Source organism: Fukomys damarensis, unplaced genomic scaffold (assembly GCF_012274545.1).
Source record: "Fukomys damarensis isolate Sample0158 unplaced genomic scaffold, DMR_v1.0_HiC HiC_scaffold_16, whole genome shotgun sequence".
Taxonomy (NCBI): Eukaryota; Metazoa; Chordata; class Mammalia; order Rodentia; family Bathyergidae; genus Fukomys; species Fukomys damarensis.
The window spans coordinates 11,027,072-11,078,118 of NW_022900928.1; the positions used below are offsets into that span (position 1 = coordinate 11,027,072).

Below are 51,047 nucleotides of genomic sequence, written 5' to 3' on the forward strand. Positions count from 1 at the left end.
AAAAAAAAAAAAAAAAAATCATCCTAGGAATTGGTAGACATGTCCTAGAGCCACATCCTATCTTGCCATGTTTGGCTAATTTGGGATCTAATTGATGGCCTAAGTGACCTTGTGATCTGAGGCTTTGACATAAAGGGGAGACCAGGCTTTGCCTTGATCCTGTTACAGGAGTTCAGGGGGACTTCCTGTATTTTGCAGAGAGAATAAATTTGACCAAGTTCTGCAAGAACCTTATGAGAGTGTTGCCCTTTTCTCCACCCTTGGGTTCATGTCAGACATTATCAACCAGTCATTTCTTTCCCATTGAGCATGCTCAGAATCCTCCTTGACACAACTATGCTCCAAGTGACCATTGCTAGGCATTGATCAGTTAGTGCATAAGATGAAACTTCTTTTATATCTTGTGATTTGAAGCTCAATAGTTGGGGCTGAAGCCAGGGAGAGGACATAGATCAGAATGTCCTGCACTGTGCCTTTACCCATCCCAGCTTCTTTCAGTGGGTGTGGGTGCTTTGTGGTTGTGAAAAGGCAGCTCTGAGCAAGGTACATGGAGATTCTGGGCTTCTGTAGAATATATGAGCTGCTGTACTTAGAAAATATACTCAAGATAAGTAACATGCCTGAGTCACAGGGTAAGCAAGTATTTTCTTGAGGAAGCAAAGAAGACTGCTGTTGTGTAGGACTACAGCCCAGGCTGAGTGGCCCGGAAATGACAGGTAAGTGGGCACTTAGATGATCTTCAGGGATTTGTTGATATTTCTGTGTGGAGCAGCTAAACTGAACCAGGAGGTCCCTGTTGCCTCCTGGCTGGGTGACCACAGTGAAACTGAATGAAAATATAGAGCTAAATTCTTGGTGTTCAAAGTTGCAAAAGCTTCCAAAACTCTTGTTACAAAACCTAGGCTTTTCACTGTCTGAGTAGAGTTCTATAAGAATGAGGGCACAGAGCTTATGCTGTGAATGACAGATATGAGAGCACCTGTGGCCATTCCACTCATTATTGCTCCCCGACTAAGATTCCATATGCTGTCATGAGTGGAGGAGAGAACAGCAAAGCAGAAATTTCAGATCCAGGGAGGACCCTGAGTAGATGCCTTGTACCCTGTCTACTCTGCAACCATGCCAGGCCCCAGGACTGATGAAGTTTGGCAGCTGGGAGCGGGTGTGACTGAGGATCAAGCCCTGGGTAAAGTCTGGGCCAAAGAAAGTCTGGCTGAATTTTCTCATCTCAGAACCCAGCACACAAAGGAAGATCAAATAGAAATGATTGCAAGAAATGTAATCTTCTACATTTTTATATATTAGAGTTGCAAAAATTAAATCACAGTCAATTATGTGAGATTTATTCAATCTGGGGTTTTGCTAGCTCTTCTCTTTTGTGATGTTTTGCTTTCCTTTGCTTTGCTTTGCTTTGCTTTGCTTTGCTTTGCTTTGCTTTGCTTTGCTCTGCTTGCAAGCACCAAAGCATGGAGGGAGGAAGACTCTGTTCTCAATCATCACCTGTCCCACTGCCATCCACCAGGCTGTCCTGGCATCTGGTCTTGGTTCAGTCACACAAATGGCTATTCCACTGACTTCATCCCAAGGCATCCTGGTGTAGAAGACCATCTCCTTCTGTTTTCCTTGCTTTCGTGTGGGTGTTTGAGGGACCCAGCAGGCTTCCACTTACTGTTAGCTCACATACAAATGACCCCTCTGTGACTCAGTTTCCTTGTCTGTAAATGGGCATAAAAGCAGTACTTAGCTCACAGGGTTGGTGTGTGGATGCAATGAGTCAATACATGCTAAGTGTCTCAAACACTATGGCTGCTTCCTCATGTTATTACTTGCTACTACCAATAATGGGGTGAATTTTAGAAAAGCTCTACACACAAACACTAAGCTTTTACTATTTAGCATGAACATTCTGCTGGGGCTTCCTGAATGGGAGAAACGGTATGGTCATAGTCTGGTTTTAAGGACACCACAGAGCACGGGGATGGACAGGTGTTCCACACAAGACCCAACAAGCAGTCCTGGAGGCAGCTTCTGTGACAGGGATGAAAGGGCGGGTGGCCAAGGCAGTCAGGGGAAGAGGAGGGATGGGAGAATCCAGGGATTTAGGATATGGCCGTGGCTCTTTAACCAGTCAATGATACAGATTTTCACCTTTTAACAGCCAGTGTAGCCCAACCTGCTTGGCCCTGGGCATGCTCACAGCAGTTTCCTGGTCATGACAGCATCATTGCCATGAGGTTTTCTCCCCCCAGGATGAGAATAGGAGCAGCAGCTGGCTAAGGAGTTGCAGGGGCTGCACTGCCCCTGGGATTGGTACTCAGCCAGGTCACTAAATAGAGACTGGACACAGGCTCAAATCAAGGTGGCACCAGATGCCTGGCTGAACAACTACCTTGATGCCAGCTTATCTGCCCCTGGTCCAAGGCCAGGCTGCAGGCTGATTGAGCTCCTGGAAACAGGGCTTTCTCCTAGTCCTATCCTGAGTCACTGGCCAGAGCCCCCTCTATAGCTCCAGGGTTCTACAATCCTCGAACCCTCCCCTTGGTCTGAGGCCTGGGCTGCATCCCTTGCCAAGCATTGTCTTCCACACTTTGGTTTCTATTTGCCATTCTCCCTGGGGTCACATCTGTTTCCCAAGCAAGGAGCCAGCCTGAAGATGGCAAATCCTCCTGTGCTAACAACTTATATGGGTTGGTCATGCCTGCCTAGAATGCCATGTTTGGAAGGTGGTCCACTCAGAGGGGGAAAAATGATCATTCAGCACTGTGTGCCATGGGTTTGGGGAGCATAGAGGCAGCAAGCATGTGATATGTGGGTCAAGCCTGCCCCAGGTTCATCTGCCAAATGCGGATCCCTCAGCCTTTGTGGGAGAAGGAAGGGACAGATCTAGCCTCTGAGGAGAAGAAGTTGCCAGATGTATATTCACCCAGTCTGGAAGCAATCACTAGAGCTTCACTGAGACCATTAACAGTTTACCAGGTGGTGGCCAAGAACTGCCTGTCTAGCCCCATCAGGCCTTCAAGGCAAGCAACCAAGAGTCCCAGCTGGCCTAGAACTATTACAGTTGAGTGTTGAAAATCCCACCTCCAAGGAACCCCTCAATCTCAGCAGACAGTTGGTCACCATGCCGACAGGAGATGTGCAAGTCCTTACCTGTCTCCTGGGCTGAGGGCTGACACTGCTGCTTAGTAACCAGGGGCGCAAACTCCGCTCCAGAGGGAAAGATGTGCTCGATACCCTGCGGCTGTCTCTGAGCATTCTCAGCGGCTGTTACATGCGATGTCTGACTAAGATCCTGATGAGTTGGATTCCCCTGGTGCCTCCGTGAGGATGAGTGCAGAGGTGTACGGATATGTGGCCATTGGCGCCTGGGTGCTCAGTGACACTTAAGCTGTCCCAGGAAATGAGACCCATGAGACTGTGTCCACACACCCATCTGCCAGTAGCTGTCTAATAATCATAGGGACATCGTTGGAATCAGGCTAGCTTCATTCATCCAATACCCTCCTTTCTCCAATCCGAAAGTCAGTAAATATGACCCCCTCCCCCTTTAAATTCCCAGTCAACTACTTACACCCAGGGAGCTACGTGCAACGAAGAACTCTTTCTAGGTGCCCCTGAAGACTTTCTTTGGCACCCAGGAAATAAGAGACCATTGCTCCCTGCTTGTTTCTAGAAGCTGACTTTCTACAGCTAGAATAAAGGGAGGAACCAAAGCAGGGCACAGAGCGAAAGCATTTGCATTGGTCAAACATGCAAAGCTAGCTGTTCAGAGGAAAGCAGGAAATTGAAATGAACTGCAGCTCCCTGGTTTGCATCCTTTCTGCCTTCAAGTCGTTAAGAAAAAAATTCCACTTGCACTCAACTATGTCTGCTCTTGGTGACATCTGTCAGCCTGGGACTTTAATTGTTGATAATAGTATTTCCCTGTTATTCGAGCACCACACAAATAGCATGAATATGATTTAACCACCCTTGCCAGAAATCACAAATTTGTGTCGTGCATGCTGAACGCTAAGGCTGATTAGCGCAAAATTTAATTTTCGTTAATATCAGCCCAAGACGAGTAGAGCATGAAATTAACCTGATGTGTTAATATTGTGCTTCACAGTTCCCACTGTATTCTGTAGGCACTGTCACTGGAGACAGGTGCTACTCTGCATGGGGACAAACTCCAGCAATCAGTGTGCCCAGGGGTACAAGAGGAGCTGGCCCAGGAGCTGGCCTCCCTGAAGCCAGAAAAATTGCTTTTATACCTTTAAATGGTTGGGGGGGGGAATCAAGAGGAGAAGGATATTTTATGATGTGAAAATTATATGAAATTTGAAGTTTAGCATCTATAAAATTTTACTGGAATTCAGCCATGCCCACCCGCTTCAGTACTGCTCATAAATGCCTTTGTGCTACAACCACAGACATAAGGACTCACAACAGAGATCGTATAAACTGCAAAGCCCTAAATATTTACTATCTGGCTCATTAATGGAAACATTTTCCACCTTCTGATCTTCTGATCCATAATAGTTTTCAAATGGGCTCTTTGGAGAAGGGACCAGTACATGAAGAGAGAAGAAGGGGAGCTTCAGACTTCAGCCAAGCAGCTGTCTTTATATCAGTTACACAACAATGTGCTTTTGTTTGGGAAAAAAAAAAAAAGGAACTGTAGCTATCTACAGGAAGTCCAGGACACAAACAATAGTTAGAAATGCTTTTCCTTTGGAGAGGATCATTGTGGTTTGTGAATGATGGGCTACAAGGTGGTTACAGGAGATGCAAAACTAATCCAAAACAAAAGTCAAGCTCAAGTTTGTGTGTGTGTGCACATGTGTGTGACCACGTGTACTCCTCCAGCCAGAGGGCTCGGGGCCAGGGGCAAGAATTCCCCTTGAGGGAGATATATAATCCTCAAAGAGCTCGTTTCAGAAATTAAGCCATAGGCACACCCTTCCTTTCCCTCTCTGCCTGGAAAACACACACTTACTCTGAAATAAATCTGTACATATTTTTGACTGAGTAGAGCATTTGTAGTAGGCCAGTATTTATGACAAGTCCCCGGGGGCTGTGAATAACACCTTGGGATATTTTATTTGGGGAACGGATCCTTGCAGAGGTGATTAAGGTAAAGCTCTGGCAATGAGCAGATAATCCCGGATTATCTGGGTAGGCTCGAAGTGCCATGGCCACTGCCCTAATAAGACAGATACAGAGAGCAGAAGGCACACAGAGAGAAGCCAGTGCGATGGCAGAGTCAGAGTGGAGTCATGCAGCCATGAGCCCAAGAATGCCAAGGCAGCCAGCAGAAGCTGAGAGAGCAACTTTCCGAAAGAGGATTCTCCTCAGGGAACTGCTGTGTTTTGGACTTCCATGCTCCAGAAGTACAAGAGAACAAATTTCGGTTGCGCTAATTCAAGTTTGTGTTCATTTTGTTATGGCAGCCTCCAGAAACAAATGTGCAGTTTTAAAAGGGTCCCACAATTCTGGTATAATTATTTTCAGTACTTTGTGCTGGAGATCCATGGATCATGCAAAGAACCATTCAAAGGTTTCCTCTCCTAAACTATGCTATGAGCACGAGGTCCTTTGCAGCAGCACGTACCAGATTCTCGATGAACGGGAATTCCTTTATTTTCTCAAGGCATAATCAGTTGGCTTGCCCCTTTTTTTTCTCTCTGTATCAGAGATCGAACTGAGGACCCTGCAATTGCCCAGCAGGCACTGCACCACTGCGCTACAACCCCAGGCCCCTCTTCATGCATATTTTAATTTTTTAATTAGCACTTCCTTTTCTCAACTACACTTCCATTTTTTTTTTTATGTCAATCAGCCTCCTCTGGTAGGGATAAACTTCTTGGGAGCAATGAACATAACTCATTCTTCTTTCTTTATTGACTTTTATTGAGGTTTAAGTATCCATATCTTCATAACATATCAAAGAACATTTACAAATGTCTGTAACTTGGTAGCTCCAACTTAAAATGGATAAAATTTCTAACACTCCAGAAGGCTCTTCTGTGCCCCCTTTTTGTCCAGTTACCTCCCATAAAAGTAGTCACTATTGCAACTTAACACAGATCATTTTTGCCTGTTCATGAGTATCATACAACCAAATCATATAATGTATACTCTTCAGGGCCCTTTGTGTAACGTGTTCTTGAGATTTACCCATGCTATTGTGTGAACCAATAGTGAATTCTTCTCTGTTGTCTGAGATTATCACAATTTATGCATCCATTTTATTGTGGATGGACTCTTGGGACTTTCTAGTATGGAACTTTTACAACCTGTGCTGCTAGGAAGATTCTTGTACACACACCACTATGGAGGAGGAAAGCACTCATTTCTGTTGCAAATTTAAAGGAGCAGAATTTTCGGATGACAAAGGAGGTATTAAGCAGCTTTAGTAGACACTGTTCAGTAGTTATTTGTACAGCTTACCTACTTATGCTATATGCACTTTCCTTTACTCCAACAATATATGAAATTTGAAGCAATGCACCAAGTTCTCAACAAACTTTGTCACTTTTTAATCTTTCTGTCCTTGTGGTAATTAAGTCACAATTATATTCTTTGTGTATTAGGCCACAGTTTATACTATGTGACCCCCACCTTCTTAATGACCATAGAGGCTAAATACATACATGGGGGGGAAAAAAACAGGTAAACCATAGGCCAGCTATGACCTGATACTGCTTTGCATAGAAAGTGAGTTGGATCAATTAGATTCTCTTTCTCTCTGAGAAATTAAAGTAACAAAACAAAGAGAGGACAACAGGAGTAAGTAATGAAAAGCTTCAATGGCTGTGATTATCCAACATAAGACACAGATATGAGAAATTATAAGGAAGAAGAAACTATCATAAAGAAAATGCAGAATAGACCAGAAAAAAACTAGCTGGGACGGAGACAGAAAGATAAAAGTTCCACAAGAATAGCAGTTGAGCCCATCAGAGACACCTTGGCCACGGTTTGTGGTCACAGGAGTGGTCTTGGATACAGAAAAACCTTCCAGCCTTCACTCCACAAGGCCCTGAGCAGGTTCTGTTCTTGAACGTCTGTGATGGCCTATGTACCTTTTCTCTCAGTAAGTACCCTTACCAAGAGCTCCACATCATTCGAGTTGAAACAGCTTGAGTGTTTTTGCCGTCTAAAACTCAGCTGCCATCCCTGGTATGCAGTATTGATAGTGTACTAGGAAATGTTTACTAACCATCCATCTTGGAATCTAGAACGTTGACTAGGAATTTGTACCAATATCTGTGGAGTAAATATTCTCACCATGGCGGATTTCAAGCGACCGGTGTGACATCATTAAATACAAACAATGAGAAATAGCACACCATCCCTACATGGATGCAATAAATGTAAATGTAACTTCAAGGGCATAGGTAGCAATAAAATAATTGGGTGTTTATGCACAATTTGGATAATTTGCATGATTTATGCAAATATTCCATTTTGTTATATTTAAGACAATTTATTTAGGTTTATATAATTTATTTTTTTATAATGTTGATGTTTAAGAACCGGCTCCCAAGAATCCTGAAGATGTAACCTCCAACTCTCATGAGGTAGAACAGCCAGCTTGGAAACCCCACTGAGGTAGATGCTCTCTAAAGTCTTAAATCCTTCCTGACCTCCTCCATTTCAGCAGGCTCCTCACTGTGTGGATGCAACTGCCGGACTCCTAGGCCAGTGTCACATTCAAATAGGAGTGAAACAAACCATCTGATGACAGCGTTGTGCTCAATTTTCCACAGCAGATTTCCGCCAGTGATATTTTAAACCATGGAAATAGACACGTCATGGCTATGTTCGCTCAGTCAGAGGAGTTGCAGCTTTTTGGGGCTTGGGAGTGTGTTTTGGTTTGTTTTTCTTTTATCTAACAGCACAGCAGATATAAACAAGTGTGCGATACGTTAAGTATTCCAGGAACTTTCAACTCGCTGACATGGTCCTCGGGTTAAATATCCCACAAGTACCTGAGCTCCTTCCACATGCCCAGCACTGTGCCAGGCACCATGGTTATGGTACGAGTTGTAGCTTTTGCCTTTAAAGGGCTTTTCACAATCATGATGCTGACAATGATTGCCGACATTCGTTAAGTGCTTTCAGTGTAACAGACTCTTTTCCAAGTGCTATATGCTGATAAACTCAATGAATCCTACAACTCTTTGTGGTAGGTACCATATTGTTTTCCTAATGTTAAAGACAAGGAAAATGTAACACAGAGAGATTAAATAGGAGTCTAAGATTAATCACACGAACCCAAGTATCCAACCTAGGAAACAATGCTGCTGACCACTGGATTACCTCACCTTGGTAAGATCTGTGCATTGTTATACGACTAAATGCCGAAGACAGTGAGAGCTTGGACACAAGTACTCTGGGATAAGAGAAGGAAACAGCAAATATGGGATGAACTGGCCTCAAAAGATGATTGTGAAGGACCCTTTAACTACTGAGAAGAGGAGGGATCGAAGCATAGACTGGAAAGAAGGACAGGATTTGGTTAGACCAAAATGGTGAGCTAGATAGTTGTAGGACCAGAAGAGCTTCACGAACAAAGGCCTAAGAGTGAAACCAGTCCTGTGCATCAGGGAAGGTGTGGAGAACTGTGAATGTGCTGAGGAGAGCAGAGGCAGAGCGAACGGTTAGGGCAATGAGCAGATGCACTGTGTTGAAGGTGGTGAGATCCCAGAGACCTGCACGCATCGAGACTCATCCTACTGTACCCTTCGCATAGATCAGTGATATCTCACCAAGGTTGTTTGTAACCCTGAAAATGTAAAGGTGAGCGCACTGTATGGCTCAATTTATCTGCCGTTCTGGGAAAGGCAAAATGAGATCACAGTACTAAATGAAACCAATCAGACACACAAGGTTAAATGTCACATGGTTTCTTTTGCATGAGAAACCCAAAGTAGAAACAAGGGAAAGAGCAAATTAAAAGGTCGATGATGACAGGGAATGGGGAGGGAGGATTTGTGGAGATGGGAAGGGGTCTGGGGAAGGGAGGAAATGGGAGATGGGTGAGAGGAAGGGGAAGTAAAAGGAACAAGATGCAATGTGTGTATGTACCAGTTCCCCATGACGAATGTGTGTACTGTGTATTCAAAAAATAATTTAAAACACAAAATCCGTCATTGGGGATGAGAAAAAGGGAATTTGGGCATGGAGGGGTGAAAGCAGTCTATACATTAATTGTCAAAACTCTTTTGTTAAGATTCATGGAACTGTACATTAACTATGGTGGATTGTACTGCATGCAAATATATACTAATACATCTGACTGTTTTAACAAAGTAAAAAGATCACGCACACATATACACATCTGCGTCTGTTTGCTAACAGAGGTAATAAACAGATTCTTCTCCTGATGAGGCGGCAATGTTGAAAAATCCAGTGAAGACTTCAAGACTGACTTCCCGCATGCGTATGGCCTCTCACGGCTTTTAGATCTTTTCATATCTAATACGCCATGGGATCCAGTCACCCACCTGAGCAGGAAGAGATGAGGAGGGACTGCGCACTGATTGCCGAGTGCGGAAACTGAAGCCAGGTAGGTTAAAGACTCTTGCTCAATGTCCCACAACTCAGCAGGCGTGGAGTTGGGTGCAGTCCCAACAGGCCTTCTGAGGTCTAACCTGTTGCTCTCCCATATCCCCGTTGGCCACTGCCCAGCCCACCCGCAGCTGTGTGGCCTAATCAGCAATCCATGGTCTATATGGTCTTGTGTGTTCAGAGAGGAGTCCAAAACCCCCATCCTGGAGGAGGCTCCTTTCAGTCTGCCCTCTGCATTTGAAATCACAGTGGGAACCACAGATATGTGATGCTGACAGCATGGTAAAGACAGGACTTCTTCAGTGGTTTTCCTCCCCCAAATCCTTAGTCTAATGAAACATCAGACAAACCCAAACTGAGGGATAATCTATAAAGCACCTGAATGGTATTCATCAAAACCATCAAGACCATCAAAAACAGAGAAAAACTGAGAAACTGTGGTTTCCTGGAGGAGATCCAGGAACAGAAAAAGGACATTAGAGGAAAAGCTAGTGAAATCTGAATAGATATTGGAGTTCAGTTAATAATAATAATTGCCAATGTTTGTTCCTTACTTCTGACGAAGGTACCATGCTGATATAAGATGTTAATGATAGGAGAAACGGAGAGATGGGTTTATGAGAACTCTCTGTACTACCTTTGTAACTTTCCTGCAGAACTGAAATTATTCCAGAATAAAAAGCGCATTTAAAAGAATCTTAGTGAAGCACTGGATAATTCTGTCCTTCCTGTTGAATCTTCTCCCAATAAGCAAAGGATATATTTTGTATTTAACCAGAACAATTAATTTTCAAGCCAAGGACAGGAACTTCTCTGATTTTGCTCATAAAACCTCATGCAAGATGGCCTGGTACTAAGAGTCATCTAGCTCCTCCCCCCAGAGCCTTCTGTCTTCTCCCTGTCACAATACACCCTGGCTCTAGGGACACTGAGGGTCAAAGGGCAAGGGAAACCTCCCCACTGCTGAGAAGGGGACAGGTGGCCAATGACGAGCCACCTGCAGCACCATCCTGGAAATAATCTCTCAGCAGGGCAAAAGCAAGTTCTTTTGGACACCAATGAAGCAGGAAAGTGGTGTTAACCAAACTATCATGCAGGTCTTTCTATTATTGGTAAATAAAGGCTGAACCTGTCCTTCAGTACCAAGAGTAACAGTCTTCATGATTCTCCCCTTTCTACCCTCCATCCTCTGAGAGCATCTGGTGAGGATCTTTCCACCCTAAATTCTTCCAAGGATGCCTCCCACACATAAAACTTTCTGTTTGGATTCCATTCATCACCACAGCTCTCCTTTTTTCTCCACCAGACCCTTATCCTTCCCTCATTCTCCTCCTGTCTTAAATGATATTCTGCTTCCACTGTGGCCACTCTCTTGAGGACTGAGCCTGGCCTGTGTCTTTGGTGGCAGCGACAGCCCACAGAGCACAGTCACTCCAGAGTACCCGTAGGGGCCAGATAGTCACCTCAGACAGGTACTGCGTCAGAGTCTGCTCCGGGCATCAACATGCACCTTTGACTCCGACATCCTCCTCCAGAGCGACTTTGATATGTTTGTCCATCCCACGGATGTTTCCTTCTCAACTGGCTCAGTTAGGAAAAGTGAAGTTTGGGTGAGGATTCAGTTAGGAAACAGTTAGGAGTAATCTTAACGGAGATGATAAATGGGAGTAGTTGTGCACCAAGAACTGAGAACCGAGAAGACACAGAAGGAACATGCCATTGTCAGCAAAATAACCGTAGCAAGCACTCTCAGCCACGGCTGGAGGAACAAAAGGAAGATGAGGGGGCCACATGCTGAAGGCCCCCACACCTCTGAGGAAGGCAGGCCACCAGGCTGGGCTGGGATTTTGGGGTGGGGCATGCGAAGAAGCTAGTTTTGAGAGTGTGGGAAAGAATGAAAGCCAGACCTAGCTGCTTTACTGAAATCAACTGCCAAGGTGAAGAGCATCGCTAGGTGATACTGGCAGGAAATGGAACCAAGCACCAAGCAGCACTTCCTTCCTCCTGCTTCCTGTCTCTATGGAGCACCCCCGCCACTAGCTGAGCCTGCTAGGAATCTGCAGGACAAAAGCAGAGAAGCACCAACCCAGCACCACAAAGCAGGGTAGGAAAAAGTAAGTGGGAGCTGTGTACTAACCAACAAGAAGCCAGTGGAAACAGAAAAGAAAGATGAGATATAAATTTATAATTGATCAAATAACTGTTCCAAATATAAGCCATGTCAATGTATATACATGCATGAATAGATCATGTTCTAATGGCAACTTTCAATTTCTAATGATATCCAATATTTACTAAGACTTTGCCAGGAATCAGACAAGTGACCGGTTTCAGTCCTCACAACAACCCGAGGAGGTAAAGACCAAAAGAATCTTAATTGTATAGATGCACACAGGAACACTTAAGAAAAGTTAAGTTGCTTCCGATGCTCAGCAAGTGGTAGATCCAAGGCAAGATCCATAAAGCGCATGCCGTTATCTGCCAAGCACAACAGCTATAAAGCCTGATGTCCCTTCTCACTAACACTGTCTGGAGCCCCTCGAGGCAGAGGGCCACCAGATCCCTCTGTTCCCAAAGTTGTAGTGTTTATCAAAGCATATCCGGAGAGCCCACTGCACAAGAAAGTGCACACACACACACACACACACTGCCAAAGGAAAAGCAGGAAACACACTGCGGTCCTATGCAGCCCAGACAATTATGATACAGGCACATCTATTCACATGCCAAGACGATAACAGCTAACATTTAATAAGATGTTCCCATGTGCTGGACACTGTGTTAAGGGCTTTTTGGACCTCACCATATTTTATCCTTGTAACAACCTGATATGGTACATCCAATCATTATTATCTCCATTTTGCAGATGAGGAAACTGAGGCACCAGAGAGGTTACATAACTTGCTGAAGGTCCTACAGATAGTAATTGACAGGGCCAGTGTCTGAAACAAGGCTATCGGACTTCAGAGAGCATGATGTTAATCGCCACACTGCTCTGACTCCAGAACATAAACATTTTCATGATACCTTATTCTATTAAAAAGAAAATGTGCATAGCTAGTGTTGTGCCTGCCTATAAAAAATGAATATATACACAGGTATTTACATGTACATACAAGTATATAGGTGTAGGGAGTTTAATTTTAGTTTATAGGGCAAGGTCAGAGGGGTTTATAATAAAATATTAACAATGGATACCCCAGAAATGCAGTTTAATTTTTTTAACTTCCTTATTTTTGTATCACTGTATAATCTCTTCAATAACCACTCTATGTAATCACACTTTAAGTTTTTTTTTAAAAGGAATAATGTCATCTCGGGGAAAATGATCTGGCAATTTGACCAGCTGGACAATATCTGGAATGGAAAATAAAAGAGGAAACTTGTGTCCCTCACCGACGTGCACAATAGAAAAGACAGTCAGCAGCATCTGCTTCACTTGGGCAGGATAAGAAAGCAGTTGTGGCCAGTCATTTGCATACCTAAATAAGCAGGAGCCAAGTCCTACATGCTGTTTTAACTGAGGTCCCGTCACAGCACCGTCCAGGGCATTTGCAAATGTACTGAACACTAGCGTGACGATTCCACTCCAAATCCCAGGCCTTCCAGACTGCAGTCAAGATCCCTCGGTCCCTCCGAGCACCCGGCAGTTGTGAGCTGGATAGCATTGTCTGTCGTGGTAGCTGTGATGTTATCCCTTTGCTTCAGGAGTATTCTCTCCAATTTCCCCAAGCCATGTGTTGCCTTGGAAACATCATGATTCTTATAGAGATCTAAGCAAGGGAAAATAATAAAAATAATAAAATCTTCCATGTAAAATCTATCTTTCATGCCACTGAGATGCCTCGCTAACCCCTTCCTCTGGATAAAACGTCTGACAGAGCGGCTCCTAGTGTGTACCACGCTGATCACTAACAATGAGAGGAAACACTCTGGTCTCTGTTCTCTGGATAACTCAGGTCAACACAGTTTTCCAGCAGAATGAAGCAGGTTGCCAAGGCCAACACTTTCCTGAACAGAAAGATTCAGTCTCTTCTCCAGACACTGACATGAATGAAGCCTTTGCAGGAGTAGGCGAGGAAGCACTCTGCCATCGGGCCTTTAGTTCATGTGGAAGAGGGCCTAGCGCATGGATGGCAAACCTATGACACGTGTGCCACTGCAGGGTGTTTGTGTTACTGAAAGCTCCAGAAGGTTCGCCATCACAGGTCTCGGTTCATCCACACAGCCCTCCCTCAGTCTAGAGCTATGGTCAGCAAACTCATTTGGTATAAGGTCAGATATTTAATATTTTCAGCTTTGCAGCCAAATTGGCTTTGTCACTACTCAACTTTGCTCTTGAAAGGCAAAAACAGCTACAGACGGTAGGTAAAAAGGAATGAGCATAGCCATGTTCTAATAAAACTTTATAAAACACACAGTGGATTAAATGAGTGTGTGTGTCTGTATGTGTGTGCACGCACATGCATGTGTTATTCAAAGATTACCCTGAGGAAAACCTAAGAGTGGCAAAGTTGTTCTCATTGGTTTATTCAGGAACGGTAGTGCATCTCTTAGCCAGGCTGTGGCATAAACATTGGGACAGAAATAGAAAAACAAAGTCCCTAGAGTTTATGTTTGCTAAAGGAGGACATAACAAGCAAGTAAAAAAACTTGAATTTCTGGTAACAATAAATGATACAAAAACTGGATAATGTAGTGGGGAGAGAGACCTCCTCTAGATCACATGGTCGGGGAGGACTCCTGAGCAAGCACCTTTGACCTCACGTGAAAGTGAGGAGAAGGAACCGCAAATACAGACCTGGGTGAAGAGCAGGCTCTCCATAGTCAAGAGTCCACATCAAACCCATATCAAAAGGCTGGAAATACGAATTGGCTTAATGGGTTTGAAGACCAGAAAGACCAGTCTGGCCAGAAGTGACATAATAAACAAGCAGAAGATAGTTTTAGGTAAGGCTACGACAAAAGAGGTGGCAGGGGCACCATTACACATAGGACCTTCTGAGTCAGGGGATGTCACCTAGGCCTCCGCTTACTGCTGTGTGGCTACCTTGGCTTTCTGTAAACTCACCTGAAGTCACACGCTCTGGACCATTCTCAGCACTCCTTACATCCGCCAGGTGTGGCTCGTCCTGAGCTTTTAAAGATGTTTTTGGCAGAGCAGTTTCTCCTGAACACACCTGCTTTCACCCAAAGTGACAGAAGACAGATTTAAATAAAATTAATAAAGTGGTAAGATTTTAGGCACTCAATCAAATGTCTTCCAAGCATCATTCTTTCCTAAAATCAATGTTTAAGCCAAGCAGAATAAGGAAGCCATTAGCCAAGCGATTCCAGGGCCATCTTTACAAAATAAAATAGGTAAAAAGTAAAAGCAAAGCAAAAAAACCCTTTAGCTTCACTATTCTCTATTCTCTACCAACAACAATAATCTGTAAACTAGAAAGCGTAGAATACACACATTTAAGAGGGCATCAGACTCAATGTGAACTAGTGAGATAGTCCCAAGCTATTTGAGATGAATGGGCCAGGCCACAACAATGACAGCCCAGGGTAGGGTGGGCATCTCTAACATCCCTGTTAGAACTGAGACCTGGAGAGGAGATGGAAAGGGCAATGCTCATCTTTCCAGAAAGGGTCACGAGGCAGATTCTAAAACTGCCGGTCTCCAGGAAAAATAATGAAAGGATAATTAAGTAGTAGCATTTATTCAACAGTGGGGAAGTGGTGAACGCTAAAACCAGCATGGCCCACTAGGATCAAATCTGAAAAGGTCTCCTGGCTTGTCCGATAGGGTGGTCACGTGCAAGAGGAGTTTATTATACAACCAAGGTTGAGCACCAGGGTGCAGCAGTATACAAGACAGATATGGTGCTTACGACTAACAGTGGAGGTCTTTAGGATACACCTCTGGGCTCTGTCTTCAGTCCTATCTTGCTCAACACTCTTCTATGGAGGCCCAATGGGGTGGGCTGAAGCTCCTGGGGAAGAATGCAGTATGAATGTTATAGGTTACACGAGAATGCCCTCAAACGCCTCGTGTACTCATAGGCGGGGCTTTTGGAAAGTGACTGAATCATGAACTCTGCAGCTAAATGTGTGGTTAGGAGATGGTTTGGTCACAAGAAGCTAGTTAGTCGGGGTATGACCTGGACCCTGTCTGGCTCCTTGCTTCTCTCTCTCTGCTTCCTAGCTGCCATGATGTAAGCAGCTTTCTACTGCCCCTTTACCACTCCGACACTGCCCAACAGCCAGCCAGCCATGGACTGGATCAGCGAGCCAACATAAACCTTTCTCCCATTCAGTAGTGGTGTCAGTAATTATGTCCCAGCAACAAGAGGTACCCAAGTCAATGAATAAATACTCAGCCTGTCATAAGTTAACCCAAAAGTATACCATGCAGACTTCTGCTTAAAAATAATTTGACCACAGATGCTTACCTACTTTCCCTCCCAGGCAAAGAGTATGGAAAAGAGGCATTAGTGGATGGGATATTTCAATAAATCATTGCCAAGTTGCCTCACAGAGCATTGCAGAGGTTAAAGATTTGATCAAATTTCCACCGAGAAGGGCCGGGCTATATAAGAGCTGCATCTGAACATTGGAAGCTCTGTCTTTCTTTCCCACCAGACACGCAGGGTAGAGCAGCTGGTGTAAATGCCACCCCTCTCACCACCAGCTGTCCCCAGGGAGGAGATCAGGGCATGGACCTGAACAATCCTAAAAGATGCACATAGCGATGCTTTGTTTACCCCCCAGTGTCAGCCTCCTACCCAATCAGCCAAGAGCAAAGCCGGCCAACTGGGATGATCATGATCTTTAGAGAGAGGCAGTGCTCAGCCAATAGAAAAAAGGAAAGCGAAGGACACTGATACAATGCAGGAAGCAAAGGCTTGCCGAACAATAACAACAAAAGAAAGCAAGCTAATGTTTCCTTTAAAAGGATACTGCATATAAAGAAGAACAGACTATTATGAAAAATTAAAAAGAATAAGAAAAAGCTTTCAAAATTACAGAGATGGTCTATATAAGTAAATGAAAGAGTTGGGCTATAAAGTTGAGGAAATTTAAGTAAAAAGAACTGAAAATATGGAGACAAAGTAAAAGATTTCATAGACAAAACACAAAGACCGGTGTCTAATAAACAAGAATTCCTGAAAAAAAGAGAACAGAGAAAAAGGAAAGGGAGGAATTTCTACAACTATAGATGAATGAATGGATCTCCAAGATGAAGGGCCCACGTGGGCCCAGCAGAGCAGTGACAAACAGCCTTCAACAAGCCTTTTCATAGCAGAAATCCGAGCTCTAGGGATAAAAATAAACCTCCCAATGCTTTTGAGGGAAAAACCAAGTTACTTTCAAAATACTAAAATCAGACAGATAGGACTTCTCAAGAACAAAACCATACCTTGAAGCAGTGTTTCTCAAACTATTTGCATGTAGTCAAGGACTATATTTTGTTCTCAATCTGCCAGTGCAAAATAAATAGAAATAAATACAAAATAAAGTGTGGAATAAAAGTAGAATAGTGTATGAAAGGAAGAACAGCAATTCAAAAACATGTATAAATTAAAAGCCCTATGTGTTTTATGATAAGTTTCACTAGACATAAAATGAGTCAGTCACATTAGTATCAGTTTCCAAATGCTTCATCTCGTTTCTCAACGGCTCATCACAGATGGAAGACAAACAGTGTGCAGACTGAAATGGGCCATGGACCATACTCTGAGCAGCGGTACAGTAGGAGGAAGCTCTTCAGAACCGCTCCAGAATTCTCATTCTCAACTCGCGGCTCTGTACCCACACTGCCGGTTATTCCAGTGTGACGAGAGCAGAAACACGCAATACTGGGTCTTGAGAAACTGAGGACAATGTACCCTCCTGAATTCTTTCTTCAGAAGCTACTAAGAGGTGCGAAACATGAGGACAGGGGAAATTAAGAGAGTCTAAGACAAGCCCGGGTCCAGGGGAGCGCTTGGCGGACCTCTCTCTGTCATCCCCAGGTGTACAGCCTGGACTGCAGGTGTGGGTGCCACTTCCCCCGAAGAGCCGTCTGCCTGTCGTCCCTTGTGCACACCCACAGGCTTCATGCACATCTGCTGAGGCAGCCAGCAAGGAACGGGCCGGAGAGAGGAAGGCCAGTGATTCCAACCATCCACTTTGTCAGACTGAGATCTTCAGCTTGCTTCTCTTAGACTGACTGTGGACATGTGCCAAAGTAGCCAGGAGGTTTCCTTCTCCTGAGGTCTGCTGGGGCTTAGTCCCTCTTTCCTTTGCACGCCGGAAGTCTTGGAGAAAAATTAAAAATCGAAAATATTTGTATTCCATTCAAGTTAACACCACGTTTTCTGTAATTATGCCTGCTGCTAAAATCATTTTGTTGTGGGCTTTTTAAGCAAGAGGAGGGGGTAAGAAACCAAATTAATTCCTTGGCAACAAAAATCTAATTAATCAAGCATGGTTCTTAGCCACTCAGAGCCTCTTCAGCCCATGGAAATGGCAGCCAAGAGGGAGCAGGAACATTTAACTTGGTAAATCAGGAAAAAATAATCAGGTGTTTCTTCAGCTACTGGCAGAAACTGTATGAGTGAGGGCAGAGTCTTGGGTCTTTCTGAGCTGAGATTCAAACTCAGCTCTGCCACTTCCTGGCTGTATGACCAAGAGCACGTGACTTTGGCCACCTGATTCTCAGTTTTCCCATGTATAAAATGGGAATAATAATATCCTCTCACAGGGTATTTTACCGTGTTGGTCACATGGAAAACACTGTTGATAATGATTTATTAACATCTTCATGCACTGCTGCACGTATAGAAGTTAAATTTTGGGGGGAACCATTTTTAAGCTTTTTTGAAAGCTTTCAAAAAAAAACTAAGTGTATTATACTTTTGGAAATAATACTGAGGGAATAATGGGGAATATGTGGAGAAGATAGCTGTAGAGATGTTCCTTGTGCTCTTGATTCTAATCAAAATGAGAAAATCATTTCAGTGTCCTAAATAGAGATTGGTAAAAATGCACCACAGTGTACCCCCAAAGTAAATAACCACTCTTGAAATTACTACCATTATTCATGAAGCCCATTCTTCAGAGTTAAATGAAGAAAAGCTTAGGAATCCAGATACCAGTTTTCAAGTATGAACCATATTGATTTTGTGAAAAATATTTATCTGTGTGCATATCTATGTACAAAAAAAAAAAAAACTTTCCAGAAGTATGACCAAGGGTTTTTTTGGGGTGATCTTGTTTTAGCTTTGAGTGGTTTTGTTTTAGCTTTGAGTGTTTTTATGTAGCCCATGTGTATTTTTAATTTTCACTATGAATATGTTCTTTGTGATTTAGAAGTTTTGAAATGTTACTTTGCCCTTTACAGAGAGAACCACAGATTTTCTAACTCTGCCCAGCCTCATAGCTCTCTAGATGTGACCCGAGAAGAACCTGGAGACTCTGCAAATACACAAGATGCAGTCACCTGGGTCCCAGTGTGAGCCTGGTTTTTCAAGCCCTGTGATTCCTACCCTGGGCGGCACTGTGCCCCTAGCTTCACAGGCAGTCACTTCTGTGAAAGATAGGAATTCCATGCTGGTACCAAGTGAGGTCACCAGCGACCACCTGCAGGGTTCGTGCGCTGAGCTGTACCTGACAACTCTCATCACCTTCGGGGAGAACGAGCAGTGGAAACTCCGCATGCCTGCCCTGTGATTTCCCTTTACCCCTGTGCAGAACATCCAGCCCTGCACCAGTATCTGGGGTGGCACCAGGCCACACAGGATGCCTGTTTTCCTCATCCCCAGCCCTCAGCTGTCATCCGCTCACACAAAAGAAAAGCTTCTGGGGCTTCAGAGTCTGAGCTGGACTTGAATTCCATCTGCTCAGCTACCACCTGTCTCTCTTCCTGACTCCCTGGTAGAAACCTCCATCCCGTCTCTGATGTCAAACACACAAAGCCACTATTTCAGCTCAGGTGTAGGCCTGGCATTTCACCCACAGGACCCTCCCCATTTCCCTCTTTTGGCTCAGGGGCTGCCAACTGGTGGCCCGTGGACTTTGGCCCTTGCCCTGGATTTTGAAAATGTAAATTTGTTGCCAGTGTATAAATATCATGAAAGTTTTCATTTAAAAAATTAAAACTTGGTTTCTTGCTTCTCTTGGGGAAACCGCACTGCCCTACCATCCTAAGGACAACACATAGCTGTTGCTGAAAGAGGACTACACAGTTTGGAAAGGGGCCGGTGTTTGAGTTCCGAGAGGCCCCACGAGGCCCCCATCACCTGTGTGTGGTAACTGTCTGGCTTCTGACACAACTGGCTTTTCAGTCTCTATCTTCAGAATGCTGCAAAACAGTGAAAGATGGGGAGGAGCCTGCGAAATTGGAGAGCAACCTGTAAGCAACTGCCTTCTCCGCCCTTGTGGAATTGTGTCCCTGATGCATGGCTGAAGGGGGCTACCTGATGGGGTGTGAAAGAGCAGGGCCCCCTTCATTACCCTAATTCCCAGATCCCTGGTGCCAGTTAGGATGTGAAGCAAGGTGCAGTTTACCAGGCTGCTTACCTTCGTCCTCCACTTCACTGTGCAGGTAAGAGCTCTGACTTGGAGGGGTAACCACAGCATTACACAGCCTCGGATGGTTGGCGAAACCCTCGCCTCTCCAGGATCGCCTTTCGTCTTCACAGCAGCCCTTGCTGGGGAGGAGGGCTGGCGCTGTCTGCACATCTGGCACACGAGGAAGGTGAAACGTAGGTGAGAGAGGAGACGTGCAGGCAGGTCTGCTGATGCTGACGCAGGCTCTTCCTGTGGACCTAAGCTGCCGGATCAGAGTTCCTTCTACAGGGCTTGGTGCAGCAGCAGCCCAGGAAACAGGAAGGGGAAGCCAGAGCTGTGGTTTTTCACAGATCTTTAGGTCAGTTGAGGGAGGACTAAGCTACAAACAAAGCCAAAATTGCACTGTCAAGAACAAAAGAGGAAGAGAAGGAAGGGAGCAAGGGAGGGAAAGAGACAAAAAGCACTTGTGTGGGGCCAGAGATGACTGTCCCGGTCTCATTCATATTTTCCCCATTTGATCAGGGCCTACACTAATCCCCCAGAAAGGCTTAAGGTTACAGTTTCAAAATCCTCCGAACTTCCGTGCACAGTCCATGAAACTCCAAGAAAAAATGTTGAAAACCGAGCTTTGAGCACAGCCGGACACAGCAGAAGGATGATGTCGTCCTATGAGTTGCCAGCTCCGATTTAGTCTGAAGACATGCTTCGAGACCCCGAGCCCCGTCCCACACTCTCACGCAAGACAGGAAGCAGATGTTCCTCATGAAATGGCTCTCAGGTGGAAGAAGCAAACCCAGGAGCAAAACGACCTTCACGTGAGATGGAATACTTCATCTGTAGAGGTAAAAACTCGTAAATGGGAAATTGAAAGAGTGATAATGGAACCCTCAAGGTAGGTGGACCAGGGTACTCTTTATTTATTCACTTCAACAAATACTCTGTGTGTTTTCATGTCTGGATTTACAACAGTCACAAAGAGGGTTAGGACAAACCTGACCCTCATGAGCACACCATTCCAGTGATGGATTCCTCTGGTTTCCTTCACATTGATATTGCGTTTTCCAAATTAGCCACCCACAGTAGTATTTCTGGTCATATCTCTTTCAAAACCTTGCTACTCTTCTACCTCAAAGTGGGGTGTATTTCTCCTCCTTTTGATTCTGAAAGGCATTTGTCACTTCCTTGACAAGTAGCTCCCAGCAAAACAGATGCTGCCCATCTCCTGAGGCCAAATCCTAAGAGATGACAAACTCTGTCAGCTTCTCTCTGGGGGACACCATCTTGTGAACCAGGGAAAGCAGCACCATCGTGCTGAAGGAAGAGCAAGCTAGACCATGCAAAGAGATCCTCTGGGCTGGCCAATCTAGAGAGGGATTGAGGCCCCCTGCCCCAAGCCAGCCTGAGACACAGACGAGGGAGTGAAGGTGCAATCAGATGTGTAGTCTCCACCCCTCTAGTCTTACAAGACTTTGGGGAAGATCTAGATGTTATGGACTGGACACGGCTCATCCCTGTTGTGCCCTGCCTGATTTTCTGAGCCAGCATCCATGAGCCTAATCAATGTTTGTCTTAAGGCACTAAATCTTGGGCAATGTGTTGCTCAGCCATAGTGAATGGGACATCTTGGGTCTTGATCAGAAGCATAGAGTTTTCGAGCCAGCAAGAGCGGGTTTAATGCCAGCCCACCCAACTGCCAGTTGTAAGGGTCTGTCAAAGTTACTTCATCTGTGTGAGCCTTGCTCTTCCTCTCCAGCATAAGAATTACATCTACCATGTGTGTCCGTTTTGAGGAACGATGCATAAAGAGTAACTAACCCAGAACTGGGCACAGAGAGCAACTGCCAGGGCTGTCTGGACAGACTGTAGTCATCCATGGCCATGTCAGCTGGCAGACAAGGGTCCTTGAAATAGGTATGCTGGTATAGGACCCCAACTAGCTACAATAAAAAAATATCTACACCTAGACATATAATAATCAAGATCCCAGAAACCCAACAGAAGAACAAAATACTACAAGCAGTAAGAGAAAAGAAACAAACCACATACAAAGGAAAGCCCATCAGAATCACAGCAGACTTTTCAACACAAACCCTTGGGGCAAGGAGAGCCTGGAATGAGATATTTCAAGTACTAAAAGAGAACAACCTCCAACCTAGACTGATGTATCCAGCAAAACTCTCTTTCAAAATGGAGGGGGAAATAAGACACTTCCACGACAAAGAACACCTGAGAAACTACATGAATACCAAACCAGCACTACAAGCAATTCTAAACAAGATCCTAGAAAAAGACAATGAAGGCAACAACACCATGAGGCCCAACAGAGCAAATCAAATAGGCAAGGCAAGAAATTAAAAGGAGAAGGTGAAAAAGTAAAAAGAGTCAACAAAAGGCCAATAACATGTCAATAATAAGTCAGTACATATCAGTTATAACCAGCAATGTCAATGGCCTCAACTCACCAATCAAGAGAAATAGACTGGCAAAATGGAATAAGAAGCAAAATCCAACAATATGTTGTATACAAGAAACACACCTAGTGCAAAAAGAAGCCCATAGACTGAAAGTGAAAAGATAGAAAACAATTCTCCATGTGACAGGAGCCCAGAAAAAAACAGGGGTAGCAATCTTATTTGCAGACAAAGTAAATTTCAAACCAAAACTGAATCTAGTATTATTGATGTAGGACAGTACTGTATCATACCTCTATGAATGTAAAATATCTAGTACCTGCTTTATGATACATAGTAGGGACCGTGCTTTATCAGAGCTACATTTAATGATATTACTCTAGAATGTTCTCTTTCCAGATGACGATTAAGATGCTAGTAAAAAAAAAATGGTCCCAGGTACCACAACAGCAACAGAATTTTGCTGTTTTTCAGATATTATTCTTTTCTTTGTTTTGTTTTGTTTTGTTTTTAATGGAATGTGCTGAATGTCTATAATTTTGTTCAGATGACTGCAGAACCTGGAAAAGCTCTTGCTGCTATCAATGCCTAATGTACTATTATTAGTCTTTTTATATAAATATATATATACACATATATATATATATATAAATTGAATTTTGGGAAACTTTAACGGTGCTGCCAACTTTGGAAAAAGTCATCCCAATTTACTGTGTTGAAGCACTGTACTGAATATGTAAGGTCATATCTACATGGGTTTGATTACAGAAACTAATAAAATATTCTCTAAATAATGAAAAAAGAATAAGATAAGACTCTAAGAGCAAGAAGCAATTTAAATATGTTCGGGGACCATTTTCATCTCCAGAATTAAGGATTATTTTAATGTTACATCATTGCCTTTTCTCTTTTACTTTCCTTTTTAGTTTTATTTTAGGATTCCCTATTTTTAATGTTCATACAGAGATTTCTTTAACTGAAATACTGAATAGTTTCTTTGGTGTGAAAAACTATAATAGTACACAGGATCCTAATGAGATAATTAATAATGTGAAATAGGAAGTAAAGGGCTAAAGGTGTAGGGAAAGTGGGAAGGGTGGGGGAAAGGTAATAAGGGAGAGGAAAAAAATATGAGAAACTGAAAAAATGGAAATAAAGTGTTTGTAAATGGGGAGGGGAGGAGGGGTGAAGGGAGGGCAGGGACAAGGGGGAAAAATGAGAATCAAGACCTATTATGTAAAGGTACAGAATCCCAATGATGAATGTAACTGTATTGTATACCTAGATTGTACCAATAAACTCATTTAAAAAAAAAAAAAGAAATAGGTATGCTGGGCATGGCCTGGAACAGTCTGGGCAGCAGGAAAGGAAGAGAAAGACTTCTGGGTGGGTCTGGAGACAATGCCCCAGGTGGGTTCTCCATATACTCTGGGTTGGGTCCAGATGCGTCTACCTGCCCCACTGCCCCACAGTCTCTGTCCCAGGGCTACGAAAGTCACTTGGAATGTTTGCTTCACTCTGGAAACAGTTTTCGCCCATTGACCTAGTTTCTGCCCTTTCTTTGTCTGATATCCCAGGAGACAGTTAAGCAAAGAAGCTGCTGAGCATTCAGAAAAATTCCTGGTAACTGCCTAGGGACTCTCCTACCTCTCCCAACCCCACCTGCTCCAACCTGAGCTTTGACCCATTTCCATCCCTGAGCCTGCTCTTTGTATTTGTGGATGTTTCCTGGTTGCATCAGACTGAATTCAAATGCTCTCTGAGGCCTCTGGTTCTTTCCACCTGCTGGTTCTTTCTGCCCACTCTCAACCTCAGCACGAGGCTACCCAATCCAGTAACGAGAGGCTGCTCTCTACTGGCCACCTGTGCCAGGATCTTCCTCCCGGCATCTCAGGTAAACTCTAGCAAGCCCATGAGGCTGCTGTTACTGGTCCTGTTGGAGATGGAGGAACGGATGCCACCAGGAGAAACTGCATTAGCCCCAGGGCTGGGGATTTAGCTCAGTGGTGCTGCCACCTGCCTTGCAAGCACAAGGTCCCAAGTTCAATCCCCGGTACCAAAAAGAAAAAAGAAAAGAAACTACATTAGCTCAGGACATCAACAAGCTAATGGGAAAGACACTATAATCAGCATACAAGTTAGTTACCTAGCTTGGCCTACTTAGAATGTGTACACCCACCCTACCACTTGCAGTTGTAGCAGCTCATTCCACACCACCTCCCTGCCTTCCTGTAGCCTGGACTCTTTCCCTGCGGTCTGCAGGCAGCTCTCTGTTGCTACCTGCTCCTCTCTTCTTCTTTCACAGTAGCAAGGGCACCTCCATCACCAAAGGCCAGGCTACCTTGGATGACACACACGCTTCAAGTGGATGAGCTACAGGTGACAGGAATAAAGTGGACCAGGATGAGGGAACTCACAGAATCCAAAGAATGTAGACGCAAGCCCAGGGGCAGCTTCCCCGGTTCTGACCTTTCCTGTGATGGCACTCGGGAGCTTCTGATAGTCAATTCGATCGATCAACAGATAAGGACCCTAGCCCAAAAGCACTCAGAATCATGACTTTCCAGGGTAGAAAAAACAAGTATGCGTGATTTTGCAGGCCTTCACAGGTACCGCTGCTGGTTATCAAAGCGAGTGTCAGGAAGTTTTTTGAAAACTGTCCTTTCAATGCAACGAAATTGAAAGTGAAGCTGTCTCCAGGTATCAAGAACAGGATTCAACCAAAGTAACATGATAGATGCTCAATAAGTACTTCCCTGCATGCACAAGCCGGCTGTAAGTCACTTCTGCAAGGACAGAGGCCAGGTCTGTGTTGCCGATGTCCACACTCCCAGTGCCCAGCACCTTTCCAGGTAATAAATTCTTTAGGGACAAGGATTATTAGAGTCTGGGTGGGTTGATGAGGAGCTAGGCTTCTGTGGCAACCGAAGGAAGGTGCAGATGACAGAAACACTGGGAAGAAAAATCGGCAGTCAGATTTGGTATGGAAGATGGAGGAAAGAGGACACTGGATAGCTCTGACTTAGAGTCAGAGAAACCAGAAGGCACGGGAGACTCTGGCCCCCAGGTGAGGGCAGGAAGGCTGGGAGGCAGGCACGCTGAGGACCCGGCAGGGTCTGGCAGGCGGCAGCAAGACAGGAGCCACCCTCCAGGGGGTCCTCTGCAGGGTGATAATAGAGGCTGGTGGAGGAAGGAGGAGGGAAGGCAGTCGGGCGGGGGGGAGCCCAGGAGGTGGGCACAGTTCGCCTGGAGATGGAAATGCCCAGCTAGCACGTGGTGACCACTTTGTAGCACAGCAGAGCTTCCTGTGTAAGTGAGGCATCTGGCAAGGTGCTTTAGGCACAGTCACCAACCCGGGGTTGCAAACTTTTTCACCTAAAGCTATAAGAACTCCAAGGCCCCAGGACAAGTAGAGACTATGGAGACAAAACTGACGGACCGGGGAAGGAGTGTTTGAAAGACAGCTGAGGAGGCACAAAGGCCAAAAGCAGTGTCCAAAGAGCAGGAGCTAAGTGTCTGGGGAAGAACGCAGGGCCGGCCCAGGGAGCTAGGGTCTACTGGGTGCGAAGGCTAGAAGGCCCACTACGGCAGAAGGCTCAACAGCCCAGAAAGGCAATGCGACCACAAGGGAAAGGATCAGGACCAGGATGTGAATTTCAGCCCAGCAGAAAATATTTTTTCCTTCCAAAGATGGGACCAAGTGACACATAAGATGTAAATTTCCTGTCACAAAGGACATTCCTCCCAAGGCTGGATGCCCACTGGAAGGAACATGCAAAGGCACAGTGAAGCTTCCCCTGGTTGTGGGACCAGAGAGACTTGGAGTCTCTTCTGCCCTGGGACACAAAGTCTTACCAGCCACCCCACCAATCTTATCTATCACCCTTCCTTCACGAGCTCATCTCATGGTGGGATCAGGGTCCTAAGAAGAAGAGAGAGTCCAGGGTTCTCCGCAGTTCCCTCCTGTGAGGATATGGAAAGATGGTGGCTGTGTGCAAGCCAGGAAGAGGTCCATCACCAGAGAGCCATGCTGCTGGCAGCCCGATCTTGGGATAGCCAGCCTCCATAACCATGAGAAATTGTTTGCTGTTAAGCCGTATCTTTTGTGGTATCCTTACACTGCACGGAGCCAGAATCTGTCCCCAGACTTAGTACTTTAAAAAGCCATTTTCTGTCACTGTTTCTGTGGGTCAGGAATCCAGCAGCAGCTAGCCGGGTCCCCTGACTTCAGTCTGACAGGCTCCAGTCAAGGTTCTGACTGGGATGCAGCCCCCTGAAGGCAAGGCAGGAGGATTCTCTTCCTGCTCGTGCCTGTGGCTGTGGGTCAGAGGCCACACCCTGGTCCCTTCATACGGGTCTCTCCTAAGAGCATCTCCACCTTGACGGCTCGGCCTCACCAGAGTGGCCAATGTGGAAGCTACAACCTTTTGTCCCCTACTCAGAAGTGACCTGTATCACTTATTCTTGTAATCTGTGCGAAAGCAGCAGGCCACAAGGTCCATCCCACGCCTGGACATAGGGACTCATATAAGGTTGTGACCCCAAACTCATGGCTCTCAGGGATGCCAGAGCCCCCTGCCACTCTCCTTCCCACTCAAGCTCAAAGACAAGCTCTGTGATGACAAGAGCCTCGTGTGTCTCCCTCATGTCCCCAGCACAGGACCTGACACACAGCGAGTGTCCATACCTATATGTAAAGGAAAAAGCAAGAGAAACTGTAAGTTCCCTAAGCTTCCAGTCTGCACCCTAGAAGGCTGTTCAGTTTTCATTTTCATTTCAACTGACAAATAATAATTATATGTAGTTATGGAGCACCGTGTCATGTTTTGACATGTGCACACATTGTGCAATGATCAAATCAAGGTAATTAACATATCCATACCCTCACATATTTATGATTTGGGGGAAAATGAGAACATTTAGAAATCTATGCTCTTGGGCTGGGATTTAGCTCAGTGGTGCCGCACTTGCCTTGCAAGCGTAATGTCCTGAGTTTGATCCCTGATACAAAGAACAAAACAAAACAAAACAAAACAAACAAACAAACAAAAACACCTACTCTCATCAGCTTTGAAATATACATGACTAGTGTCCTTTGGCTAACAGTTGATGCGAACCCTACATAACTAGACAAAATCAATTTGGGTTACTGAGTGGCATCATGAGTGCCATCATGAGTGAGGGTTTTAAGGCATAATTACCCCTAGAAATCCTCTTTCCCAAACTTGAGTCCATGGGGCCGTTCTGAAGATGCTTAAACAACTTAGGACCACTCCCCCTGGAAGCTACGTCCCCAGACAGCGAAGGAAGGCAGACCCTCATCTCTTACCAGGTTGTGTCAGAGGCTCCAGAGAGTTCAATTCTGCATTTGCATAATTGTTTCCCCTCCGCTGCCCCGCTCCTACCCTGCTAAGGCCGGTGTCCTAGAGCTGCCTTTCCGAGTGACAAGTACATTTCCAACGCAGACCAGATCCGTGCGCTGCTGCACCCATATTGGCAGGTCTATTAAAATACAAAGAGGATCCAAAAGGAGCAGCTTTGGGGACCTACAGGGGGAGGCTGGTAAGAACATGTCCCCCTCCCTCAGCTGTTAATTGCAAAGCGCAGCCTCAATAAATTATGCCAAACAGACAAACAACTCGAGCTGTGTTTATTAAAGAAACAGCAAATGGCACGCTGCCAGCATGGATAAGCTTCGCTGTAATCAGTGTATTTATTTCACCCCCCAAAAAAAGCCTGTCTGCGCTTCTTTTAAGCCTCGTAAACTCATTATGCTAAGTTTCAGCCTCCATAGAATGGAGGCCTTTCTATATGTTAATTCATTTTAGTAAATAATTATTCTGTTTGGCTGAGGGAATGCGTGCCTCTATAATTTAATAATTGGGAAGGTTATTAACATGTGATTAATAGGAGTCATACATGAATACTGAGAGTTTAAAATTATCTTTTTCATTCTGAATGGATATAATAAAGGCTTGTAGGAAGGGGGAAAATTCTCCCTATATATCCCACTCCTCCTCCTTTCTCTTCCTTTTCTTTTTGGGGTAAGGGGTGTGGCCCTGGGAAGAGGAGAGATCGCCTTTCTTCTCCACCTGAGATCTAACTCTGATACGCAGTGCGCTTTCTTCTGTTGGAAGCTTTGAAATGTGCCTGTGTGTGTGTGTGTGTGTGTGTGTGTGTGTGTGTGTGTGTCCATATTTAAGAGGCAGGAAAGTGAAGCACTGCAGAGAACTAAGAAGAGAAATAGGCAAGAAACTGAAAGACTGAGTCCTCTCGGCAGAGGATCCCAATGCACATTTGACCCTCACCCTACTGTTGGTCACTGATCAGGAAGGCTGTCTCAAATCAGAAGCACGAGCTATCCTCTCACTGCAGTTAGAATGGCTCCGTGCAAAAAGACCAAAAAAAAAAGAAAAGAAAAGAAAGAGAAAAATGCTGGCGATGATGTGGAGAAGGGGAGACATTTATACCCTGCTGGCAGAATGTGAATTAGGATAGCTATTATGAAAAACAGTACAGAGGTTCCTCAAACTCTACAAAATAGATCTGCACAACAGTCCCACCACCACTGCATCTATACCGAAATGAAACCAGTGTATCAAAGAGAAACCAGTCCTCTCACATTTATCGCTACAGTATCTCCCAGGAGTCAAGATGCAGAATCCACAGCGGTGATCATGGGAAGTTGTACGGGTAAAGAAAACCTGATACATATCCACAAGTGGAATGCTATTTGGCCATGAGAAGGAGGACCGAATCTTGTCAGCTGTAGCAACCTAGGCGGACCTGGAAATGTTACATAAGCCAGGCACACAAAGATCAATACTGAATGACTTCATTCATATGTAGAATCTTAAACAGCTGAGCGCATAGAATTAGTAAGCAGAAGACCAGTAGGCACCGAAGGCTGGGAAAAAAGAGGGTTGGGTGGAGGGGAGTTTGGTGCTTTGACATAAATCAGCCAACTGACCCAGAAGGAATAAGTACTGGTGTTTTAATACTATATCATATAATTCAACATAGCTAGAAACAAGGATTTTTGAATAATCTCATGACAAAAACATAATAAATGGTTGAGACCAGCACACAGAGTAGACATGAACCTAAATATCATACTGCATCCCATAAAGATGTATAATGATTATCTGTCAATAAGAAACACAACAGCAATGTAGCGGCTTTTCCATAAATCCCAAACATACCCAATTTTTTAAAAATTCAGGCACCATCCTTCACACAACCAAAATGTTAAAAGTGTCCTCTGTGAGGTATCCGCTGTTGGTAATATCTTTCTCGATCTTTCTACTCGGGAAAATTAGAAGCTGGCAACTTTTCACCTCTTTCCCCCAATACTTTGGGTATTTTTAGATTAGAAATTTACCAGTCTGTGAAATTCCAGAGTTCCAGCTTCATTCCGGAGCCATCTGGTCTCACGAGGGAAAGCGTGCCGAACCAGACTTCCCAAGTCATTTTTTCCTGGGCCATGTCCTGGTTTATTAAACAGGGAAACAGACTAACCTCCATATTAATCTACCATTCAAAAATCTTAACTGAGCATCTGCTACATGCCAAGCAGTGTTCCTAGCACTGATAACGGAGCAATTGTTCTATTTGCATAATCATCTGTTTTTTTGGGGGGGTGCTGCGAGCAGGGATTGAACTCGGGACCTTGTGTTTAGGAGATAGGCATGGTGCCTCTGAGCTAAATCCCCAGCATAACCATCTGTTTAGCTGAAGAAACATTACCACTACAGAGGTAGAGCCTTGCTGGCTATAAGTAAGGCACACAGCAGCTGGTCCTGGCAAGGGGTCAGTGAGTCTGCCATCTGGGTGATGAATACAGGCGAGATAAAAGAGAGGATATTACTTTTTATCTTTGCATGTTATTGCTGCCACTGTTACTGCCAGGAAATGGACCTTTCAAGCCTAGGCAGGTCAACTGGCCAGCCCTTGTATACCAGTGTTCCTACAAGAAGCCACATAAGCTGGCTCCACCTCAGATCAGACACGCGGGCTACCTGGCTCTGCCAAGGGCATCTCCACCCTTGGACCTACTTTCTGTCCCCTGAGGTCCTGCTCCCCATCCTTCTTAGTCTGGACCTTACCCCAGCACTGTCTACCTATATACCTGCTCTGCCCAGGTGGCCGAGATGAGCTTTTAGCCCACTGGTCTGCTGTCTACCTTCCATACTTTCTTTACCTTTTTTTCTCCTTTGGGGTACTTGGGATAGAACCCAGAGCCTCATGCATGCTAGGCAAGTGTTCTGCCAGTGAGCTAAGTGCCTAGGCAGCTATCTAGCCTCAGGGTACCAAGGGTACCAGTGGTCAACTAAAATCTGCTTATCAGACTGGAAACAAGTTGGTCCAGGCAGGGGCTGGGCACACAGAAAGCAACTGCCTACCATGTCATTAATTCCACAAATATTTATTAATCTCCTACTGTGCTAGGCCTTCTTCCTAATGCTGAGAAAATTGAGACAACTAATATTTGGTCTCTGATCTCAAGGTGAGAAACAAACCCGTATGGATTTGTATTACAACGTAGAATGTTAAGAGTCACAGTCAAGGCCTACACGAGTAGCAGTACCAGGACAGAGTCCAAGCAGCAGTGTACGTCAGGAGAGTCTTTAGGGAGGAGGTATCTTTACCCAGGATGGCAAAAATGAGTAGAAGGCCACTAGCTAAATGGTACATATGGGTTCTGAGTCTTATTCACCCGTGGATGTGTTTATTTTGGCATCTGCACATGGGCTCACACATATGCTCACACACACACACACACACACACACACACACACACTCATACCATTAATGTCTTGTTCATGACTACAGCAACAGTGACAAAAACAGGACATGCAGAGGATCATGGAAACCTTACCTATTCCGTTCTCCCCTGGTAGGTCAAGGCTCCACGTGGGCTAAGGTGACAGTCGCAGATTCCTAGAGCTGCCACTTGGCATGGCTGTGACCTGAGTAAATCAAGTTCATTCCAGGTTCTACAAGCTCAGGATCAGGAGCCTTGCAATGACCAAATAGCCACAACTTCGAGGAAAAGCAAGTCTAAAACCACACTTATTACCCCAGCCCAAAAGGTAACTGGGAGAAAGTCATGCTTGACCTTACCCCAGGGTAGGGATGAGGTCACAAGAATGCTGTGGGAGCTACTGCGAGCTTGAGGCGTCAGAGGGGGAAGGGGAGGCTGGGGCTTAATTCTCCTCTCAGGGCCAGGCTGAGGAGGGAGTTCATCCCACAGCCAGTTACTGTTCACAGTGCAGGACAATCCAAGCGAGACTCCTTTACTGCAGCCTCAGAAAGGAAGCCAAAAAGGAGAAAAGAGGAAAAGGCATGTTTCTATTCTGTTCACATCAACAGGCCAAAGAATCTCCCGCCAGAAAACGAGGCCGTGGATGCAGTCATTCACTGGACGGGGCCAAGGAGGAGGTGACATTCAGGGGAGATAAAGCTTCCAGCAGCCGCCTCGGAATGAATTTATACATCTAACCAACCGTGAAGATGCACCTACTAGTAAATGAGCTTCCCTAACCCACCCCTCTTCTTCAATACACACAGACATCCAGCTGGAAGGGGCTAGAAAGTTCTCCAAACCAATTCTCTTGCATTCTATAAAAGGCACCCATGGTGTGGCAGAAGCATACTGGCCTGGGGCCGGAGTGTCTGTCTCTCAGTAGTTATGGGAGCTCAGACAAGAACCTCAACCTCTCGAGGTGCAATCTCCTGGGTAGATGGGACCTTCCAGACGGGGGGCTGCATGGGCACCGGGGAGCCTAAGGAAGAGATGGAAGAGTGCGCCCTGAGGCCGAGGTATCAGGCTCTGTTTTGAACAGGTTGAAGACAATGAGATCCCAAGCGGTGAGGAGGTTAAAGCCCAAGAAATCAGCCAGTGGCAAACAGGACTAGAATTTCTGTTGCCTCTTCATTTTGTGTTTTTGCTCCTAATAAGGAAAGAGCTCACTTTGCCTACTAACATGGAAAGAACTTTGGGCACAAATCAGGCCTTCGAAATCAGATTCGGAGCTGGGAAGGACCACAAAACCACCTTCAGACTCGAGGCCCTGCTGGCCTCTAAGACCACCTTCTCAAGTGCCTGCTGAGGGTTTTGCCCTGTTCTAACTTGTCTCCTGCCTTCTTCTCCTCCAACTTGCATCTGTCAGGGATCTCCTTGGTGACCTCCTTCCTGCTCCCTTGAACGTGCCATGCAAGTATGTCCTACTGCAGGGCCTTTGGACTTGCTATCTTCCCTGCCAAGGAGACTCTCTAGAGGTTTGATTGGCTGGCTCCCTCCCTTACTTCTTTTCTCTCTGCTCCAGGAAGCCTTCTCCACCATCCCCAAACTCTCCCACTTCTGTTGCCACAGCAATTACCACCTTCTGATATATCAGTTATTTTGCTTGTTCATTTCACATTATCTCTTCTCTGTGCAAACAAGAAGGTGAAGTTTTATGGTTCGGTTGTATTTCCCCTTTCCTAAAAGAGGACCCAGAGCCCAGGAGGAACTCAATAAATACACTGGACTGAATGAATAATAGCAACAATTATATTTTTTCACCACCCACTGTGTTGGGGGCTTTATACAGATTTCTGCATTGAAAGCTCAAAGCCTTACTGTGGGCATTACCATGCCTATTTTAAAGAAGGAACCAAAGCACAGAGAGATTATGTAATTTATAGGGTTGACTAGCAAGTCAGAGATTGAGCTGCCGTACATCCCAGCTTCTTCACACTCTAAAACCACTGCAGTGCACTAATTCTCTTCAAACTGTCTGAAGGAACAGTCGGGGTGTTTCCCTTCCCAGTTGAGACGGTTTATCATGATTGACAGCTTGGCTAGAAGGAGAGACTTCTGGGAAAGGATTGGCTCAAGGGGCCACCATACTCTCTGGTGGATTAACCCAATAATGTTCAGCGCATGTGCACTGGGGGTGGGACGTGCCTTCGGATGGTACACACCTTGTGGGTGCTGTCCCCAGGCTCTGGCTCCCAGCAGCCATAAACTAAGAAGCTTCATTCTCCTACGTTGCTTCTGCCTTGGGGCCAGCCAGCCCCGGACTGAAACCTCTGAAACTGTGAGCTTTCATTTGTGGTTGTCAGGCATTTGGTCCCAGCCAGAGGAAATCAGACCAACACATCAAGATTCATGATAGTGAAATGAAACGGGGGATGGATGACACACTGAAGAATAATTATCTGTTCCGATGTCACAGCAGCAGCCAAGTGTCCGGAAGCCTCAGTATTTTTCACTGACCTCCTCTCCGCAGGGTGGGGGCCTCCGGCGATGCTGTGTAGCTCTGCACTGAACTCAAAGGTTCCAATCATCCAAGTTTCCTGGTTATCTGGGGACTGGACTTAAGGGTCCATGAGAGAATCCTGTCATCCGTTTCACTTGTAGAAGCTTGAAAATTTCATAAATCAAACTCTTCTTCACTGGACCCCTTAGACGATGCAGCTGGATTTTTCTCACCTGTCGTTTTCAGGCAAGCAAACCTGCTTTTCCTCTGCCCAGAAGGTCAGTTATTTCCTGGGCTTCTCGTGGGTGGACTCCTTACCAGACCTGGGGTCAGCTTCTTGGAGTGGCCCTTCCCAGCCTCTCGGTTAGATGGTGCCACTGAGACTCTGGCGCCACACCCTACTTATTTCCATCCTAGCACTTACTACTTCTCCACAGGATCTTTTCATTTGTTCATTTGTTTACCTTCTCTCCTCCCTCTCATAATACAAATCCAAATACAGCCCAGGAGGGCTGAAACCCAGCTCACCAAGCCCTTCTTAACCTTACCCTCCGGCTCAGTGTTCTTTTATCCACTTTGGGTGAAAACCACAAAGGGCTCCGGGCTTTGAATAGCAGTGGCTATCAGCTCTTGGGGTGAGGCAGCCTTCTTGCTTCCCAGATCTAAAAGCTACTGGGACCCCTATCAACTCTCCACTGCTTTCCATTGTTCTCTGGCTGCCAGTGCCCCGGATGTTGGTCTCTTTCTGTGCCGGAAGCCTTTGGATTACCAGCTCTTAGTGTACCGACTCAGCCCATTCTATGCCAGAAAGATGAATAGGCAAGAATATGCCAACCATTCCAGGCAGGGTGGCACACACCTGCAATATGAGCTACTTGAGAGGCTCAGACGGAAGGATCTCGAGTTTGAAGGCAGCTTGGCAATACAGCAAGCCCTGTTTCAAAATAGAATTTTTAAAAAGGGCTGAGGATGTGGCTCAGTGGCAAAGCACCAGCCTAGCACATGTGAGACTTCAGGTGCAATCCTCAGTACAGTCTTATAGGCTGCAGCATAGGGGGAACAGCGGATGGAAAACCCACTAAGGTGTGGGGAGGTTGCTAAAACGGAAGCAAAGGGCAGGAGGACGCATGAGCAGTGTCAGACTTGGCTTGGTCATGGCAGGAGAGGAACTGCATGTGGCCCTGATTGAGGACAGCTGCAGAGGGGCCGGATCATCTGCGGGGGGATCCACAACCAAAGCCAATGCCTCCCACAATAGCCCTGGGATATCTGATGTGAGTGTGGGTGGGTGCATGGCCATAGGAAGCAGGCACCATAGGAAACAGTGAAATTACCTGGTGAGGAGCACCGGGTCCTCCTCTCCAGTCTCATTAGTGCCTGGGGCAGAGTTACACTTCTAGTGGGACTCACTGCATGAGTGCAGGAGGACAAACGCGGTACAGTGAGTCCACGAGGTAGCTAAGGTCGGATGCAGGTAAGTGAACGCTGGGAGCCACAACCACTCAGCGGCTCAACCGGGGCCAGGTAAATGTCTCTTCCACAGTCAGCATCGGGCTGGCAGTGGGCAGCAAGGGAAGGGTCCTGTGCTGCAGGCCTCCCAAGGTCCTGCTCCAAACCCAGTGGTCCTCCTTCCTGGACCTCTGTTTTCTTTCGTGTCACATACTTTGCTGCCTATAAACACTCTCGTAATAGCTGTGTTAGCACGTGAGCAGGGGTCATAGCTGTTTTCAAGGGGTCAGGTAAACGTCATTACGTTAGAACTGCAAATACACAATGAGGAATTCTGCAGCATAAGTACACCGCAGCACCCAGGGCACGCTCATGCTAAGCCGTGCATTCACGGCTTATCTGGAATTCAGATTTAACTGGGTATCTTGGCTTTTTATTCTTTTTCCCCCTAATTCTGAAAACCTTCCCTATTTTATAGCTAAGAAAGCTTGGGCTCTGTGAGAACAAAGAACTTCAATTACTTGCCCCAAAGGTGCACACCAGCCAGAGTTGGAAGTGGCCCCGTGTAGGGTGGAGCAACTACCTAAACTCTTCTCTTGAGTTCTGTGCCTGAACCTTCGTGGCTCTTCAAACTCCTTTCTCAAAGACACTGCACTTCTGAGCCTAAGCCAATCCCAGCACAGGTGTAGAGGTCCGTGTCCCCAGAGGACTATTTTGCTGTTGAAATGTCTCCTTGCCTCCAGCAACAACACAATTTCCACACATTTAATCATTTTCAGTATTTTTTTCTCTGACTGTAAAATTATATAAATTCATTAGAGCCACGTGGTAGAATACTACACACCACTGAAAAAGAACAGATTCTACTTCACACACACCATAACAGGATGGCTTGAGATGTTCTGTATTTGCTGGATAAGTTTTTATGTATTTGCACACAATACATTGAGTAAAAATATTGAGCCAGAGTTGAGACCCAAAAGAGAACATCCTGTGTGATTCCATATAGAAGAAGTTCGAAATAGTCACCACTCCTCTGTAGTGACAAAAGTCAGAACACTGGTTCCTGGGAGTGAGGGGTCTTTGGGAAGGGCCACGAGGGAACTTTCTGGGGCTTTAAGTTATTTTCTAGGTCTTGATGGTCACCCCTGCGTATAAATACATAAGGAATTTCTGGGCTGGGAGATTTGCGTATGTTTCCATTGGTAGATTATACTTCGATGAAACACTTCAGACAAGCAAAGTGAAACATGCTCCCTCTCCGTGCCTAAATAGACAAATAATTTTAAAAAATCATCTGTATTTCTTTCTACCACCCAGAGATACCACAATTAACGCTTCAGTGTGTACCCTTCTGGGCTTTTCACAACAGCGTTAACTTTTCCTGCCCATTTCCCCAGCAAGGAATCCCGAGCCTAATGCCAATCACCGGAGGTGCTAACGTATTTAGGACTCTAATTTCCTGGCCGTGTCTTTCACTTACCCAGGAAGCCGTGACACAGCTAGATTTAATTTGGCCATTTTTAGAAGAGCATGGTACAATTAACGGCAAATAAATGGAATTAAAATCAAATTGAATACAGCCTTTCAATATGATTTTAAGCACAGCAATGAATATGAAATGAAAGCTTGGCTTCCAAGGGCTCTTGAGGCTCCCGGGACCCCGAGCACCACCTACTGGCCACATCGTGCCATGACGCCCGCATCGTCTGAACCGGTGGCTTTCCTGTTTAAAAGCTCCGTGGTATCTCTTTTCCTGTAAGTTTGCACATTTCTCCCCCAAGCGATTTCCAGAAAGTTTTGCCTCTTCGGTGCATTGTAAAGTTTCTAGAACATACAAATATCATAATAAATATTTGATGAATGAATAAAAAGACGGCTAGGCATTTGTTTTGTTTCGCAGGACTGTGGATTGAATCCACAGCCTTTGCCAGACTGAAAGCTACATGCCCAACCCCCTCTTTTTTTCTAATTTATTCTTTTTTAAATTTTGAGACACTCTTGCTAAGTTGCATAGCTGCCCAGGCTGGAAAGAACTTGCCATTCTCCTGCCTCAGCCTCCCAGACCGCTGAGATTATAGGGTGTGGTATCACACCTGGCTTGAATGTATGTTCTTGTGCTTCACTATGAAATAAGGGGAAAATCCCTGCCCTTCCCACCTCCGAAGCTTTCTCGGAAGATGGATAAGATGACCGCTGGTACAGACCATTCGAATATGAAGAATATCGCGCCACCCGGAGTTCAGGGTCTACAGGAGCAGGTGACCAAGGCACCTACAGAGAGGTCCTGTGATAGGGAGTGTTCAGATCTGGAGCCAGGGACGTATCGGGCACCTGCAAAACATCAGCTCTTCTCTCCTTCCTTTTCCCCTGTAACATGCCCCAAAGGATCAGAGGAGGTCAGCACGGAAACTTGTCCTTTCCGGGCCGGTGCAGAAGGGAAGTGATGCTCCCTGCTGTTGTCAGTTCTGAAAGAAGATGGGGTGCTCGCGGGTGTGAGCAGGCGCGGCCACACCCCAACCCTAGCGAGTCTGCACGAGTGGTTTCAGAGCTGTCGCTGTCAAGCTGGCGGAGGCTAGGCGTGCATCTGAGCATGTCCACTGCTGACAGCGTTTGACAAGCGTCACATCGGCCTCGCTTTTAGGCACTGCCATTGGGTGCTGTGGACTGCATGAAGGCGGCAGGACAGGGTGGGAAGTGTGGAGCCAGCGTTCAGAGGCTGGGCTGAGTGGCTCCCTGGCTGGGTGACCTTGAGCGTGACGTGAAAACTATTTCATTAGGACGAGGTAACCAGGCAATGCGTGGGAAAATGCTTTGTACACCAAAGCTCTGGACCCAGGGTAAGCTGCAGCGCAGAATAAAACCCCAAGGGAACAGCAGGCTCTCACCTGAGGCTCAGCATGCTAGGGAGTGTTGCGTGCTTTCATCCGGGTCTGGCTTCGACTTAAGGAATCCAACCCTGCTTCGGCAGCTACGTGTAGAGTGGCATTTCAGCCAGGTGTCACGGCGCACACCTGGCATCCTAGCTACTCAAGAGGCTGAGATGGAGGTTCCCAAGTTCAAGAGCAGCTTGAGCAACTTAATAAATCAGTAAAGGACTAGGGGTAGCTCGGTAGTAGTGTGCTTGCCTACCATGTCCAACCTTCAGTACTGCAAAAAAGAAAAATATTACTTCTTCCACACTGAGCCTATGGCCCACTCACACTACCCCTAGTGGCTTCCTTAAACACTAAGTGACATCCGCTTTTTGCTGGGTAATTGATTTTTAAACTACATGTAGGCTTTGCATTGCATTTGCACTAGATGAATTCAGTCGTATTGCTTTCGTCACTTAGGTAGGCTATTAGAATATTTTTACTAAATCTATTCCATATATTATTTCACCCAGCAGACTTTGTAAAAGCTGAGCATTCCTGCAGGACATTCACTGAGCATTTACTCACCGCAGTGGCACTGGCTGACCACCTGCTGTTCCCCCCTTAGTTGGAGTCAGGAGATAAGGGAATCTCATGGGGGTGGCAGAGGTCACGGCAGAGGCAGGTCCTGGCTGCTACAGTCCCCTGGCATCCGAAGGAAGGTTCTGGATCATCAGATTTCTCCCAAAGCACACCACAGGGCTATGTTCTCCGGACCTGGTGATGCTTAGTACTTCCATATTGGCAACCAGGTCTTCCTTCCTGGCAGATGAAAACCACTGTGGGCGCCTCTCGTGCTTTCTTCTGCTTCCAGGCTGTTGCAGGTGCCAACAGCCAGCCTGCGCTCCTCTTTCTGACTTCATGGCGTCATCTCCATCGCCGTGTTGTATCCATGTACTCACAGCCAGGACCACTCGTGTTCCCGCCATGGGCCAAGCCGTGTTGGGCTCCACTGCATTCTCCCAAGTCCGTCTTTGCGGATCCCCCCTTTGCTGGGCCCTTGCATCTCAGCCTCAACCAAAGTCCCACCAGCTGCCTCCCTATACCACCGGCTTCAGGCGGCGACTCCAAGGACCTATGAAAAGGTGTTGAATCCTGCATGGAATTGAGAACAGGAAGGGAGCGCCGGGCTCCAGTCTCTCCATTAGCAGAGCACTGCAGTGAGAACACAGGAGTCTCAGGTTTGCACCAAGCAACTTGTCACTTCACATACCCTACTCCGGGCTTTACAGTGGAGGAAATTTGTTTTTTTGAAGGAGTAAACTAGAAGATATTTGAGTTCTCTGCTAGGTCAAATATCCTCCTTCTTTCCATTTTAATCCCTAATTCCTGAATCAACTTTCTGCTCTGTTCTAATCTAGCTTTATGGGGAAACATAACATTTCACAAAAAGAGGCAGAAGGAAGAGAAAAGAATGATGCCAGCCATCCTCTAGTGGCACATCTGCTGCCAATAAGCAGCCTGAAGCTGAAAAACAAGTGCTAAGGTTATAATTTCAGAATATCCTAATAGCCTTCCTTGCCTGCCACCTGATTTCTTTTAGGCCCAGGCTAATCTTGTCCAGACTTACGTTCCATGCTAATTGTCAGGATGGCTTGAATTATGCATGGAATTTCCACACTGGCATGGTCTGGGTGATATTCTTTGCAGATGTGTCCATCCTGTCACATCGTCAAGAACTGTTAATAATGAGCTGTTGGAATAGCAGGTCTCTTAGTGTCCTTGGGTGTTCCTTCACCTGTACATGAGGGAGAGTTCCTCCCTTGCCTGGGCTCTCGGAGGTCTTTGTTCCTATGACCGCAGGTGCCTCAACCTGAGATTCCACATGCAGCTCATAGCCAGCAGCAAACCACGTACACATTTAAAAATAATCGATGCCATCTGATGATTAAACTCAAAAGGAATCATGCAATTAGCAAAGGACGGTGATCACGCAACACGCGCGCCTAATTGCAGTGCATGCAGATATTCGCTAAATTAGATAAATATGGGTTTGTAGACGCTGTGGTGTGCAGACTGAGTTGTAAAGTTAAGGAAAATATAAAAGTTAATTATAAAACAGGAGTGGTAAACACAGCATGCATGAGTGGGGCTGGTTAGGATTATTAACCAAGTAATCAGCTCATGCCAAAGGTGGGACGTTATAGGAGTCCCAGGCCCACAGTCTATTACAAAATAAAGTTACTGTGTTTTACAGAGCACGGAAAACGTATCTCATTTTTACACAGCTCCCGTCATCCAGGCAACAGCAGCCAAAGAAGCACTTGGAAGCTGGCCCCATAGTCTGCCTGGTGCCTGTTGCGGAAGCACATCTCTGCCACACCTCCATCCTCTCCTTGTTATCCAAGTTCAAAACTTTATGGTCCTTGCCCCCCTGTCTTTATTCTTGTTCTGTGCATCCAACCAGCTACTGAATCTTGCCCATTCATCCCAGTATCTCGGATTTCCCAGTCCACGTTGCTAAATCTAGAAGTCCACACAGTAGCTCTTATACAAGGACACACCTGTTATTAGCCAGGACCTTCTCCGCAGAGGTAAAAGAGTCTTGGAAAGACAGTTCCCAGGGAGCACAGACTCTAGAGGCGGGCTGCTCAGATGTGAAGCCCGGGTCCATCATTAATTCCTTGACAAGTTGCCTCGACTAGCTGTGTCCTGGACTCCTCATCTCTGTCACCTACTTCTTGGGTTGCTGCGAGGCTTTCAGGAATGATTTTAAGACACACAGAATACTGCCTGGCATGGAGTGAACACGCTACAGGTGGCTTGTTTCTTGCTATTTGGTTTCCTCTGCTCATTAGTTCAAACATTCCAAAGAGTAAACATCTATTCTGTGTTTGGTGCACTACACCGATGACCATAACAGAGGACACACACACACACACACACACACACACACACACACACACATACACACACCCCATCATCTCCCACTGGGATTTGGGGAAACATGTTCCCTCACAAATTACAGTGAAGCAGCCTGTGAGATGTACTGGTTAAAGATTACCAAATCCTTGAGGAGGGATCATTCTTGCAAGCAACTGGAGGAAACTTCACTGAAGCTGGGCTATGACAGGGTCTATGTCAGATGGGATAAGATTTTGAAAGGGGTGGGGAAGAAGAAGATGCCGCATAGGAAAGACGTTGAGGTCAGAAGGTACAGAGCAACCTTCACTTACTGCAGGGAGTGACGGGCCAGCCTGGATAGGAACTCCAAGGACAGCCTAAGGGGAAGGTTCTTAAGGTCAACCCCTGAGTTCTGACTTTATCCCATGAGCCCTACAGTCCCTGGGATGCTGCAGGACAACGTAGCATTAAAAGGAGGCAGATCTACCCTTATCTGTCACCATGCACTAAATTAAAATCCAAGTGGATTAAACATCTAAATATTAAAACAGAAACACTAAACTTGCTGGAAGATAAGTTAGGCAGAACTCTGGAAGACATTGGCATAGGAAAAGACTTTATGAACAAATCCTCAGTAGCATGGGAACTAGCAGATAGAATCAACAACTGGGATCTCATCTTATTAAAAAGCTTCTGCACTGCAAAAGAAACCATCAACGGAACTAAGAGACAACCTAAAATGTGGGAAAAAATTTTTTACCAGCTGCTCCTCAGACAAAGGACTCTTATCTAGAAAATGTAAAGAACTCGAAACAATCAGCCCCCCAAATATAAAGACCTAATTCAAAAATGGGCATCTGAAATGAACAGACATTTCTCAAAGTAAAAGCAGCAAGTAAATATATGAAAAACTGTTCCACATCACTGGTCATTTGAGAGATGCAGGTGAAAACAACACTGAGATTCCACCTCACCCCACAAAGAATGGCTGCTATCAAGAAATCACACAATAACAAATGTTGGTGGGGTTGTGGGGAGAAAGGAACCCTTCTCCATTGTTGGTGGGAGTGCAGACTGGTGCAACTACTATGAATATCAATATGGAGATACCTCAAAGAGCTGGGACTAGAGGTTCCATTTGACCCAGCCATAGCTCTGCTGGGTATCTTTCCAAAAGAATTAAAAGAATTATATCACAGTGACATATGCGCACCTATGTTTATAGGAGCACAGTTTGTAATAGTTAAAACATGGAAATAGCCCATTTGCCCATCAGTTAAAAACTGGGTAAAGAAGATGTGGTTTTTCTATAAAATGGAATACTACTCAGCCATAAAGAATGAGAAATTAGATTCATTCATAGGAAAATGGATACATTTTGAGGATATACTCCTAAGTGAAATAAATAAGTCACACATGTGCAAATACCGAATAGTTTTTCTGGTGTGAAAAACTAAAATAGTACACAGATCCTAATGGGATAATTAACAATGTAAAATAGGAAGAAAAGGGCTAAAGGTGTAGGGAAAATGGGAAGGGTAAGGGAAAGGGAATAAGGGACAAGAAAAAAATATGAGAAAATGAAAAAATGGAAATAAAGTGTTTGTAAGTGGGGAGGGGAGGAGGGGGTGAAGGGAGGGCAGGGACAAGGGGAAAAATGAAAACAAAGACCTGTCATGTAAAGGTATAAGATCCCAGTAATGAATGTAACTGTACTGTATACCTAAAATGTACCAATAACAATAAAAAAAGGAGGCAGATCTAGCAGAGAGAAGAAGATAGGAAAGGGAAAACCCAGTGACAAAGATCCAGACATGTGGTAATGAGGGTAAGGGTGAAGAGGCAGGCATATGGGGACCTGGGACACATGGACAAGACTCCTTGACCAAGTCCGTATCCTGATTAAGGATGGCAATGAGGAGAAGATGACTATAAGGCTTTGGACTTGGGCCACAGGAAGAAAAGAAGGTGTTCTGGTCAACCAGAGACCCCAATTCCTAGTTACCTAGCATGTCACCCAACAAGCACCTCTGCAGGGGGGAGGCAGCTCAGGCGTTAAGCACATAGGCCAGAGCCTCAAACGGCTCCATGTTCCCTGCAGGCCACCATACCCTCAGCAAGCTGGAACCTCCCAACACTTCTTTGAGAAATGGGGATAAGAACATCCTACAGAGGACCCTTAACTTATGAACTCAAGTTGTTTTCAGGGCTGGTTGTAACTCGAGTTGGTCAATTGAAGGCGCAGGCTCCTCTACACTGCCTTCAAAGTCTCTCTCCTGTGTACAGGCAGCTCTTAGTGTCCTCTGAGAGCCAATGGCCCAGGATTTCTCAACCCCACACCGGAAAGGATGTTGTAATGTTTCTTCAAGAACTCTTTAAGGGTTAAATCTGTACCTGAAATCGCCTGGAAGTGTAAGCAGCCAGCATCTGGCTCATAACTCAAGACTTTGTTCGTAAGTTAAAAATAAAATTCCTGTTGTAAACCAAGTTGTTCCTATGTCAAGCCAGTTGTAACTTGAGGGGTCACTGCATTTCTCAGGATGTTTTGCAGTTCAATGAGACAGCCCTAGTGTTGATGTCAAGTACCTGCACAGTGCCTGCCACCTAGGAAGCTCTCAGGAAATCTTGAAAAAAGATAATCGGTGGCCTAAAATGTAAAACACTAAAATTAAAAAAAAAAATTACACTGAAGTTCTGGTGGCCACGGTCTGTCCGTGTTTTGATGACTCAGAACCGAGTCCTGGCTGTCGCAGCACTGCCAGCAGATGGTCACTATGCTGAAGTCTTACCCAAGCGGTTATTGAGGTTAGAATAAAAGAAACCAGATCACTGTACTGATCTGGAACCATTGGGCAGGAGAGTGGCAAGTAACCAGCATAGCTAGATTCGTACTGAGAGTCTGGGTGAGTTTCTCCCAAGCTTTCATCAAGGACCCGTCATTTTCCCTCCCCGACCCAGTCAGCAAAGCTGGCTTCTGCATGGCTTTCTGAACTTCCTGTCATAAAGGTCACGGTGACCATCTCAGGGGGGCTTCTAGCCAGTCAGCTGGTATGTGCGGACTTCAAAGGTCTATTGACACAGCTGCACACCGCGGGGCCAGGGGCCAGGCGCCAGGGGGCAGCCCTCTCGGAAATGCTGCAGCAGCACCCTGAGAGAGTAGTAGAGCCTACCCAGTGGGGACCAAGGCACCAGCCCTGTTCCTACAGCAAGCACTGCTGTGCAGCCAACAACAATTCAACAGAGGAGAGCAAAGTAGTCTCACAAACGGAGCACTGCAGTTTGGAAATCACAGACTTGAGTCTGATCCATTTTCTGTCACCTCAGGGCTCCGCTTACAGCTGATCTCATTGCAAGCATTTGCCCTTCAGCTAAACTGCTGTTTATTTTCAAAAATACATATGCTGAGCCCTCGGGGACAGTTCTTTTAAAAGGTCTACTGTGCAATAGGGGACTGAGCCCAGTGCTCTGGACTCAAAGCCTCTGCTTTTTCCAGTTTCCAAAGGGAGATCAGTATCGACATGGAACTATAGAAGGTCCGGAGAGGTAAGGAATCAGCCTGCTCTCCTCATGTCACAGAGGTGATGGCTCCTCCTGGGGATACCAGGAAGCTAGCAAGAGACTTGATCATCTTAACAAGACTATTTCTTTATCACCAAATAGCAATCAATACTTTCTAACAATTTTTTTTTTCAATGCTGGGGATGAACCCAGGGTATTTGCACTGTGTGCCTTTCATTTGTTTGTTTGTTGGTTTGGTTGAGACAGGGTCTTATTAAGTGGCCCAGGCTGGGCTCAAATATGCAGTCCTCCTGCCTTAGTCTCAGAATGCTGGAATTACAGGCACGTGCTTCCATATATGGCTTCAAAGAAGCTCTTTATAAATGTTGTCTTGGTTGGTTCCACATCATCAGTGAAGTCTTTTTTTGTCACAGATATTACCAGCCTCTGTCACAAAGGAGGAAATGGAGGCTTAGAGAGGTAAGTGCCTTACCCAAAGTCGCAGAGCTCTCTGATGCCAGAGAAAAGGCTAGAGCTGGAATCTTTCAAGTTGTAGCTAGTTGGCAAGAATCAACTGAATCCAATTCTATGGCCAGGCCTGTAATTAGAGGAATTAAGATTATCTATGTGCTGGGAGAAAAGAAGACAGCAAACATAGGAGAGGTAATCTTTACTCATAGAGCAAATAAACTAGACAAGAAACCTCAGCTTATGATATGCCTACTAATTCTAGTAAAAGATAAGAACACATTATATTAAATATTTTTCTTCTTCAACATATCCTTCCCAAACATGTCTGTACATTGATTCTCCAACCCAGCACGTGCTGGGGAGGATGGCGGGAAATCAAGTCAGGGAAGCACAGTCAGCTGGTCAGAGAAACAATTTCCTGGCCAAAGATTCTGAGGGGCCATCTGGATACTGGGGATCACCCCAGAGTGATTGAAACAACAAGAATAAAACCAAACACAGATATGCATGTGTCTGCATTAAGATTATATATAAACTATGTAATAATAATCACTGTTATTGAGTACTTACCTTGCACTACTGGTAAATACCATGCGAAACATTTTTCACCTATTAACTCACTGAAGCCACATGAAAATCCTTCAGGGCTGTATTTTAATTCCCCTTTTACTGAGAAAGCAGGGTGGGGAGGAGTTTGGGGAGGAGGTCCACAGTTTAAGTACTTTGCCTGAGGCTGCCCAGCTCTGAGGCTAAGATGAGCTTTCAACCTAGCAAGATCTCACATCAAAGTCCTAACTTCTATCCATACCATCTCCTGTCTTGGGGAGCGACCGATGACCGACTAAGGGAGCGACGACTGACTAGACGATGCCTGTTTTCCAGACCCTGAGTTTTCTCCCTGGGCATCATCTATGATGTGACACAGATAGAAACACTGCTGTCACAGTGACACTAGGACAGCTAACATCCAAAATTTTGGCTTACCAATCTCTATTGATGACGAATAATGTCACTTTATATCCTACCAATTAACATTAAAACAACTACATTTTTATTTCAAAGATTGAATTTGGAAATTTGGAAAAATCCATTTTGTAGGCAAATTCCAATGCAGTTCATTAATAACTGTAATCACAAGTGAATTGATCAACTACAAGCATCTTCCACATTGATGAATGCTATGAGATTTTATTGCACATTTTCAATTAAAGTAGAGAACACAGCTATCTACTTCTTTCAGAATATCTTAAGGGTTTTTTTTTCAACAAAACTAATTTATGTGGGTCCGGTTCCATCTCAGTTCTGTATGACAAAGCAGTCCAGTAAGCAATAAAGCTTCAGCACAGTGTGTTGGGGTATTCCAGGGCAGGTTAAGTCCAATCAGATCTGCAAAAACCATGACATTAAGGGAGCAGTCACAGGTGCCAGGGAATGGGCAAAAGCTCATCCAGGTTTCAGGGAAAAGAGCACTGTAAGAGCGCTTGGTGACTGCCTACAACCTTCGAAGGGAAGGGACACTCCAGCCTGCCCAGTGCCAACTCCAAGACCACGGAGAGCTGAGCTTTAACAAATGTATGGGTGCCGATCCTTCCAAGAACAACAGAAGATGCTACCAGGGACTCCAAACCAGCAATCTCAAAGGACTCAGAGAAGCAACTATCCAAATGAGGTCCACATCTCTGGAAAAGAAGAGGAGAGCGATAGAGGGGCAGAAGATCCTGAGTTAAGAGAACCGCTGGCTTTGTTGCTGGGATCCCAAGGGTAGCTGTCGTGTCCTATAGTTGATAGCAGTATGGTCTCTAGGCCAAGAGCAAGTAATGTATACATAGGCTGAAAGGAGAGAACATAACTTAGACTTGTGAGGATGAAAAATACAGAGACTTTTGAGATGCAGAACATGGTGGGGGGAAGGTATAATTGTTAAATCAAGAAGTAGCAGAGAAATCTTCTATTTAGAAAAAAATACCAGCTAAAGCTCTGTGTGGAACATTGTTCTACTCCTTGATTGTAAATTCAAAAAGGGCAAGGACTTTGTTTCTTTCATTCATTGTCTACACCCAGAACTTAATTTGGGGCTTTGGAGCACAGTCGGTATTCAATATACTATTTTTTAAGCGAGTAAATAAATAAAACAGAAACATCTAGCTAAAAGTAAAAAGGTACCATTTAGTTCTACGCTAACTCAAACATTGTGAAGCACCATCCATGTGTCAGGCACTGAATCTGCCACTGCAGAGAGAGATAAAACAACAGGGTACCCTTGAGTTTGGTGGGATAACTTACAGCTAGAGTAGAACTCTACAGTAGAACAACCAACTCTTCTCAAGCCCCTGTTCTGGGGCAGGCACCCAGCTAGGCACTGGGAGACAGAGAGATGAGCAAGTTCCTCTCCCTCCCCTGGGAGCTCAGAGCGGCACAGGTAGGAGGTGTCCATGAGGGAAGAGCACCTACAGGGTCAGAAACAGGATGTGGGGGATCTGTCTCGAGCAAACCAGCTCAGACACTTTTTGGTGCCAGGCTTTAAGCAAAGAACAGCAACTGCCAAGAAGGGAGGGTAAATAGGATTTCTGGACTAAGAGGATTTTTTTTTTTTTTTTTTGCAACACATCCCCACCCACCCGCTCCAAGCAACCTGTACATCCTCTTCTTGAACGCCCTAGAACCTGCAAAAGTGTGTTCTTCCGACCTGCTGAGAAGCATTCGATTAATGACTACCTGCAGGTTGTACGTGCAGTGATACGGTGAAGACAGAACTCAGTTCCGTAAAAGTCCTCTGCGTTTTGAGTTGTTATTCCCAAGGCATTGACAAATTTTAGGAGCGATAACTGCTCAATAGATGGCAACAACTTTCGCTGCCGCCGCTGAGCCTGTGGCTGCAGGTATCTATGTAGCCAAGGCTCGCCAGAACTTTCCCACGAAAGTACAGGACGGTTTGGGGATTTCATGTGTCCAGACAAGCTCCGACCAAACCCAGCCCCTACGTCAGCATAACCAGCTCTGGGCTCTCCTTAAACCCTGCCGGGACTGGATCCCGCGCCATTCATCTGTAAGCAAAGTAACCAATTTGTTCAAAGGGGGTGAGTGCGCGCGCATGCGCACACATGCACGCGCGCGCATGCGGCGTGTGTGTGTGTGTGTGTGTGTGTGTGTGTGTGTGTGTGTGTGTGTGTGTGTATTTGATCTGGTTGGGAGCAGCTGCTACCCAATGCAGCATGTGGGGATTTGTTCAATTTAAAGCCCTAGACAGCTTTTTTTGTGGTGGCTGTGCCAACACGTGCTAGAAAAAAAAGCACAACCTCGAAATGTCTCGCTCGCTCAGCAAGTAAAGCCGCGAAACCTGGGAGGTGGGGACAGAGGGAGACAGAACAGTTCTCCTAGTTCAGCAAGTCTGCCTTAGTCCCTCATCCTGCCCTAAGCATAGGGGAAGGACTTTTCATAACTATGACTCTTTGGTGATGAAGCAAACGGACGTGATTCAGAAATCCAAAACGTTACCTTTGAATCTAGGCACCTCACAGGACGCCCATCTTTCCCTTCTATCTTTGATTTCTTTCCTCATACTTTATTTAGTATTGAACGTTGTTACACAACATAACCCATAAGTTACACATCGAGTAGACAAACTGGACCTCCCTCAGTGAGGCACAGATGGCACAACACGGTGAACACACCCAGAAGCAAATGCACGAATATCCCCTGGATATTGTAATAACTAATAAGGAAAACCATTTCAAATGTGTCCCCTGAACCTTCTTTCTTGGTTGTGCAGAAAACGTAAGTTTTCAGTATCTTATATCTTTCATTCACATTCTTGTTCAATTTCAAATTGTCACACTATACAGCTTTGAGTAGAATTGCTTCAGCTTGCTTTCCTTTTCAAATCCCCTTTGCAAGAAAGGGTCATTCGGTCTTCATGACTGTATCACTTCACTCTTCAGTCTAACGCTCTCCCAACTGAGCTATTTCGGCCTCTCACTTCACTCTTAATGGGACTGCTTTTCATCATGTTTAGTGAGTTTGGGGATAAGTGCCCAGGCTTCAATAAGACATGACAACTGTCATTAAGCAAGAATAAAAAACCCTACTTTTGCTACTTTTCATTTTGGGGAGTGGTGAACATGTTTAGGAGCTGGCCTCTGAAACGCACGCTGCTCTCACAAGGAACTTTCAGAGGCAATGGAATGGGACATAAGGATGGGGAGCTGGGAGCCCTGGATTCTAATTCTGGCTCTGTAGGTAAGTTGGCTACCACTTAAAACCTTTGTGCCTCAGTTTTTGTCCCTATAAAACGGTGTACAGCTACTCCGTGAAGCGAGTGCTGACAAAAAGCTGTGGGGAGTTAAACAGCCCTGTCATTCACCATGAGACCTTGGGTTTATTACTTTACAACACCCTGCTTTGCTTTCGGAGTCCTTACCCAGGTTTTAACACCTGTGCTGAGTATAAAATGAGGTTTGCGAAGTGTCACAAGTGGCTGCTCCCTGCTTATCTGCCTTATAGGTACTTGGCACTTGGAGCTTGCAGAGCACATAGCTCCGTGTCTCTGAACACAGAAGCATCAGACTGGCTGCTTTCGAAAAGCCCCGTTAAGGGATACTTATGGTCCACTGGACTCCCGCAATGTCAAAACTCAGGGCAGGTTGAACAGGGCTAAGAGCAGCTAAAGCAAGATGTGTTTGTAACCCCACCGTGCTCAGGAGAAGGTATAACTGGGATCAGCAAGAGCCAGCCCTCAGCGCTATTTGCACCGAAACTCTGACCTTTACTTTAAATCTGAGAGCTACAGGTGGCTGGCCCCTCCTGCAAGGCGCCTGCAAAAGGTCAGCTTTCAAGTCTACACTGTTCTTGAGTCTGCTGAAGCTGGGTATCAGCGCCTCGGTGGCCACCAGAAAAGAATGAGGACATGTTGGTGCTCTCCGCTGGTTGGGGCAGCCAATCTTCGCACCCCTAAGTTATTTTCAGTGGGAAGATGAGCTATCGCTCACCACCTGGGTACCCGAAGCGCCACAATCCCGGCCTCGGGATTTCAGTTACCCCTTCCTTACTGCGTCCAGGAAAATTTAAAAAAAAAAAAAAAAAGTGAGGAGGGAACAAAGGATGATTCACGGATACACAAATAAGCGATGGGATTTGGACTGTTTGGCCCCGGGCCTGCCCGTATGGCGTTTAAAGACGCGAGACTGCAGAAAGGAGGAAGAACCCTAACCAAAAAGTCGGTGGGTGCCCAGATCTCGGCGCGGTTGGGCAACACGTGCGGTCCAGCAACCCCACCACCAGGCCCCAGAAAAGGGAACGTGTAAGGCAGAGAACAGCGGAGCAAGCAAGGCAACGCGGGTGCAAACAATCTAGGCATTTGCCAAGGCAGCGCGGGCGGCCCCGGCCTCAGTTTCCCACTCTCTTAAACAAGGGTTAGCGTCTTTTAACTCTACGCTTACTCTTCAACGCCTCAAGGCTAATGCCGCCTGAGGCTCGGAGACCAGAGAGGGAAGACGACCGGGAAGAGAAAAGAAAAAGCTGGTGGGAGAGCAGGAGACGGAAGAAGCGGGACGCGGGAGACAGGCTTGGCGGGTTTCAGCTTCGCTCCTTCCACACCTGAGTTCTCACAGCTGGGCCGAGGCCCCGAGCGCATCGAGTCTGGCCCCACACTTCTCCAGCTGCTCCCGCCCTGCAGTTTCCACTCTCTGGAAGCCGCGGAGCTGATGTGGGCAGCACAATAACGCGTGCCAAGGGGACGGCAGCGGGAACTCGCCGACAAGGGCGCGGAGGTTAGGTGAGGCTCCGGGGCTGGCCAGTGGGTGGGATCGCCCCAACCTGGGGATCGCAGGGCGCCCGCATTGCAGCCCGAACCTAGGCTGATCAAATCTTAGTTCCCAACTTTGCGCTTATGGGTAAGGGGTATACACCGAAAACACAATAACGCGTGCCAAGGGGACGGCAGCGGGAACTCGCCGACAAGGGCGCGGAGGTTAGGTGAGGCTCCGGGGCTGGCCAGTGGGTGGGATCGCCCCAACCTGGGGATCGCAGGGCGCCCGCATTGCAGCCCGAACCTAGGCTGATCAAATCTTAGTTCCCAACTTTGCGCTTATGGGTAAGGGGTATACACCGAAAAGGGG

At 45.8% G+C, this 51,047-nt stretch overlaps 1 long non-coding RNA gene across 5 annotated transcripts; it reads right to left on the reverse strand.

The window, feature by feature from the left end:
* Positions 1-12,763: 12,763 nt before the first annotated feature.
* Positions 12,764-45,057, reverse strand: LOC104859712. 5 transcript variants are annotated; one of them, XR_779470.1, is made up of 6 exons: positions 44,957-45,057; positions 20,110-20,271; positions 17,543-17,846; positions 15,438-15,539; positions 14,630-14,738; positions 12,764-13,331 (listed from the first exon to the last, which is right to left on the reverse strand). It is a non-coding gene; the product is annotated as an uncharacterized LOC104859712 (long non-coding RNA). The 5 variants fall into 5 exon arrangements; XR_779467.1 differs by lacking the exon at positions 17,543-17,846 and adding an exon at positions 27,917-28,013; XR_779469.1 differs by lacking the exon at positions 17,543-17,846 and having other exon boundaries at positions 15,445-15,539.
* Positions 45,058-51,047: the final 5,990 nt, after the last annotated feature.